We start from the raw sequence: 72,089 nt of genomic DNA, 5'->3' as shown, positions 1-72,089 counted from the left end.
GTAAGAAGTATATAGGAACACTGAACTGAACAAACGTTATCGTTTCATCAGACCGGGTATTCTTTTTATTTTCTTTATGTGTGTGGTAGATCTTAGCCGGAATACGATGCGTAGCCTGCCGGTTGCCCTGGAAGTATGTACCTATCTGAAGTACGTGGCAACCTCTAGCTCACCGAAGGCGACTGTACTGGCCTGTCACAGGCAACTAGTTATGCGTTTCTGTGCGCAGGTCTGTGACAATTTGGCAGCAAAAGTTCGGGAATTCGTGAAATCCCCAACTGGTGTTGACGCCGTTCTGGCAGAACAGGAACTTGGAACGTGATTTTTCATCTCTGGAACGTGATCATATATGCGATGCATGATTTTGAAACTGTTTTAATTTATTGTAGACAACTGTTATATCAATAATTCATCGCGTATGTGTGCTGTCTTCGTGAAAATAATCGTCAAACTTCATGTACGTCAATATGAACTACATGTAGTTTCATAGATACTACATGTTGTTTGAGTGTAATAGTAATAACATATCTTGTTATGTATTATTAATCATACTATTGAATGTATTTCTCAATAGTGAAACCCAGTTTAGATGGTTTACAAGATAATAACTTCACATAAAATTAAATTTCATAACTAAGTAAGTTTGAGTTCAAGTTCAATTTTATTAATGATGAATTCGGCTCCTGGAGGCCGTTTAATCAACAGATCTGCGGGACATCTTAGTAAGATTTGGTCGAACGCTCATCGTAAGTACTGTGAACCGTTTTATAAAATTAATCAGCTAAAATGTCGTACGATATTTGCTTAACGCTTCGATTGGGTAAGACCAGTATTAGCGTTTGTAAGCATGTCGGCCATTGAGCGATCTGCGGGACGTGGAAATTTTGAGTCGGTATCGACTAGAAAGGCACACCATTGAGCGGCTAGTGGAGTTGTTGACAGATTATCTCCACACATCGACGAGGAGATCACATCTAATACCTGTCAAGCCGCAAGTTTGATTGTACATCTAGATAAGTGTTATGTTGTCAATGCATCAACTTTAATTTAAATAACTTAATATGTTTTATAACGTTTAATGAATTTGTTATATAGATATCTTAATTAATGTTCGAGGCGCATTAAAGTTCAAATGTGTGGAATAGAAATGTATGACGCAATGTTTAATGTTGGAATAACTAATTGTTTAGCTGTTAAAAGGATAAGTTTTAAGTTTGCTTTGTTTAAGGTTTTCATCAATACCAATGTTTTATTGTTTCTCTTAAAGTCAAACAATTCATTTGTCCTCTATATATCGAATAATAAAGGTTGAAATAGTAGTCGGACATTGCATATTTCGGACATTGCCATGCAAGGTAGTTGGAGACAAAATTTACTGATTTAACTTTTTCACATACAATTTTGAACGTGTTAATGATGTACTTTATAATGTCTGTAGTAACTGCCAAATTGAATATAAAGTGTAAACTTAATAAACCAGAGAATTATCGATGTTCTGTCGGGATAAGTTTTGTAAATTGTATTGAATATGTACAGCTGAGCGACATCACTCTCAGACTGATGTCTGGTTACAACAGTAGTTGGTTCATCTGATTCTCCCATAGATGCTTCAGGTAAACCACACCTTAATGGAATATATTTCAGTAAAAATAGCCAGAATTTGCAGCCATACTGTAAAAACGTGTATCCAACTTGTGTGTCTAGTAATTTTATTAGTTAGGTGTGCAGTAAAACACTGTGTCTTCTTATAATGTGCCGCCTCAGACACTTAAATAATCTCTAAATTTCAAAACGTTCACCTGACTCTGATCTTCATTATATTATCATATGTGTTCCCTGAATAACATCAGATTCATTTTTCATACGGTTGACACTAAAATACCCCACTAAAATCAAATGTTGTGTCATTTTGTTCCTTTTAATCATTCAAGAACAAGCCCCGGAAGACTTTTGGAAAGAAGTCATGCGTTTAACTTATTGTAAATGAAACAACATAATAAAGTTTACAAAGTCTAGATTTTCTAATTGCTAGTGATGCGTCATTGTAATGATCAAATTTGAAACAAACAAATGCATTGTTTGAATTCGTACGACTTTTACATTAATCATACATTAAATAATCTACAAACATATTTCAAGTATGATGTTATAATATGGCATCATAAATCAACATTTAGAAATGTTTAACTACTAAGTATTGTGTGCATTTAGTTATTATAAGTTATAATTTATGTGGATATATTTTGCAAGGTGCTGGCGAGCCTTCGGTACCTTGCAAATGGTGAATTTTTGTCCGAGGTAGCTGACCTTCATGGAATAAGCAGGTAATTTTTCACATAAGAAAGTAGATAGAGTATTAGTAAGAAAAGTAATCGAGAAATAATAAATATTAATGGTAATTAAAATATAATAGTACATAAATGAATTTGTATCGATATTTTTCCAATGAACACTGATGTTCTAGTTCCAACATTACAAAGTCAAATTAAACCATGTGTTCTATGAAAAGGTCTGTTAGAAAAACTCATCATGCGGATGCGTGAATTTCGCTAGCTGCCCTATGTACATAATTATTGACTTTTTACTGTAATATGTAATGTTTAAATGTTAAAACGAGTATAAGCATATCGCAAATAAAAGCATAAGTCTTGAATTTAGATAAGATCCGCTAAGATATGATATTTTGATGAAACGGCCTTATGGGCTGGTATTCACCAGGTGCCTAAGGGAAACACTAAGTTTTTAACTTTAACATAATTGTTTGCCGTTTTTTTTTCTTACATTTGATTTGCAGATTTTTGCAAATGTATTTCAATATCTTGAAATATTTGCAAAAAATAAAATTCTTAACGGTGTGATTACATTCTGCCCAACCCGCGTGTAAACCCCTGAAAAACCTCGTTGATTCTGCACCTTGAAGTAGTACTAGTAAAATATTTTCAAGTAAGTTAAATTGTATAATATTAAACATAATCCTACAAGCATTAAAACCTACAGATATCATCTTAAATTATCTAAATGCGTCAGTAGGAGTAGAAATGAATCCAGTAATGACGTAATACGTTCCCGCTTTCAGCTTGAAATCTGATGACCGTCATAATTTCTAAACAATTTAAAAAATAAAATCTTATCTATCTTGAATAAATTTAGTATAGCAATTTATTTAAATCTATAAACGTTAATGAACATGTGAAACCACTGTAAATTAACTTTTTGTAATGAAAAATTGTTGTGTTTTTTTTTTTAAATAAATTGCCGTTCTATCATGCAGCAAATTGTATAGAATTAAACTCCGATAAACTTGTGCGATGAATGCCTTCTAGCCTTGGTCCTGCTTCATCATACATGTAAACAGCGGGCTAGTGTTTGGTCTTTTATTTCCGGTTAATGGCCAAATACATTTCAACCTGAATCAGCAGACGATTTATTCCGTAGATAGTCGATGTATCACGATTGAATACATTCAATATTTCAAGACGATTTAACAAGTGCTAATGTAATGTATGAACATCGTCATTCATGTGTTCTTACATTTGAATAGGTTTTAGGTTTTATTTCAGAATACATTAGGCTTGAAGCCCATGAGTACATAAATATATATATAACACACAATGTAGTCAACAGTGGTGGATCATGAACTTGAATTGAATGTTTACATTTCAAATCAATGTTGTAAGAACAATAGTTGAAAGTTATCAACCCAATACAGCGTTTCTATTTACTGAATGCAAAACAAATTGTAAAACTGCACGGACTTTCCGACTGATGTTATCAAATGATTGACTCATTTAATTCAATGACGCGAGTGTCGTGGCATTTTGAAACGTTGCCGCATAAAATTATAACGTATTTGTGTTTTTACGCTGTATTATTTAAAAAATAATAACAGTATTGTTATAAATGGTTCAAATGAAAACGTCGAGACTGCATTTTTGATGTCTTTTAAATATGCAATGTATTAACGGGATGTTTTTAATTAACGGTAGATTGGACATCGAAAGGAGGTGTTTGAAGATCGAAATTAGTGTGGACGGTCGTAGACATGGTAGATCAGCTGTACAAAGGCGTTTAACTTGTTTTGTACTAGTAAGTACAACATTGTCACTACTAATGCCTCACGTCACTACTAATGCCTCACGAAGTACACAACTAAATCGCTGTCGTATATCTGTTTGGGGGTTCCTGTTTTAGGGAAACGTTTTTTAAAGAATGCCCAGAATTTCCACGAGATATATACATCCGTCAGTCTCTTTTTTAAGTGTTCAGAATGGTTCGGAGTTAAATGGGAATCATTCTCTGCTTCACAGCAGTCACTAAGACTTTTTGATCTCGGTCATAATGGTTCAAATGAAAACGTCGAGATTGCATTTGTGATGTCTTTTAAATGTGCAATGTATTAACGGGATGTTTTAGTAAACAGGTTAGATTGGACATCGAAAGGAGGAGTTTTAAGATCGAAACTGGTGTCGACGATCGTAGACATGGTAGATGAGCTGTACAAATGCGTTAACTTGTTTTGTACTAGTAAGTACTTTTGTACTAGTAAGTACTAATGCCTCACGAAGTACACGACTAAATCGCTGTCGTATATAATCTGTTTTGTGGTTCCTCTTTTAGGGAAACTTTTTTTCACAGAATGCCCAGAATTTCCACGAGAAATGTACATTTGCCAGTCTCTTTTTAAGTGTTCAGAATGGTTCGGAGTAAAATGGGAATAATTCTCTGTAAAGAAATGTACGCTTCCCAGCAGTCACCAATACATTTTTTATCTCGGTCATATATATGAGTCGCGTTCTGAGAAAACTAAGCATAATGCATGCGCGTAAAGTGTCGTCCCAGATTAGCCTGCGCAATCCGCACAGGCTAATCAGGGACGACACTTTCCGCCTAAACAAGATTTACGTTAAGAAGGGACTTCCTTTAAACGAAAAATACCATAATTTTAAAGCGTAAAGTGTCGTCCTTGATTAGACTGTGCGGACTACACAGGCTAATCTGGGACGAAACTTTACGCACAAGCATTAAGCCCAATTTTCTCAGAACAAGACACATATATTTCTTTATAATACGAATGAGTGTTTCTGTCGATCTGCCCTCTCCTATCTCAAAAAAAGTATCTCTTAGTGTTTATTTATATCGTTCCAAACCAAAAACTCGCACTACGCTCTTCCCTCTGTGGTATTAACGCTTCTCAGATTTCGACTCGTCTATACCTACAACTTTCTCTGAACCCCCTGTCTGCTCAGTAACGTGTTCAAGAACTGAAAGACATACTTTTCAGGCAAACTTCTTCCAGGTCTACAAAGCTGTTCTCATACATACATGCACTAAGATCACGAGCTGTATAATCACTGGGAAATTTGTAAACTAAATATTATTTCAGCTTAATGGCCTAAGGAAGGGTTAAGAGTGTCATGGTGGAGCATCTCCAAACGCACTGATCTTTTCTTTAACTACTGTCTTTGAACACACTAACTTTCCTTGCGAAACTTATATTATAAATCCCATCGGAATCGCCAAATAAATTATATTTTCTAAACAACAAAACTCGGCGTGTATCTGTGTGACTGGGGATACTGTGGTCAAATAGGTTGCTCATGGGAGTAAGGACAGGCCCATCACTGTTGTCTGAAAACCTTTTGTTGAGACGTTTGGCAAATTGTCGAGGAACTGTGAGCAAACAGACTTAGCTTTACTTCTCTGTTGTTGACAATGTCTCTGATAGTTTGACCCTGATAATCAAAAGTATGCACGCCTTCTTTATCAGTCTCTGGTATTTGGAGAGTGACCTTCAGAAAACATCATCATTAGCCCTGACCTAGTCTCTGACAGTTGCTCATGAGTCTCAATTGTGATTGTCAAACGTGTCACCTCAAAACAGAACAAGTTTGTTTTCTGGTAATTGTTTTGACAAAAAGGCAATGTTTTAGCAGATTACACAGTAGTGAGCAGTTACACAAATTTGAATGTTGATATTGGCTTGTAAAGACTCAGGGCTTAACCAGATTTCTCTTCCGACAAAATATGAAAAAGCATCTACAGTTTATGACCAAAAGCCGTATTCCAGTAGCTACTTAAGTTAAAAAATAAATTAAGTTGGGGTACTTTTCTTATCTTCCACTATTTTTGCCTTTAAAAATAAAATTTAACGTAAGTGATATTGCAGAAGCATCTTTTACTTAAGAAATTTAATAAATCTATTTATTTTTTCTAATCTTTAAGATTTATTTTATATCCCTTAACTTTAAGAAATGTTTTTAAGTTTTTTTTAGCAGCCATCTTGAAATGCTTAAGCATAAACGAAAAGCAATAATTCCGCTGTGAAAATCATCGAATTTTTCGTGAATTTAAAGAAGAAACAATTTTCCAACTAGCTGTTAGGTGAGTTTATTTTTATTGTATCAAAACGATCTTTTTACTACATAACTCTATCCGCATAATGAACTTCATGAATGAAAGATTAGACAACTCTGTAATTAGCGTCATCGAACGCTGTGGACTTTAATTTCTTTTTTTGGTGTCTTAAAAATGCGTGCAAGTCTATTTGGTATATGCTGATTATGCATAACAAAAATATAATATCTGTATGAAGATACCATTTATGCGTTGTGGACTTAAATTAGAGAAATCTATTTCGCTTATTAGAATTATTACGGTATTAAATGAGATGTGTGCGCATGCGCGAACAGTGTGCTCAGCGCTTCCGGTCGATGGCAGACATATGTATTTTTGTATTGATATTTTTCGAGTTTATGGTGGCAAAAACGAACGTAGTTCGTACGCATTGTGTATTTTCTGATTAATTCAAGGTATTGCCCACACGGTTGTACGTAGTACGAACACTGACATAAATTAAACAGAGTTTCATTTGCAAAAACATTTGCCACACGTGGTGGGGCAGTGAAGTAAAATGGCGGAATCGGTTGTTCCAGTTGATACATGTGAACAAAAAGAGAAAAGTCAGACTGTTAAGCAGTCGTCACGAGGAAAACAGCCTTCTCAATCTCGTACCCCAGACGAGTCTAAAAAAACTTGCTTATGTTTCTGATGATGTGAATCCATCATTGGCGAAAGGTTCGTCTCCAAAATTAACCGACAAAAACGAGGAAATTTTGTCAATTTTGAAGTCATTTCGTACGGAACAGCTTAATACAAATAAAAAATTAGAGGCATACGGACAAAGGTTAGATCAAATTGAGAATTATGAGTATTGTGAAGATGATGGTCAATATGATTAAATGTATCAAGAACAGGGGCCTGAGTTTGGTTGTGAAGGTACACGAAGTGTGTCTGACGTCACTGCTGGGGTAAAACGCAAGTAAGATTACAATAATAATGAAGATGTTGCCAGCAGCAGTCGTTTCGACAGTCTGTCAAAGAAATTCCGAACGGTTGAAACTTGTGATCATGATGTAGATCCTGTTTTAGCAAATAATGTAAATGAACTTTTCAGACGGGGTATGGAGGAAGAACAGTATAACCAACTGACAAAAGATGAGATTAATGTCCGCCCGTCAAATTGTGATGGTTTGGTTGTTGTAAAATTAAACCAGTTAGTGTGGGCTATTGTTTCCCCAGTTGCCAGATCCAGGGATAAGAAACTGCAAACTCTGGAGACAAGTATTGTGAAATGAGCAAGTGTACTGGTAAAAACTGTTGATAAAGCAGCTAAGATGGAGTCCCAGGCAAAACAAAGTGGTTCAGATATAGGACCTTTAATTGATGGATGTAATGATGCATTAGCCTTGCTAGGCCATGCCAATAGACAGTTGAATCTTCTAGAAAGGGACCTGTTAAAATCTGAAATGCGTAATGAATATGCACATGTGTGCACACATTCCTTACCTCACACGAGCGAGTTATTTGGGGACGATGTCTCTTAGGTAGCGAAGAAAATTGGTGATTGTTCGAGGATAGGTTACAAGCTCCAAAATGGTACAGCCGTGGTAGTTTCAGAGGTCGATCTGGTTTCTGGCCAAGAATTCGAGCCGGCATGAGTCGTGGTGCTTTTTGAGGACGTGGTGCTTACGTACCTGCTGATGGGTCATGGCCAACAAACCCCCAACGCCGAGGAGGAGTGAGGATGATGTAAACTCACAGGTTAGTGAGTTATTTGTTGCTTGTAGATTGAATTTTTTTGTTCACGTATGGAAAACTATAACAAATGATTCATTCATTTTGGATATGATTGAGCTTTGTCATATAGATTGGAAACGTTCACCAACTTCTAAAAATCAGTTTGCACGGCAAAATTTAAATATGCAAGAATCACTGATAATTGACAGAGATTTTAAGAAACTTTTGACTTGAAAGTTCTTATACAAGTAAATTGGCATGAAAAACAGTTTATTTCCCAAATTTTCTTGAGACAAAAGAAAAATAAGGAGTATCGAATGATTTTAAATTTGAAAAAGTTTAATGAAGATTTATCCTACCATCATTTTAAAATGGATACTTTCGAGACTGCATTTAGTGTGGTCAGAAAAGGCATGTATTTTTGTACTTTGGATATAAAACATGCATATTACTCAGTTCCAGTCGCAAATGGTGATCAAAAGTTTTTTGGCTCCAGTGGCGAGACAAAATATATCAGTATACATGCATTCCAAATGGCTATAGAGATGGCCCTAGGTTGTTTACCAAATTGCTAAAAACAGTGTTTGCAAAGCTTAGAGCAGAAGGCCATATTTGCAAAGGTTTCATAGACGATAGTCTTTTAGGAGGTACTTCCTATCAAGAATGTGTGAATACTGTGTCTGTAACTCGAAATTTGTTGAAAAATTTAGGTTTCATTCTAAATGACCAGAAGTCAGTTTTGATACCCTCTCAGATTGTGATATACTTGGGTTTTATTATTGACACTATGTTGATGGTTGTTAGATTACATTAAGAAAAGCAAGATAAGGTTATTGACATGTGCAACAAACTTTTAAGAACTGATAAAACAACAGTAAGGGAATTAGCCCAAGTAATTGGTGTTTAGGTGTCGACTTTTCCGGCTGATGAGTTTGGAAAATGGTTTTATAGAGAGCTCGAAAAAGAAAAAATAGAAACATTAAAAAGAAATAAGGACATTTTTAGGCATATGTGCATATAACACAGCAAATGAAACATGAATTACAATGGTGGGTTTCTAATATCCATTCTCGGGTATGACAGATACAGAGGGCAAATCCTGTTTTGCAAATTCAAACTGAAAGTAGTCTTCTAGGATGGAGTGTTGTTTTTCAAGGCCAAAAATTTGGTGGAAGATGGAATACTGAAGAAAGAAATGAACATATTAATGTTTTGGAACTGAAAGCTATATACTTTGCTTTGAAAACAATGGTTGAGAATTTGAGAAACAAACATGTAAAAAATATTATCAGATAGCTCTACAGCAGTGTGTTACATGTACATCAATAGTACGGGTGGAATTAGATCAGATAAGTGCAATCAGGTTAGCAAGGACATTTGGCTGTTTGCACAAGAAAATGCCATCTGGATTACATGTGCCCATATATCAGGTGTAATCAATGAGGCAGATACTCCCTCTCGGCAGTTTAATGATCGAATAGAATGGGAATTAAAAGGTCAATATTTTCAAGATATTTGTAAAATTTGACCAGGATGCGATATTGATCTTTTTGCATCAAGGTTGAACAATAAAGTACCAGTTTATTGTTCGTGGAAACCGGATCCTTTTGCTTCGTATATTGATGCGTTACAGTTGACTGTGGGAATTTTCAACTTGGGTATGTTTTTCCTCCTTTCAGTGTCTTTGCTCGTTTCATTCGCATGATTCAAACAGATCAAGCCAGAGCAATTCTTCTTGCACCACTGTGGCCAACACAGGCATGGATCAGTTTATTAATGAAGATACTGGTGGATGTTTCCAATGATACTACCGAGGACAACACAGTTGCTAAAAGAGCCAGAAAAAGATTTAAAGCATCCAATATAAAGAAAAACGGGTAATTATTGCATGCAAAGTGTCCAGAAATCATTCCGAGAACGAGGCTTTTCAGACAAGGCTACCGACATTATCATGTCATCATGGCGCGGTTCCACAAAAAGCGAGTATCAAGTGTATATTTAAAGACGGTTACAGTTCTGTCGTAAACAATATTTCAAGACGGTTACAGTTCTGTCGTACACAACAAATTGATTCGGTTTCAGTTTCTCTCCAAAATGTTATAGAGTTTTTAACATTGGAATTCCATTAAGGATTAAGCTACAGTTCTCTTAACAACGCTCAGACTGCCTTGTCATCGCTTCGTATTGTACATGGATCCCATTAAGCAGGAACACATCCTACAGTTGTACGGTTCATGAAATGTGTTTTTTAATGCACGGCCACCGAAACCAACATATTCAGGCACGTGGGATGTTGATAAAGTACTGATGTTTTTAAGGAAACTCTCACCAATGAAACATTTAACTTTGAAAGATTTGACATTAAAACTGACTTTGTTAATGGTTCTTACGAATGCAGCGAGAGTGCAGACAATACATCTGCTGAGTGTACATAACATTAAAAAGTTAAGTTCTGAGTTTATGTTACGGTTTAGAAGTTTGCTTAAGCAAAGCAGACCTGGTTTTGATTGTTCATTGTTCCATTTGAAGGCTTACCCTCCAGATAGGAGGCTTTGTGTTTACACAGTTTTAAAGGAGTATTGTGTAGGACTAAAATGTTAAGAAGTAAAACTGAAAGTGCATTGCTGATCAGCTATATCAAACCATTTAAGCCTGTATACAGAGACACGATTGCTAGATGGATAAAGACGGTTATGATTCGGGCTGGTGTTAGTGATACGTTTACACCATATAGTTTGCGAAGTGCAGTTATATCAAAGGCGAATCTCAGTGGAGTTTCAATCAAGGACATTTTTAAGTAAAGCTGGTAGGTCAAATCAGAGTACATTTACAAAGTTCTACAATAAAAAAGTAATTACGGAAGACACATTTGACAAAACTGTCTTGAAGTGTTAACGTGTGTTTTTGCCATTATTTGCTTTAAAATCTCATTTAATACCGTAGAAATTCTAATAAACGAAATAGAATTGAACAATTAAACGAGACTTACCTTGGTTAAGTCGATGTTTGATTGTAATACTATGAGGATATAGAATTATGGAGGGATTAAGTGCCAACCTCCCTCCGTACAGAGTTTAAACTATGAATCAGTTTGCAATAAAGAAGAAATACTGGCAAAAAAGAGCTTTAAAGACTGATTGCGCATGCGCACACATATCATTTAATCCCTCCATAATTCTACATCCTCATAGAATTACAATCAAACATCGACTTAACCAAGGTAAGTCTCGTTTAATTTTTAAATTAATTTGGATCTTCAATGCAACAATATCGGACAGGACCTAAGTTCGGACACCACGGATTACACCGACTATTTCCGCATTTGCGCACTTTTAGAGACAGACGTCAAATTTGTTGACAGCAGGGGTTAAATGTATACTTTGCTATTTAAACCTGGTTTCATCGTTTTGATCGTCCTGTCAAAACTGTGAACTTACGATGGCATTGTCTACTTCCCTGTGTGGTTTGACATCAAATGAAGAATTATACGTAAATGTTCTATATGTTAAGGTGTCTCTTATGGTATTTAAACTACGATCATAAAGCAGTTAAAATGTTGTTGTTTTAAAAACAAATTTCGAGCTAAGCCAAAGAATGTAATTATTCAAATCAATTATGTTTAAATTTACCAATATTCAAAGTGAACGGATAATGTTAACTCTTAACAACTCTTACCATTTCCCATTACTAACGCCTCCCTACACCTCTTAAGCAGACGATATTTGAAAACGGTGAGATAAAAGGAGAATTTACTCATTATAAATAAGTTAACTTCTCCTTACATCTCAAGGTTTTCATTAAATTTAACAGCCATTTAGAAATAATATGCTTCGTTTGTTTTGAACAATTAAGATGCATTTAACGCGCATTCTGCTGCAAACTTCTTTACACATTGAAAGGGTTAACTAATTTTGGTATGCATACACCAAATGGTGATAGCTTTTGCCAACATTACCCAGTTTTATTATTTATCTCAAATACAGGAATGCCATTACATCCGCCACGCCTCGACATGTTAACTGGATTAACAGACCATGATATAATAAAAAGATACAGACAGAATACAGAATGAATAAATTATCTAGAGGGGATGATAGGGGCAAGTTTAAGTCCCCGTACCGCGAGACATAAAAGCCTGTCTGCTATTGATTTTTTATAATGTTACGTTTTCTTGACTCTGGATAATTCCAAATTAATGATGGAGACCTTCATCAGGTCAGTCAGCCAACGGTTTCAAACGTAATAACCGAGGTCCTTTAAGAACTTACATCACCAGACATGGTCCAGGAGCATATACGTTTCCCGACATCGGTCCATGACCTGGATTCACAAGTGGCTCAATTTGTTGGTATTGCACATTTTCCGAAAGTTGTGGGTGTAATTGACTGCACTCATGTGAGAATTCTGGCTCCCTCTTTGGAAGAGGAAATTTATGTCAATAGAAAAGGTTTCCACGGTATCAATGCGCAGCTTGTCTTTGATGCTGTTGACAATGTCATAGATGTCTTTGCGAGGTGGCCATGATCCTCACATGATACATGCACTTTCTAAGTTCAATGTCACATGGTCCATTTTTGCACCAAGGGGGCGATTTATTCGGTTGCCGATTGTCCAGGTCGACAAATTTACAAGATGCCGATTGTCTGGGAATGGAAAAAAACGCAGGCAGCCGATTGACCAGGTGCCATTTTTCGTACAATTATATTGTACGTCCCCTCATAATGGTAGATAATCATTGATTATTTCCGGTACACGTGGCATTAAAGCAATTAAAAGGATACTTAATGTGTTTGTTTGTTTCATTTTAATTGTTTCCAACACTGCCAGTGGTGTTTAAAAAATAATCAGTAACTGGTGTTTGTTGCAGTAGTGCGTACTTGAAGTTATGATTACAATCAATTGGAGTCAAACGTAAAGATCGCATCTTCCCGTTGAATGCTACACTGAACAACTGGCAGGTTCGAGGCGGAATATAAAGCACAGAGAAAAAAGGCTGATGAGGCAATGGGGTATGTGAGCATCCATTTACGGAACAACCACAATTATCTCTACAAGTTGGCAGCCGATGACCTGCTCCTCTTTACATCTACAGCTGGTAGGTACTTGACTAGGCCGTCAATTACACAGTTACAAACAAAAGATGCGTAAATATTCATTTCTATTTAGAAACAAGCTATTTAAAACATCTAATTTCAGAAACATTTACAAATGGTGTATCTTTCAAACTGAAAGAGGGGCTTCAGCATAATGAAAATTGTATACATGAAAATCGTGCTCGTATAAAGTCTGCTGTCCTAAATGTTCTGATAATTGTCAGAATTGAAGGACCATGCATGCAGGCATTGGACCTCGGAAGAATGTTGGATGCCTGGCATCACGACAAGCCACGGAGAACAGTTTGTTGAAGTAACCATTGTACATATATACATATCTGTATACGTTTGGTAAACGATGTAACTGTAATGTTTTTGTTGTTTAACTTCAAACATTTTGCGTGCTGATGTCTTCTGTTATTTTGCTTGGCATTTAATATTATAATATATGACTTTAATGAAAATAGAAGGAATTGAGGAGAGAAAAATATAAAAAATTTTATTATTATATTATTGATTGAAAGTACTCATCTGTAGAAACACAAATTATATTTTAGCATTTAAGTGTTTTTATACACGAACATTTACATGTAGATAATTTTCTAAGACATTTCAATTAAAAAAATATTTAGCAAAACAGTGTGCACTAGCTTCAAATTCTATTTGATTTGTTTCAACCGTCCTTACACATGATAGACGACTCAACTTAACTTTGTCCAATTCACTGTATGTAATTGACTTTTGTTCGCCTTATTGTGTTGCATATTCCCCATGACTATAACAAAAATTACCTGTTCATCTCCGATCGAAATAATTGTGTATTTTTCCTGCTTAATATGTATTTGTTTGCATTCTTGAAATAAAATGTGTTGGAAAATTAAATAGTTAACGTTCTATTTGCTTTACCAAGTAACATGTTCGGAAATTATAAAATGTGTTTGCTGCAATGTTGCAAGAACCAAACGAATATAGATTGAACGTCTTTTAGTAATGCGCGATTATAAATTTTGATTGATTTGTGCAGTAAAGGAAGCGGATTATTGTACACTTTCTGAACGTCCACATACAAAACGTTATTTTTCCCAATCGCAAACCGACCGAACGTCAGATAATTGTATTTCTTCACCAACTGTTGCAATATTCATCTAATGATGTTTCCATTAATTTAATACAGTCGTCAAACTTGAGCGGTTTTGGTAGTCGAAATAAAAGCTCTGCGAAGCCAGTTTTTAAGAAAATTAAAATGAAAAAAAATCACATCTTACTATATGACCAACAGTGCTGTACAGACATTTAAACTAAAACGATCTCATGTTGAGGGCGAATCTTGAGATATTTTGCCATCTGTCACTATACTATATTTGTACATATGAGAGATGTTTCCGTATTACGAAAATAAGGATTTCAGAACATTTGCACAAATGGTATCTCGGCCAAGTTTCATCGAGAAATAACCATAAATGTGGCCTCTAGAGTTATTTCAAGGTTTGACCATGCGACCTAGTTTTTGGACACAAGTGACCCAGATTTCAACTCGGCATAGATATTTTCAAGATAAACATTCTTGGCAAGGTTCATCAAGATTAAATGGCAAAGGCGGCCTCTAATGCGATAACGAGCCTAAGTGTGACGACGACGCAACAAGTCGCTGGACACAACGTGATCACAATAGCTCCCAAATGAGCGTCTTTGCTCAGGTGAGCTAAACACTTTGGGTGTGTACGAGTACCTTGAAAAATAAATAATGGTAAAAATGGCGTCTGACATTTTTAAATTATGGTATAGAATGAAAATTGAAATGGAGGACCCGCCCTGACATTCGCTTCAACTAAATCTCCTAATATCAGAATTATAAATTGTTTTATTTCATAAATAAAATAAACAAAAAATAACAAGTAAATTAAACAAAAAAAAATATGTTTATTTTGTATCAAACAAAAACAGACAGACAGGACTATAAACTTGCTTACAGAATATGTCAGTTGGTCTGCCAATGTTTGAGAAAACTGACGTTGACACAATGGAAGAAGGCCAGGCAGAAAAGTAGAACTAAATCAAGATACGTGTTCTTTGGCATATATGCTGAAAGCTAACGTCATATTAGAATGCAATTCAGAAAATGACAAAAAGAGCCCACAAGTATCCATGATTTGCGACACCTACACGCTTGTGTGGCCTCTAGTACCCTTCATATTGGCTCTGATACCACTCTAGAAAACCAGCACTGACTATGTCTACTTGATCGCTTTTATTATCTCTTTCATCAATTTTGCAATTGCATGGTCAGAAGGGCTTTGTTAGTGATATTGCTGTAAACAGTTGCGCTCTGAGAGACAGTCGTCTTGTTTATTACTAGCAGTAGTTTTTAATCTGACATCCGCTGCAGTACAGTCACGTGTTTGCATATTCGGCAGTGACGTGAATTACAGTCGTCAGGCATAGTAGTTCAGCAGTATACACCGCATAGTCATTAGATCGCTGTAAACTGGTCTTTCAGCAATTGCAGCAATTAACCTCACACAAGAGAGATATAATTTTGCGACAGGAACTTTGTTTTACATATTATAGATGGATTGTAATTGACAAAGAATTAAATATCGATAAGTTAAAAGCTGTATAAGTTGCTGTGCGTTTTAAATTGTTATAGAAAAAATACGCTTGACCTCCAATTAACTGACATGAATTCTTATAACAAATGTGCAATCACTGAAGTCTCAATAAGTTACAAGAATGGTAATTCATATTCGTTTAATGAACATTTTAATATAAAACAATGTATAAAGTCTTAACAAAGATTCTATGATGTCGCTAGGCAATTATATTCATCAACACGACATTTCGAGAATCATTGTTTATATTCATATCAAACCGCATCCTGCAATTCTGTCCGTCTTCCCACATTGTTTAATGAACATTTGATGACTGAAAGACCATGGGTAATGTTTGTACAAATGCAATTTATCTGCCTTTCTCTGTCACTTTATCAAACATGGACTTCACTTGTTGACAAATCAGCACGGCGTGTTCCTGTAAAATAAAATTGGACTGCTTCTGTATCAACTGCATATGAAGGTCTAGGTTCCGAGCATACAGATCAAAACATGTACAATTTACTGGTAGATCATTTCAACGTTCATGTTTTTTTTTACTTTACGAAACATATATGTATTGTTGCTGCAACACAGTCTTCCGGAAAACCGTCTGTCCAACGGACAAGACCGACGCATCTTGAGTTGGTTCGATATTTATCAACAAAGAAATTGTCCGGTCGTATGATGGATGGCTATCAAATTTAAAAGATGTAACCGTTTGATGTCAACTGCGCCTGTGATTAAAGACGACAACCCCACCGAATATGCATTATTTACACATTGAATTTATTATAGAAAATTGTAAGCCACGTGATTAGTGCTAAAATATAAACCTTAACCCTGTTAACGTGAGCCAAAGCATCGTAACACAAACGACTACGATAACTGTTATACTGCATAAGTGCGTAAGTTGTCATTAAACAAATCGGATTTAGTTTTTACAACTCGTATAACCAGAAAGTTGTTTGGTGGTAATTGAAAGAAACAATTTAATTAAAAAAAAATCAAATGTATTATTGAATTATGAATCGTTTATGTTAACCAAGTTTAGCTACAACGAAAATAGCATTGAAAGATCTTGAACATGCGCTAGGTTTTACACTTTACAAGTTTTGGCAGGTTGTGGGACCTAATGTCTGACACTTTTTTGGAGCTTTCGGGAAGTCTGATTTTGTACATCAATATTGTAGTAATAATATAAAGAATGTTTAGCAACTGTATAGTAAGTATTATCACATCTATATATCATTTGTATTCATTGCATGTATATATATTATCAAATATATAATACATACAGATAAACATACACATAGTATTCTCCGGTCCATATTTTTCTCTTAAACTATCACATAAATAAAACATTACTAAGAGGATGATAAAACACAATATATATATTATTTTCAAGTCCATAAACATCTTGAGTATGTATACTTTTTAGTAATAATTTCATAGAAAACTTGAATTAAACAACGCTATGAATGATAAGTCGTTTTATTTTTATATTAAAGTTTTTTAAGAAATTATAAATATTCTCTTAAAATGAAATTAATTAAATAACATGAATAGTGCAAATTGTGACAAGACTCAATTATGAATTCCTATTCATTATTCAGCATATGGTCAAGATACTAACAGCACCAGACAAGTAAAATAACCACTGATATTATAATTGTATACCTCCTCTTACATATTATTTTCTGGTTCTGTAATCATTTTCATTTGACTAATTGCACATTAACTTTTTGATCAATGAGAAAGATTATATCAAAAGCTACCAGCCATATTAAGAAACAGTAAACTGCAAAATGGGACGATGAATAGAGAACCACATTTTGTTGGTTGGGCTCATTATGAAAATAGTTGTTAAATAGTCATAAAATATGTATTAGTTTAAAGGATACAACACAAATTATGTGTACATTGAACATTACAATGATATCATTCAATATTTAATAGAATTAAAGACAAGCTTCATTAAGCTTATCAAAGATCTGTTCAATGCTTGTGATAACTTATTTTCTTAATCTGTATAACATGGCACCTCCTATTCTAAAGGTTGTATGAACGCAACTGTCACTACAAAGTATAACAATAGCTGAATATTAAGTACAAGGCTAGGATATAACTAAAACTATCAATTAAAAAATAGAGTTAACATGAAAATAATATCTTGGAAGAGGCATAAGGTTATTTTCCAGATAATGAAAGGGAACCAAATGTGACCTACTGACCTCACTAACGCACTGGAAGACGTAGGCACTGTACGTGTGTTTGTCCACAAGGCCAATCTTGAAGGCAATGTTATTGATGCTGCCTCCGTCACTGTAGTGTACAACCTGGGCAATGGTGTGCAGGGGATGTCTCTGGAGCACTTCCTGATGAAAGTGATGGATGTAGGGAAAAATCCATGATCATGAAAGGTACTGAGTGCTCCATCAAATGGGCACAGCAGAACTAACCTAGCCTGGTGACATTTCCGAATAATTTCCTTAATCTAAGAAATGTCTAAGTATTTTAATTTACCATTGAATATTTTCACAAATATATCAAATGTCATTCTTTTCACACTTTGTATTTTGACCAGTTTTCAAGGGCAGATTCAGGGTAGCAAAATAAACAAGAGATCCGCGTTTGGAGACATATGCCCCCTAAACAGGCTTTCAACTAGTGACTCCAATTTCAATAGGGGTCATCTACTGTCCAAGGCCAGTGCACATGTAAAGTATCAAGCCAATCAGTCAATTTGTTGACATTTTCTTGATCAGAAACAATTCTAATACTTATTGTGACAGTGAATTTGACCTTTGACCTAGTGATAGTGACCCCAATTTAAAAAGGGGGCATCTACTGTCCAAAGCCAATGCACATGGAAAGTATCAAGCCAATCGGTAAATTGGTTGATCGCAAATGTTTATCACACTTATTGTGACAGTGACCTTGACCTTTTACTAAGTGACCTCAATTTCAATAGGGATTATCTACTGCCCAACACCAATGCATATGTGAAGTATCAAGCCAATCAGTCAATTCATTGACAAAGTTATTGATCTGTAATGATTTTCACACTAATTGTGACAGTGACCTTGACCGTTGACCTAATGACCTCAATTTCAACAGGGGTAATCTACTGTCTAAGGAACTTGCACATGTGAAGTATCAAGCTAATCGGTCAATTCATTGACTAGATATTGATCAGAAACAATTTTCATACTCATTATGACAGTGACCATTGACCTTTGATCTAGTGACCCTTACTTCAAAAGGAGTCATCTAATCTTCATGGCCAATGCACATGTGAAGTATCAAGCCAATAAGTCAATTTCTTGACAAGTTATTGATTGGAAACAAACTGGTCTACCGACAGACAGTCAGACAGACTGACCAACTGACATCCAGCAAAATGTTATAGAAGGTTCCCTGTGTGTTATATACTATCTATCAAGACTTGCATTCACCAACGCCACATTGAGACTTTACAGTTGCTGTTCTTATGTTTCTTAAATTAAAAGGGCCAATATAACTCAAAGGTTATACCTGTATACATTTTATAAACCATATGGTGCACTTAAATCTAAGCCTATTAAACCAACCCAATAAAACTTACCATGGTTTTAATTGTAGAGGAAGAGTCATAAAAAACAATAACAAAACAATCACCTGCAAAATATGAAGCTTACCTGTCCTTTCAAGTCTAGAACTTGAATTCCGTGTAAGGAAACGTTTAACTTCACCCTGCTTTCTTCCTGTGCACTCATTGGTAACCTGCCTTCTATCTGTAATCATATGGAATGAATTGTGGATGAAGAAAAACTGATGAACAATTTATATGTAATATACTTAGATAAATAGAACACACAATATTTGAAAAATTAATCTAATTTTCATAATTATTTTTATTATCTAGGGTGTTAACACAATATAAATATCAATTCAAGCAGCTTCATGATACTGTTATTAATAAGATATATCTTCTTTTGTTGGCTTTGAACTGTGAATCATGAAATAAAGACAAGAGGTCCAACATTCATAAGGCGCTATAAGAAGTAACCTTTTGTGAGCAAGAACCTCTTCCCCTGGCTGCAATGATTTCAATGGACTAACACTGTTTTCAACCAAGAGATTTTTATAAGAACACATGTTCTGAGCAAATTTTGTGATGATGATTGAGCAAAAGTGACTTTTAAAGTGTAAGAGTTGACCAAGTGACATATATTTTACCCTATGTGACCCAGCTACAAACTCAACCAATATATCATTTTTTTCAATTTTCATGGCGATTGGGATATAAATATCACCTCTTAAGTGTTCACAAGGTATCTGTTGATGAGAGACGATGCATGACAGACAACCATCCTTACCAAAACATCCTTACAGTTCCTAGAACTAAATTTTCACACAACACTAAACTCTGGATATGTTGTAGATTATCAAATTATCACTAACAACCCTCAGTCAAGACCTGCTGCATGGATAATAGGAACACAAACCAAACGGACATATGCTCACCCATCAAACTTGATGCGTTTATTCAAAGCTCACTTGCTATTTTGACCACCGTGAACAAAAGCTCATTATTTTTTTTATAAGCCTAAACAAAGACTAGCCCATCGAATTTGAGCCCGGGGTGTTAGAGATGACCAAATGACATATTTTTTTACCCTAAATGACCCAGTTTTGAACTCCGCAGAGATTTCTTTTTTAAGTTTCATAAAGATTGGCTTATAAACATCATCTCTCAAGAGTTCTAAAGGTAACTGCCGACGATTCACGACAGACAACCATCCTTAAGTTTTAAGTTTGTGGTAAATGATGAAAGCATTACAATCAGATAACAATACATATCATTTCATTTTCACCCAACACTATACTATGCATTATCAAATTATCCATAACCTACAACACCCAGTCAAGACCTGTTGCATGGAAGATAGGAGTGTAGAACAAGACTACATCCTGACATCAGCTCACTCGTCAAACTGACATAAGCTCACCCATCAAACTTTAAGGTGGGAGACAAAAGCTCACTCGCAATTTTACCTACTAGGACAAAAGCTCATTGCTATGTCATTTAGTTTGAGCCCCGGTCAAAGACTTGCCCATCTTATTTCGGGGCTCCGATGAACCTTTCTTTGGATATCCGAAGAGATTCATTTGTCTTACCTGAGCCTCCTCAATTCTGTCCACCAGCTGAGCCCAGACGAGATCCCTAAGTCTACCTGAGCCTCCTCAATTCTGTCCACCAGCTGAGCCCATATGAGATCCCTTAGTCTTACCTGAGCCTCCTCAATTCTGTCCACCAGCTGAGCCCAGAAGAGATCCCTTAGTCTTACCTGAGCCTCCTCAATTCTGTTTACCAGCTGAGCCCAGAAGAGATCCCTTAGTCTTACCTGAGCCTCCTCAATTCTGTCCACCATCTGAGCCCAGAAGTGATCCCTAAGCCTTACCTGAGCCTCCTCAGCCTTTAAGAGATCCCTAAGTTTTACCTGAGCCTCCTCAATTCTGTCCACCAGCTGGGCCTCACGATCACGGGTGGCTGACCCTGTCAACTTGATATCAGGCAAAATGCCCATAAAATGAACCTCAGTTACATTCTTCAATTTCTCATCTTTTGATGACAACGATTCGCTATGTGACAACTGAAACAGATATGTATCATGGAAAGATTTTATTTGCAAATGGATGGAAAGTGTAATTGCCTCACACAGTAAGGAACTTGTCTTGTAAATCAGAAGTCTTGCATTTCAGTAATACACTGGCCGCAAATCCTTAACCAACTATTAGTTAAATAAACAAAAAAAACAAATAATAGCGCTGCAACAATTTTGCATAAATATTCAATGGATAATAATCACATTTTCAAACAGCAAACTTGAGAAAAAATATTAAATTGAAAAATAATTGATAATTACTTGTATTAGATGCACTTATGATTTCTTGGTTTTATTCATTGCAGCGATATGCTGAACCAATAAAAAGCCCACATATGTTAAATGTCTATGCATAAGCCCTGGTAAATGAAGATCCCCAGCCATGAATGACATAACATGTGTAAACAAGAATGATATAACACTGTTTTTTGGTAAATAATAAATATTAAAAAACAGTTAAACATTTACAGAACTAAACAAGGTGTGTTTTTTTGTCATGAATTGTGTTCTCATTCCGTAAGATTCAAAAGTTTTTACTTAAGTATACTTTGTCTTTGTTATTGTTATTGGGTCATTATTTCAGAATTTTTTTTTACTCGTTTCTTTATACACCAGTATTTGGTTATGGGAGGATACCACAAATAGATTGTGATAATGGAAGTGATTGCTGACATCTAGATTGTTTTCTTGCTAATTTAAGATTTATTTAATTCCTTTTATATCCATGTCAAATGTGTATTTAACAAGTTTCTGTTCTTTGGTCATTCTTCTTTTGAGCAACATGGGAACATAAAAGTGTTCAAGAATTTTATAAACGCACACGTTTGCCATTTGTTCACACCAATTTTGGCATATCTGTTACTATTTAAAGATTTGATGTAATAAACGTCCAATCCGGAGGAGTATTCCTGCTGAACATGAGTATATCACCTGACTCAATGTATGCGTACAGTACTTATCTACAATGATTTCATGCAACTTTTTTTTTATCTGGAAAGAGTAAAATAAACAATTGAAAACAAATCAAATAAATAATAGTATTCATGTGGAATTTTAATGAAGAGGACCAATAAAATGTATAATATAATGGATAAATTAGGAATATTTTAGTTGAAGTTGAAGTCAGTTTGTGCAACGCAGTAGCCTTCAACACAGTATTGTTGCTGAAGCATTAATTTTTTACAAAGAAAATTTTAGCTTTAGTCGCAAAAAACAACACCACTGTGTGTCATTAATACCTATAATCACAATGGTATTTCCGCGCTTAAAAGGATAGATACTTGTATTAAAATTAAATAAAGAATGAAAAAACAAACATCTGACATAAAATGATATCAATTACATTTAATATGATATGATACATTCAAAAGCTGCAATCAATTTAATTGATATCATTTCAAATAATTTCAAATTTAAAAACAAAAGTAAATTAATATCTTGGCTAATTTTAAACACTACCCAATTTTTTTCACAACAAAAATTAATTTGATTTCAACAAAGTCAAATATTGTTAGAGTCTCAATAATTAATAAAATAAGTGGCGTGCAACCCTAAGAAGTTTATAAATAATAATAATGCCTGCAAGACCACATATGCCAAATATTTATTTTTTTTAATTCACATCAAAATGGATTTTAAGTAGATTTATTTCCTAAAAATTATGTTCCCCCATTATTTTTTACCCCTCTTATAGAGATTTTCCCCAAAACAATGATATCAAAACAAGAGGGCCAAGATGGCCCTAGTTCGCTCACCTGAGAGGAGTCGGTTCATTCAATCTTTACCTAATGTCAAACTTGACCTAGATACTGACCAGACAAACATCCTGGTCAAGTTTCATCATTATTGGACCAAAACTCTGGCGTAGGGAGTGTTTTTGTTTTTGTAAGATTTGAAATGGTGACCTATATTTTGAGTTGACCCTCCTTACCAAACATGAAACTTTGCTTACAAGGATTTTGTATAATATAATTAAAATTTGGACAATCTAATAATTATGGCATTAATTATGTGATTTTGCTCATCATCAAACTTGACTGAGATCTTTCAGCAACTTTGATAAAGAATGCTTAAGAAATGTGAATGCTAGAGTGTTTACAAACCAAATGTGCACGGACGGACAGCGGACAAAGACCAATCCTAAAACCTCACCTGAGCAATCAGGTGAGCTAAAAAGTGTGTTTCACCGATCTGAGCCATTTTCCAACTTGTCCAAGAAATCAATAAAACCAATTTATTGACTAAGTTTCACGATGATTAGGCAAAATATGTGCACTTCTATAGTGTTCGATCACAAGGTTTCTTTATATAGTCACATAAGGAAAACTGCCCCACCCAACTGGCAGCCATGTTTATTGACCCATCGGGACCATTTGCCACCTCATCTGAGATATATATAAACCCAATTTTTTCACCAAGTTTCATGATGATTGGACAAAAAATGTGACTTCTAGAGTGTTCACAAGCTTTTTTTAAATATATAAATATAAGAAAACTGCCCCCCCCCAGCAGCAATGTTATTCAACTGACGGGAACCATTTTCAAACTCAACTCTCGTATCAAGCAAACAAATGTTCTGACCAAATTTCATGAACATTGGGCAAAAAATGTGACTTCTAGAGTGTTCACATGTTTTCATATATAGAGAAAAATGCCCCGCCCTCTGGCGGCCATGTTTTTCACTGATCTGGACCATTTTCGAACTCGTCCGACATATCAATAAAACCAATGTTTTGATTAACTTTCATGATGATTGGGCCAAAATTGTGACTTCTAGAGTGTTTACAAGGTTTCTCTAACCAACATATCATTAAGACAGACATTTAGACAAAGTAACATGAAGATTGGGCATTAAATGTGACTTCTACAGTGTTTACAAGCTTTTTCTTTTTTTTTTACCTAGTGACCTAGTTTTTGACCCAGCATGACCCAGTTTCGAACTCGATCGAGATATCATTGGGACAAATCTTCTGACCAAGTTTCATGAAGATCAGACAATAAATGTGGCCTCTAGAGTGTTTACGAACAAATGTGGACGGACAGACGGACGATGGACAAAAACCGGTCACAAAGGCTCACCTGATTGCTCAGGTGAGCTAAAAAAAAACATCCAACCTCGAATAACAATTAACACATAAATGATACACACAACTATTATTATTATGAAAACCTTAATAATCAAAGATGTAAACTTAAATGCAATATTTAGAAGAGTTGTCTCGCATGTTACATGACCTTAATTCATGATTGTTTAAAAGCCTTTTTACTATATAAATATAAGGAAAACTGCCCCGTCCCCCTGGCAACCATGTTTTTCAACGGACCGGAACTATTTTCAAACTTAACTCACGTATCTAGGAAACAAAAGTTCTGACAAAATTTCATGAAAATTGGGCCAAAAATGTGACTTCTAGAGTGTTCCCATGTTTTCACTATATACATATAGAGAAAAATGCCCCACCCACTGGCGGCCATGTTTGTTCACCGATCTGGACCATTTTCAAACTCGTCCGAGAAATCAATAAAACCAATGTTTTGACCAACTTTCATGATGATAGGGCAAAAATTGTGACTTCCAGAGTGTTTACAAGGTTTCTCTATAGCCAAATAAGGAAAACTGCCCCGCCCACTGGCGGCCATGTTTTTCAATGGACCGGAACCACTTTTGAACTCAACCAACATACCATTAAGACAAACATTTTGACAAAGTTACATGAAGATTGGGCATGAAATGTGACTTCTACCATGTTTACAAGTTTTTTCTTTTTTTGACATAGTGACCTAGTTTTTGACCCGGCACGACCCAGTTTCGAACTCAACTGAGATTTCATTGGGACGAAGCTTCTGACCAAGTTTCATGAAGATCAGACAATAAATGTGGCCTCTAGAGTGTTTACGAACAAATGTTAACCGACGGACGGACAATGGACAAAGACCGGTCACAAAAGCTCACCTGAGCAATCAGGTGAGCTAACAACATAATTTTTTTATTTTTTTTTTAAACCTTTAATTATATAAGTTATTATGATCCTATGTAGAAAATAAAAAAATATTGCATAATTAAATTATCTGTTGCCTTGAATTTGTTTTAAAAACAGTAAAATATGTTAAACAGCTTCTTGTGCCTTTTTTTTTCCCCTCAAAAAAGACCAGGCCCTTTAAGCAAAATCAGATAAAAACCCCTGGTTATACATGGACTATTTGGGGAACCTCTGTAATACAGTTTGCGCATTAGCGAGATATTTATACTCTGTTTGTTTTTATTTATGCCAGAATATGCGTAGTTTATTAGTCCCCTACCGGTTTCACCGGAGGAGACTTATGGTTTTGTCTCCGTCCGTCACACTTTTCTGGATCCTGCGATAACTTTAAAAGTTCTTAATATTTTTTCATGAAACTTGGAATATGGATAGATGGCAATGTGGACATTATGCACGTCATTTCATTTTGTTCCTACTTCAAAAATTGTGGTTGCTATGGCATCAAATAGACTAGAAAAAGTGCTGGAAATGGTGTTTTTGTCTGGATCCTGCGATAACTTTAAAATTTCTTAATATTTTTTCATGAAACTTGGAACATGGATTGATGGCAATATGGACATTATGCACGTCATTTCATTTTGTTCCTACGTCAAAAATTGTGGTTGCTATGGAAACAAATAAAAAAAATATTCTGACAATGGTGAAATTTCTGACAATGATGGAGCCGGTAGGGGACTTTTATCTATCTATCTATCTTTCAATACTGCCGGAACCCCCTTGCGGGTACTATTGGCAGGTGCGCGTGTCAGTGCAAGAATAAAAGGTTTAAAAGCATTGAAAGGGAGACTTCAAAGCATGAAAGTGAGGTGAAGATATAAGTGTGATAGTGTTAAACAAGAAGAAACATATTTATAGGTTAAAAGTTGTTTAAAAACACTGTTTTGTGCATTCAGGGACGACTGGGGAGTAGAGTGGGGCTAAGGCAACGCTTGAACCCCCCCCCCCCCTCTAGGTCTGCCTGCTGTACAACTGAGGCTGGTAGGCCGTTCCAAAGAACTATGGTGTAAGGAAAGAAGGAATATTTAAAGTAGGTGGCTGATGTATGGACTTGTCTGAATGAGAGTGGGTGCATATGAAGGGTCATCCTCATAGGCCTCTCAAGATATGATGGCGGCGAAATGGCTACCAAGCCATACACAATTTTGTAAAAAAGGGTCAGTCGGGAGAGGTCACGTCGGTCCTTCAAAGTCTGCCAGCCAAGTTCAGTCTGCATACTGGTAACACTGCTGTAGAATGAGAAGTCATTTTTCACCCAGCGGACTGCTCTACGTTGTACTTTTTCTATTTTGTTACTATTTTGTTTGGTATGTGGACTCCAGACAGAGGACGCATATTCTAACTGGGGTCTAACTAAGGTCTTAAAGGCTGCTTCTCTGATGTTTTCATTTTTAGTCTGTATATTCCTGCGGATGAAACCAAGAGATTTATTAGCATTCGTTGTAATGTTGGTAATATGTTTGTTCCAAGAAAGATCATCTGAAATGGAAACACCTAAATATTTAGCACTGTCTACGACTTCAAGGATTTGTCCATGTAGCCTGTAATTGAAGATTAATTTATGTTTTTTCTTAGAAATAACAAGGACTACACATTTACTAGGGTTAAACTCCATGTCCCACAGGTTTTCCCAATGTACTAATTTTTCTAAATCATTTTGAAGAGAGGCACAGTCTTGCAAGTTGTTAATAGCCAAGTATACAGCAGTGTCATCTGCAAACAAACGAACTTGAGAAGAGATAGAGTTAGGAAGGTCATTTATGTATAAAAGAAAGAGTAAGGGACCAAGTACTGCGCTTGTGGCACGCCCGATGTTACAGGGACTTCTGATGAGCATTTATTGCTTGGCAATAGTCTTGTGTTTCTAATATTATCGATTAAAGTGCCGCCTTGATTCCAGGCGGTAACTTTCCATGAAAGTGTTACAGGTTGCAACTCCCAGCAACACGGAGGGTCAAAAGCTGGGAGTTGGATAAGCTGAAATAAATTCAACTCTAAGCTTTATAACCCAAAGGTTTGCTGTGAGTTGCAATGCTGTCTATTGTCCTAAGGTGCAAAATTTGATCATAATATTGATACTGCATAAACTTATCAACATTTACCTGTCTAAAGCACAAACACATGCAAATGGTACCATCAAAGCAATACATAATTGCTTTTTATTTACTTTGTTATTCTTTCATACACTCTATCCACCATATTGGAAAACTTTTGTAAGATGCTAACTAAAAGTGTCGCTATTGGTTAGGTCGCAGTACACCAATCTTTTGCACATCGTGATTTTTTATGTAACCTATGTCGATAACGATGTCAAATATTTACACTGTTCCAAGAAAGGTGTGTTGAAACATCATCGTGTTTTTTAGTTTGCATGCAAAGTATAAACTTCGTAGGATGACATTCAGGTAAATTTAATGTGTTTTTGAAGTTTATTCATCACTTTCCTTAATTGGTAACGAACGTTTGTTTAGTGATGCACACGGAATCTGTGTGCAGAACTGCCATTGTGTTTATGAAGGGGTGCATATAGACTCCCAGAGCCGCCATAGCAAAAATTATAAAAGGCTCTGGGAGTCCGTTTATATGGACTAGGAGTTGAATTATTGCAACAACAAAAATCGGAAAACCAATTAATTTGTCGAATCGTTTTCGATTTCCGACGTTCGATTGTAAGCTTGAAGACTGTTATTGTTATCATTTAGACCATGAAGCAGCTATTAAACCATCTAAATAACCTACTTTTGATGACTTTTTTCGTGGGAACATCGCCATACATTAGCGTTAGATCAAATGCAAAACTGTCAGTTTCTTGTTGTTATTGTTATTGATAACTGTATCAACTAAACACAACGATCACAGACCAAATGCTTAAAATATATTTATTGTCTGGTTCCCGGTCTAATGACGCTCGAATCACCATTTATGTAAGTCTGAAGTCAGCCATTCAATTGTGTAAAGTCTATCGGCAGTTTTCAATATGATTTATTACGTATTAAATAAATTAAGTATTTATTACATATTCAAATTTGTTATAAATATATTTCAAATTAAGCTTATAATATCTACATCGACATCGATCGTTAATCGCTGAAATCAAACTTGACTATCACGCGACAGGTGGTGAGAGGATAAAGTAAAGAGTGAAAAATAGTAAAGTGAGAAGACTTGTATAATTAAAAGACAGAAGGACAGTAAAGAAGTGTCGCCAGCTATGTTTCGTCCATCTCACTCATGTCTTTCCTGCTACAGTGGCCGCCAAACGGTATGAACTTCAACCGGCACAACCATGAGGGGTCTTCAGGAGTTACCTGTAGCTTGCGCTGACGACTTGATAATAAACTTAATGGTAATTGTCACTGATTGAATGATACCAAGTCAGGGGATTCAGCGACCGATGCTTGAAGGATGTTCGCAGTAAGAATTATACCTGGAAAGACAGGCCCGTACCCAGGCCCTGGACCCTGGGGCCCTCCCCCCTCCCAGCTGGCTGTTGAGCTAGGATGTTTTTAGATAATGGGCTTTCTGCAAATTGTTCTCCCATGAAACGGCCCACAGTACACATTTCTCTCAATGCATAATAGCAAATGAGTTGAATTGTCCATGATAAACAAGGGGGATTAGCGCTCACCAGTGGAGATAAGCGCCTAAGCAATATTTTCTTATCGCCTTGTACACACATCTCCCATCAGTCAATTACCCATTGTGATCCTGAATGCTTCATCTATCGATTTTTGATGTAACACGTCCTTTGATTGGCATAGGAAATAGAAGCAGCGAATGGAAGCAACTGATACAGGAGGTTGAAAACAAATAATATTTTGAGCAATTAAAGAGGTGATATTGATAATCGTCATGTTTTTGAACAGGTAAGTTTCTTGGCCTTAGTCCAAGACCAATAACTTCGCAAAAAATAAATGGACCGGAACGAAGCTGTAAGTAATGTAGTTATACTCACACACCAAATATCAGGTTCATATCTTAAAGCGTTTTGAAAATAAGTCCGGAAAATAAAATGTCGGACGGACAGACAGACAGACGGAGAGTCTTTAAGAAGCTGTGACCGTAGTACGATGTCGATGTTGAAATCGGAAGAAATTTGTCTGGCTGGTTTGTCCGGGACCTGCTTTAGTCAGGGAGAAGGTGTTTTGTTGCTAGGGTGACTATGAGGTCATTTTTTATCTTATAGATCATTGTCAGCTGGGCATTTGTCCTTCTTGACTCCAGGGTTCCCTTCTAAAGTTGGAAAAGCATGAATAAATCACTATCCTCACACTATGTACTAATTTATGAACCTTGACAAAAATAAACATCGTGCGCAATACCTTAAGTACACGTTTTTTTTTTGTTTTTTTTTTTTAATGTTTTTTTTTGTAACGTTATTTATTATACCTTAAGAGTCCTTTTAACTTATACGTGCATCGAGTCTTTCGATGTATCTCACATATTCAAATTTTATCTCAAGTTTTTATTAACAATGAAAAATAAAATAAGTTTTTATATGTTATAACTCAGTAAGTTTAAAGAAAACCCCAAATCTTTGTGTCCGTTTTGGGTACGTTCAGTCAAATGTTTCGTTTAGAAAATATACATCAATAAAACGCTATTGGTGTACGAGTCAGCTAGCTCCTTTGGAAGATCTCTGGATTATGGACGACGGCCATTGATCCCATACCTTTTATTCAGTTAGGACAGTTTTCAGATGACAGCGCAATCATAAACACTTAAATACTGGTAAACCTACTAAAATATGAAAAAGTGAGTAGGTCAACAAAAACAGCCGTTATATGAGTGAAAAACTGTTAAAAGCTTAAAACCGCTGAACGCCCCCCCCCCCCCTTCCCGTAAATAAATTATTGTAAGACTTCAATAGTTCTGATTTATTTGTTAGATTTAAAGGGAAATGTCTGAATCATTACATGTACGTGTCAAAAGTGATGTGTATTTAGATAATGACGCTACGCCACGCCTACGCCACGCCACACACTATGTTATATGGTCGAAAATTCCGACTAAAAAGGGGAGAATGGTTGTGAATTTAGATAATGCCTCTACGCCACTACTCTCCATTTATCGACCGTGGGACTTTACGAACTCTTTTCACCGTTTCATTGGTCTACTGAAAGGTTACAGTTAAGGTCAAAACGGCGTGTATTGCTTATATTGTCCCACGGCTAATGCTGGAGAGTACGGAATGAATTAGTCGTGGGTATCCGACGATGAGCGCAGCAACGCCCCGCCCCAAGTTCTATATAACTGATTGTTGACCTCTGATCTTGGTTATTTAGTTGTAAGTCATTGATTGCTTCTATCGTTCTTTTATAATAAAAGTAGCCAATGAAATTATATGCGTTACACTTCGTTTGTTTACAAAAACACAACAAAAAGGAGTACATCCGCAGACAGCAGTTTAGTGTGAATCATAAACAAAGAGCAATTTCATTGCATATATGGCGTAAATAGTTATTGCTCTTGTTCACTGCAACTCCTTTCAATGAAATTTTACTATGCATGATTTTAAATTATATGGTACTTGAAACTCCATTTCTTTAATAAAGGTTTTTTAAATTATCAAAGTAATGCGTTACAAACTTTATATAGTTTTTTTTGCCGATTTCGATTGATGATAATTAATAAACGGACACATTTAAAAAAAATCTAAGCCATGCGTTTTATTTAATTGATTTGAATATAATCCATACGTATTTTGGATTCTATGAGAATTTTGTTTGAAAATTATCCAATTATCAAACTGCGAACATTCTCTATGCTGCCATACAAATCTATGTTTGGGCGATTTGGAAAAAAACTACGAAATAGTTAATCTGGTGTTACAGTAGATTATTTGGTTGATGGCAAATTCGCATTCGCATTTCTAGTGTAATGCCCCTTCCCTTTAAAAATGTGTCTCCTCTTTATCGTCCTTTTTCATTTTACTTTGTTATGGTTTACACCAACAATACAAGTTTTGATTTATTTGCTCTTTACGACGTTATTTAGTATTATGCAGTGCGAAGCGTAACAATATAAAGAAGTGAAACTCCAGCTGCTGGAGCAGTATTGAATTTTCATTAAAAACAATTTGTTGGTCCTTTATTTAAGGCAAGTGACCGATTGCCCAAACAGTACAAAACAGCACAATACAGCACAATACAGACCAACATAAACACAAAATATGAATAAAGCTGGGGTCACCGCCTTGGAACGGTCAATGCAAAGCATTGGGGGTTTAAACCTGGTTATAGAGCGCTCAACCTCACACTTGGCCCAGCAATATTCATACTACATTTAAGTGTAAATAAAATTTAACGTCATAGCATTGTAACTCAAATTAAACAATAATAAAAGGGAATTAAAACGCATTAAATTTAATTACTATTTAATTACTCAATTGCATTGAAGATACAAGAGTAACAGAGTTACAACTTTTTGACGAACGATCAAATAAAACTATTAACAATTGTCAACTACATTCCTTCTTTATAGAAAAAGATTTGAGAATATAGTGTCATGGAGTTAATATCTCAGATAATCATCGCGCAAATACAGGAAGAAGCAGCAATAATGGGTGTACAAATTCCATATTACATAGCTTGGTTGTTTATGTGACTGCTAAAAAATTATATTTAAATCAAACAACAAACGCCTATCAGAGAGAAAATATAAATAAAATGGAACGTTATAAACCCAATGACCTATGCATGTAGATTACAACTGGGAAAGTCGGTCGTATGATTTCACAAAAATCCATAATGACGTGAACGAATTCAAGGGGCAGTACTAAATAAAAATATTAATGGGGCTGTGCTACTAATGAAACAAGTTTAGGTGATTTAATATTAAGAAGCAAATGAATAAAAATGGTAATTCCATTAAAGCGACATTATTGGAATCAAACAGTATATAGGTGTTTTGACAACTGAAGACAGAAATGATTTGATGTACGATTTGAGTCCAAATGTAGTTTTCATGCAGATTTGTTCATACGACACAATGGCACAATTTTATTAAACAGTGAACAATGCCTATAATGTAGTTTTCATGCAGATTTGTTCATACGACACAATGGCACAATTTTATTCAACAGTGAAAAATGCCTATAATATCACTAATGATTCCAAATTTTAAGGGAAGAAAGATATAGTGAATCAAAAACCATCAAACACGTGTTTTTAAGTACATAAGCATCGTATCCTTTTGATAAAAACAAGTTAATTAAATTGAAAAGTTTAATATGAACATTTGGTTTCACATATTTTAATTTGCTGACACGCTTCAAGACATCTCCGTAAAATGATGGATGGGAGATTCCATTATTTAAATGCCATTTTAAAGAAACATTATATTTTGAAATTAAATCACCATACTTAGAGTAAAATCTAGCAAATTTATTTCTTAGGTTATGATATAAAAAGCTTTGTTTTAGCAATTTTTTAGTTAATATTAGATTACGATCATTAAAATCTTTAATACACGAACATGCTCTGGCATAACGTACCAACTGCGAAATGTAAATACCATAGGAAGGTCCTTTAGGGATGTTGCCATCTAGAAACGGAAAATTCACAATTTCAAAGTTAAAATCGTCCCGTTTGTCGTATAAACTAGTTTTGATCAAATTATTATTAATAGTTAAATGTAAGTCTAAATACGCAGCGTCTGTATTGGATATACACGATCTATTTAAGACTAGTTCTTTTGGGTAGATTTTGTGAATATATTGTTCAAATAATGGATTATCTAAATTAAGTATGTCATCAATGTACCTACTAGTAAGGTTAAAACAATTAATCAAATCTACTTGCTTAGTTTTAGATAATTCTAACATAAATTCGCTTTCATAACAATATAAAAAAAGGTCAGCTTTAAGTGGCGCACAATTAGTACCCATAGGAACGCCAATAATTTGTTTAAATATTTTACCATTAAATTCAACAAACAAGTTATCCAAAAGAAAAGTAAGTGCTGCACAAAAGTCAAGACAAGTCCAAATGATGTAATTATCTAATATCTGATTAGTAAAAAAAGCTGTTTTAGTGTTTAAAGCTAGATACAAACACTTCTCTCTAGCAAAAGTTTTTTCAATCAAAGAAACAAGTTTGGATTTTATTAAAGCGTGAGGAGGCGTTGTATATAGTGTAGAAAAATCATAAGTACTTACCCGTGACACCTTATATTTTTTATTTTCAATTTTATCAATAACTTCTAAGGTGTTTTTTATTGACCAAAATAGGTTAATATTACTATTTTCATAAACTTTATTACAAAATTTAGCTATATGATATCTAATAGCACTCAATGCAGATGTAAGATACACTGATAATTGTTTGGTGGTACAAGACACTGAATTAGCGATAAAACGACTTTTATATGGCGTCTTATGTAATTTAGGTATCCAGTAAAGTGATGGCAATTTCTTGTCAGTAATATTGACTATTACATTTAACTTTATGCATTGGGCAATATGGTCGGTAATAATTTCATTAGGTTGCTTATTGTACTCACAATATGATGTAGTTTGTGAAAGTTCTTGTGAAATAGTTTGAACATAAAACACTCGTCATATTATTATAACATTATTAGCAGCCTTATCAGCAGGAACTAAGACGAATTTAGATTTTAAGTCTTCAAGCAATTTACAGAGATTTTGTTTATTAAATTTAGGTGAATGTGGTAGGGCCAAAGGATGTGTATCATAAAAACATATTTTATTCATGGCCATACTTAATATTTTTGTACGAAAATTACTAAGAGAGCAAAGTGCACTTAGTAATTTATGTTTACCCCCATTTTGTAATAATGTGTAGCAATCATTTAAAGAGAGCAGACGTTTAAATTTACGCCTTAAGTTACCATTTTTCCTAATGCCATGTGAACGTTTATTTCTTAGACGTTTACTAAACAGAGAAAATGAATTAATCGATTTATGTTTAGAAATTGTTCCAACATTTAGAATATTATCATTTAATCCAAGTGGGAAAGCTGATTGCAAACGTTTAATCCATTCAAATTCTGATATGCACCTTGCTTTGATTTGAAGTACTATTATTGAAAATAAGTTGCTCCACTGGTTGAATTGAAATATTTGTTACGCTATGACCCGTTTTATTAAAGTGCTGGTAAATGAAGTTATAAAATTTATTGTTATTTTTAATTTTTAAAAAATGTTCCCTAAAACGTGTTTAAAGTGATCTACCCGTCTGCCCAACGTATTGCGCACCACAACAGGGTACATTTCAAGTAATAACATAAACCACATGCATAGAATTTCATGAGACATCGAATTTAATAATAACTGAAAATTTGCGGTTATTAACCGATGAAAGAATAAAAGAGGACATATTAAAAAAACTTGCAACATAAACACTTCCTGGAGTTGCACTTATTTATTGTAGGATACCGATTACACGGAGCTAAATTACGCTGCGAACTAGAACCCATCCGCATTGTACCTCCAATGAAAGATGTTCGAAGTAAACTTAATTTGACTGTAGGTTTAGAAAAAAGTAATTGTCTATAATTTAACGGCAAATGAATACTACGTGTAATCGGAATTCTCAATGGTTCTTATATATAAAAGATCACATGCATTATGTGTGTTATTCCGGAGAGAAAGTTGTTGTTTTCGGATGCAAATAAATGCATCCGTTATCAATACCAAGGAGGCGTTTAAACTGTTTGTAGCAGAACCCAGAATCGTCTTGAACGTTCGCAGTATTTACCTCCCCTATCGGGTAAAGTATACATGGTGCAGGATCAACGGGGTTAACAGAGGTTTACACCTGGGCTGGACAGAATGTAAACATACCGTAAAGAACTTTCTTTTTGAAAATATCTCGAGTTATTGAAATAAATTTGCAAAAAATCTTTAGCGCATAAAATACAGTTTGTCTTGTAGTTTGTGCTCATATCTTAAGATTTAATTATAACTCAACGAATAAGTCGAAAATCGATGCCACAATTTCACGTTGCGTGCAGCATAACCATGCACATGATTGCGTGACAAATCGACTTTTTGGCCAAGAACATATGCTTATTAAATAAAGAAATTCTGATGTAATTCTCATTGCCAACATTGTCATGAGCAGCATAAAAAACTGTATTTTATTCACTAGTTGAAATTCTAAAGAAAAATTGTTTTACAAAGTGGAACAAAAGCACCACATACCGTTGTGTTTACATCAATAAACGTTCAATTGTGAACCCCACAAAGTCACTCGATCCTGCAACCTGGTATACAATGCTTTACCATAATAAAGTCGTGTGTAATGGCGGCATGGATTTGATTAGAGCCAGCCTGGAACCATTCAAAGCTCTGTATTGGTTTTGGGGAAACATCTTTCTTTTAGAGATTTATTGCAGTCTGTTTGTTAACTGCTGAACACTGTATTGTAACAAAATACAAAAAGTGTAACTATGTATTGCTTTCTTACGTTAAATAAATGTTATGATGCTAACTGAAAATCCTGCATTTATAATACATGTATATTTAAGCGCTCATAAGTACCGCTTATGCATTTTTTAACAGTTGAACAACATACCGATTGTCCATGCCGGATGCACAATTGCACATGCACTTAATACGTCCTTTAATGTCAGACGGTTTTATCAGCTTGTATCTCATATACTCTTTAGCACATTTTGGTGTACACACTGAAAGGGAAAATACATGCACAGCGAGTATTTAATATACATGTCGTTTTTGTTCTGAAACGGTCTTGAACGGAGCAAGACGTGTTTCAAGAAGACATAGAAATACGTTGTCCGTGCTGAGTTTTAACAGAGTTACTCGGGTGTGTCTGTCATCTGGACAAAAGTGACATTTACCAACATAAGCTAGGAGTATATACTTCCGATCACCGGTAGGTAATCACAAAGTTACTCAGGGAAATGATAACCTCTCATAATTGTTTATTAATATTAAATATTAGTGAATTTCTTTGCTTTTGGTTTTATGGTGTAGAGCACAGGCGCTCGATGGCAATGTTTTATTTATTTATTTATTTATTTATTTTTATTTATTTTTTTAGTTACCCGTTGTTTATTATAATGCATACACATACTAAATCAATAAAAATCTTCCGACAAAACGTCTTCTTGTCGCGTTTTCAAAAAAATCAGGGGAGACAAAAAGGGGATATTTTTACGTCATCAAGCATGTGCATTATGTCGTATATATATCTTTTGATATAATATTTTTTTATAATAAAGTTTATGTCTGATCAGCAATTGAAATGTATATGATTGATATAGCAAGCTATTCGCTTCTTATACTTCAATCTGGCAATAAATAAATATTTAATATTACATAAATATTTTATATAAACGTATATTTAATGATAGGAAAATCGCTTGGAATAACGATTTTGAAAATAACACTGAGTTCCTAAGGTTGAGATATTAGTTGTTCGATTCTGCGGTTCAACGTGCTTTTTGTTTAAATCATATTAGACATGCACAAAAGTAACAGTGTGAACTTTATCTGAATATAATTATATAATAGTCATTTATATTATATCTGGAACCCTGTTAAGCAATATGAAACAAAATGTTTGCGCCCTTCAAACGCGTTTTTGTTAGCCAATATAAATATTATACAATTGTTGTTTGCACTATATGCACTTTTATTTATACCGATAATTTATTTGATAAAGCATTATAAAAGGTATTTAAAATGTAAAACAATACCAGCAACAAAAATACCGTCTAATTAATGTATCAATAGACTTGACATTAATGTTGCACGTCAATAATCTGGATAACCTATAAATGATGATTAAACATGTACTGAAAATAAATCTTTTGGTTTCATATTGATGTCTTACTTGAAGTTAAACGTTATCTACAAATCTGAAATCCTATTGGAAGTGATACAGATTATAATGATATATTATCTTAAAATTGATAGAAATTTTACTCCATTGTTCAAATTCCTGAAATGTTTTAAACATATATCATTGTCAATGTATATCAAATTATTATGAAAATTAAATAATTTGTACTCGGTTTACTTATGCTAGAATAATCTTTTATAAGTGTGTCGAAGGCAGCAATATTGATAATAAATGGTTAAAAAATACTGTAACACTGTTTAAAAAACGCGACAGTCGACAGGCGATATTATTACAGCGATATTTGCACAGAACAAATATCGTGCGTCGCCGCGACTGTCGCGCAAAATATCGAGGTTCGCTTCGTGTGTTTAGTGTCGCGGTCTGAAATTAGACCGCGATGCACGAAATTCGGATAATATGGGCAATATTTGAATAATAAAATATCGTGCGTCGCCGCGACTGACGCGAAAATATCGTGTATCGCTTCGTGTACACGATATTTTGCGCGATATTCGCGGCGACGCACGATATTTTTCGCGACAGTCACTGCGACGCACGATATTTTTCGCGACAGTCACGGCGACGCACGATATTTTACGCGACAGTCGCGGCGACGCACGATATATTTAAAAAGATATATCGCCCTTTGGGCTACCTACACAAGGGCGATATATCGTGTTTAATATATCGTGAGTCGCCGCGACTGTCGCGTAATATATCGTGTGTCTAGTGTCGCTCTTGATGAAAGAAGGGCGAGATTATAGATGGCACTATCCGGATTCCGTTTTGATTTCACGAGTGGTCATATACAATATATTTTTTCACGCGAAGCGGAGCCACGACCGGGAAAATAATTTGTTTAAGTCTAAGACCCCAAACGAAATCATTATGCTATCTTACATTGAAAGCAAAAGATTTCCTATTTATTTCTAGCTTACGGTATTGAATAAACAAATCGCGAAATTACAAAATTGTATTTTAAAAATAGTTGTGTAGAACAATTGGTTGTATTATGCGTTTGTTATTTTAAATTGAAGATTTTCGTGCGGCTAGTTTTATTTATATTAATATTAAATATTAAAAAACTAGTTCAATATAACCAAGAGTGAATAATTAAGCCTTTATCATTTTACTGGATCTCATTCGCGTATAGCATGAAAATGGAAATTCTAAATATATAAGCACTATTTACACGTTTGTTGAAACGTTTTCATGTAAATATACGTCATAGTGATCTGATTAATTGAGCATACACAAATCTATTTTTCGGAAGGAGGGCGTGGCTTACTTTAAATTTATTGATTGTCATGTGTGCTTGAAAATTTCTTAAAGCCCCATTACTACTCAAAATCAACGAAAATTTCGTACAATAGTTCGTAAAATAAAGTTAAACAATTAAAAATCAGAGTTCTTTGTGGCAATTGTCGAAATTTCAACGCAAGATCTGGTCTGGTAAAATAGATGTTCATAATGGACTTGTTATGAAATAAAATGCTCGTTTTTATTATTGTTTTGCATATTTAATTCCATTTTAATTTCCCGCAACGATATCTATTCATACGACACATGAACACTAACAAGGTACCATTTTAGTGTTCGTGTGTCGTATGAATAGATATATTTGCAGAAATAAAAATGGAATTACTTGTGTCACAAATAAATAAAAACGAGCATTTTTTATTCAATACAAAACATATAATGTAAACATGTATATGATCATAAAACAAAGTGATACTATGTAACAGCAATAATGTTCAAACATGTTACACAAGAAATGCTAATATATACTTTTTTGACTATGTGGTTTCCTTTTGATAAAAAAAAGTTAATATGTACTTTTGTTCTTTAGTTGTTTGTGTTAGGTGTTTAAAAAAAAGAAAACAACAGAATAGTTATGATTTATGATGAGATGCATAACGTGTGTAGAAAGCATACTGGACTTGTTATGAAAGTTTAATGTTTTTCCATTTTTGTTCAAATATATGAAGTGCATCATTGTTTAGGGCAATTTCTTTTTCGATTTGAATCTTCAGTTTTAAATAATTGATAAAACAGTTCATTGTAGGTACTTGTTTTCTGTATTTCATGCTGAATATAAAATATTTCATTAATATAATTACGTAATTCACAGCGTTATTAACCTCTTGTATTTTGAAAGTATTTACCCCCAAACTGATGCCTAAGAGAGATAGTTTAACATTTAATTGTTGTTTCTCTAGAAAGGTTTTCAATTGATTCCATAGAGGTTGAATATGTTTACACTCCCAGAAAAGGTGTTCTATTGTTTCAATATGTTAACTACACATATCACATAGATTTATGTTGGATAGGTTGCATTTAAAAAGATATTTATTTGTAGCTATAATTCTTTGGATTAATTTATACTGAAAATTTCTCAGTATGCTATCAGTAGTTGATTTATATGGCATGACACATATTTGTTTCCAATTAAATTATTTTTCCCCAAGAAGATTTTGCCATTTAGTTTGAGCTGTAGATATTTCGGCAGGGGTTTTAATTTGAAGTGTATAAAATATTTTGTTTGTTTTGTTTTGTTTTTCAATTATGTTTTCTACGAATGTTTTTTGAGTACATGGTGTGTTATTTGTATTGATAACAGTTTTAATATGTAAGGGTATACTTTTGATCAATGTGTAGTACATTAGGAAGTTACTTGTAGGTATTCCGAGTATGTAGCATAAGTTATCAAAAGAATAGAAGTCGTTTATTCTGTAGTCGTATAATTCATCTACATATTTTATGTTTCGTTCGAACCAATTTTTATAGAAAAACGTTTTATAATGTGTAGTTATGTCTTTATTGTTCCATATAATTATTTTACTGTTTATTTTGGTTTCTAAATTATGAGTGACTTTACACCATGCCGATAGAACATTCGCTAGAAATATGTTTTTGGTTGAAATTTCGTCTAAGATATTGTTGTCGATATTACATTCAAAAAGTAAGGCGTCACCATATGTTTTAAGGATTTTCTGGTAGAATAATTTCCATTTACTCTTATTGGTGTTATCTAACGAGCATTTTTTATCTACAAAAATCAATTTAATCATACCACATCTAGCGGTGAAATTGTGGCTATTACTATAAGGAACACTGATTGTTTAGGTGTTAACTTTATTTTACGAATTATTTTACGAAATGTTCGTTGATTTTGAGCGTTATAGAGGCTTTAATCATTTCAATGACAGCCGGTTGTAATCAATTATATAAGAGGAAGTCAATGAGAGGTCATAATTGTCATTAATTTATGCATTTTTAGAAGTCTATTTCTTTTAATCAAATATGGCACATACATTCAGTGAGCCTGTCTTATACTAGGAATTGAAATATACTTGTTTCACATTGAAAGGTTGGTATTGCAAAATAGTGACTGATGCAGAATATCTATTTAAGACGTTTATGAAAGAATGTGATGGATTAAGCAGTAGTATAACAAATGATTAAACAAGAACTCAAAAAAGTTTTTATAACAGTGATTTTGGCTATATGAGTCCGTTGTCTTTTTCCAACTTGTTAGTATATACTACATTTTGGTTAGCCTATCACTACAGTTCCTGTGTGGGTTCTTTTGTAAACGAAAATGTATACATAGCATTTGAAAACTTTCATGGTTCAACTTAAGTTTCCAAAAAGTTTTCAAAAAGTCTTGATTTTGTTTGACAGGTTAGCCAAGTTTTAAAGGCACCTTTTCACAGATTTTGGCGTGTATAGAAGTTTGTCATTAAATGCTTTAAATTTGATAAATGTAAACATTGGAGCTAAATAGCTCCGGTAAAAACAATTATTAATTTAATTAAAAAAACGTGCTAATACGATAACTGGTGTATTTGATACATTATCTGAGCGATTCTCGTAATGTCACAACATATAACTAAAATAACAGAACTCTCCAAATCGTTTAGCGGTTGAAAAGCTTTATAATTTTCAGGTTTTAAAATCGTCAAAAGCTGAATTAAATGAATATTTTAGAGCATGGTAAATGTTCAGTATTTCTGTTTCCTCGCGAACATCATTATTACAACGAACATTTGCAAATCTAAAACATTTTTTCCCATTTTTATCAATTAACAAAAACCTGAATATGTCCCTTGCATAAGAGGGATGCTTGAGACATTGTTAATTTACCTGCGATATATTGAGCTTCAGTGTCACTTTGTTATGGACAAATTATGCATTTATGTTTATTTAAATTTTTGTATAAATGCGTTTTAGATTGTGACGTGTTTTCGTGTCAAACGGGCCTATACTACATATAAATCAAAGTGTATACATTATTACTTATATTTGTTTGTTCACAGGACATATAATCCGTCGTAATGGGGTGCGCTTCACCCTGCGCAGCAGGTGCACGGGAGCAGACTGCTGGCGTAATCACAGAGAAACATGACATAGAAACCGTCGTAACAGATGGTAGTGACACTATTGCTTCATCCAACATGGCAGGTGCGCGGGAACTGACTGCGCATGCACTAAGATACAAACAGGACCTAGAAACGGTCGTCATGGAAGCTAGTGCCACTTTCGCTTCAGCCACCGAGGCAGGTGCGCGGGAACTGACTGCGCATACACTGAGAGGCAAACATGACATAGAAACGGTCGTCATGGACGCTAGTGACACTATCGCTTCAGCCACAGAAGCAGGTGCGCGCGAACTGACTGCGCATACAATGAGAGGAAAGCAGGACTTAGAAACGGTCGTCATGGACGCCAGTGACACTATCGCTTCAGCCACAGAAGCAGGTGCACGGGAACAGCATGGCAAAGCAAACGCATTCGCACTTCGATTTTTATGCCCCTCCATTTAAAAATGTGTCTCATCATTATCGTCCTTTTTCATTTCACTTTGATATGTTTTACACCAACAATACAAGTTTTGATTTATTTGCTCTTTACGACGTTATTGAGTATTATGCAGTATATAGAGTAACAACTCTTATATATAACAGATCAAATGCATTATGTGTGTTATTCCGGAGAGAAACGTGTTGTTTTCATGCAAATCAATTAATCCGTTATCAATACCAACGAGGCGTTTAAACTGTTTATAGCAGAACCCAGAATCGTCTTGAACTTTCGTAGTTTTTACCTACCCTATCGGGTAGTGCTGCAACAATATACCGGTATATCGGTATATATTGCAATACGCAATCCGCATATTGTATTGCGATATGATTTTCTTCATACCGGTACGAAAATTCTACAAAAATTCATCCATATTTCGTCCAAAAAATACTATAATGAAAAGAAATAATGATATCAAGGTAAACAAAACAAATCGGTGTTTAGTAAAAATATTATTTTACGTAAAAAAAGCATACTAAAAAGTCTATTATACGGAGTAGCGTTGTTACATGGGAGTCCCCAAGATCTGCTCTTGCATGTCATACTGTTAAATTTAAGATGAAGCTTATGGAAATACGATAAAATAACAACAATTAATTATATAATAAAAATCTAAATTGATGTTTCTATAAACAGAAGTAATAATGATTAAAAAATTACTAAACAGCATTCTGATAAGTTACACGACCGGCTTTTACACATCCACAATTCTCTTTCGGGTTATTATTCTTCTTGTCGGCTTTTATAATAGTTCACAAAATGGCAGACGAAACGAACGCCAAGTTTGACTTTATAGACAATTCTAAGGGAAAAAGTGTTGTTTGGGCATATTTTAGTCTTAAAAGGAAGAGAGAAACGAATGAGATCGAGGAAGGGGTAGGATATTGTAAGCGGTGTAAGGATGTTGTCAAATGTAGTGGCGGAACATCCAATTTGTTCTCGCACTTAGAGCAGCACCACAAAATTTTCCTGATTTATTGTATACACTGTACAGTATACAGTACACAATTGCACAACATATTTAATGTTTAACGGGAATATCCAATGAACAAAATGAAAATACTAATCTTTCATAACAAATGCTATGTAAAGCCAAAAAAAAGAGTAAATTGTGTTTATAAAGCATTTTGTAAAAAAGGCTCGATTTGCCAATAGGATATAACTTGAACTTAAACATACAATACAAAGGTTATGTTCATGTTATTAAGTTGGTTTGGGTGATTAGCTGGCGAGTTATAATTCTGGATCAAGTTAGCAATATATTGCAATATATTGCAATACGGGTTTTTGCACTGACAATATATTACAATACTGTTTTTGGCGTATTGTTGCAGCACTACTATCGTGTAAGGTATACATGATGCAGGATCAACGGGGTTAACACCTGGGCTGGACAGAATGTAAACACACCGTTAAGAACTTTATTTTTAAAAAATATTTAGAGTTATTGAAATACAGTTGCAAAAGTCTTCAGCGCATAAAGGACAGTTTTCCTTGCAGTTTGTGCTGATATCGTAACATGTAATTATAAATCATTGAATCAGTCGGAAATCGATTCCGCAATTTCACGTTGCGTTCAGCAAAACCATGCACATGATTGCGTGACACATCGACTTTTTGGCCAACAACACATGCTTATAAATAAAGTAATTCATATGTAATTCGTATTGCCATTAGGAGCATAAAAACTGTATTTTATGCACTAGTTGAACTTTTTAAGAAAAATAGTTTCAAAAAGGTATTTGAAGAAAAGCACCACATACTGGTGTGTTTGCATTTATTACGTTCAATTGTGAACCCCACATAGTCACTTGATCCTTCAGCCTGGTATACAATGCTTTACCATAATAAAGTCGTGTGTAATGGTGGCATGGATTTGATAATAGCCAGCTTGGAATCATTCAAAGCTCTGTATTGATTTTGGGGAAACATCTTTTTTTTAGAGATTTATTGTAGTCTGGTTGTTAACTGCTGAACAATGTATTGTAACAAAATACCAAAAGTGTAACTTTTTATTGCTTGCTAAAGTGAAATAAATGTAATGGTGCTAACTGAAAATCCTACATTAATAAAACATGTATATTTAAGCACCCATAAGTACCGCTTATGAATTGTTTTACAGTTGAACCTTAATTGTTAATGCCGGATGTACACGCACTTTATTCGTCATTTAATGTCAGTCGGTTTTATCAGCCTGCATATCATATACTCTTTAGCGCATTTTGGTGTACACACTGACAGGGAAAATACAGTTGCAGTGGGAATTTAATAAACATATCGTTTTTGTTCTGAAACGGTCTTGAACGGAGCAAGACGTATTTCAAGAAGACCTAGAAAAACATTGTCCATGCTGAATTTGAACAGCGTTACTTGGGCGTGTCTTTCATCCGGACAGAAGTGATATTTACCAACATAAGCTAGGAGTATATACTTCCGATCAACTGTTGGTGATCGCAAAGTTACTCAGGGAAATTTTAGTGAATTTCTTTGCTTTTGGTCTGATGGTGTAAAGGATACTTGTTGCATTCACGGTAAGGTCGAATCCTGTTTTCACGAGTGGTCATATACAATATATATTTTTTCACGAGAAGCGGAGTCACGACAGGGAAAATAATTTGTTTAAGTCTAAGACCCCAAACGAAATCATTATGCCATCTTCTACTGAAAGCAAAATATTTCCTATTTATTTCTTGCTTACGGAATCGAATGAACAAATCGAGATATTATAAAATTGTGTTATACAAATAGTTGTGTAGAATAATTGATTGTATTGTGCGTTTGTTATTTTACACTGAAGATTAGCATATTTATGCAGCTAGTTTTGAAATATTTAAAAACTAGTTCAATATAGCCAAGAGTGAAATATTAAGCCGTTATAATTTTACTGGAGCTCGTTCACGTATAACATGAAAATGGACATTCTAAATACTAGTATCTAAGCACAATTTATACGTTTATTGAAACGTTTTCATGTAAATAGACTTTAGCGTGATCGGATTAATTGAGCATACAGAAATCTACTTTTAGGAAGGAGGGTGTGGCTTACTTTAAATGTCTTGATTGTCATATGTGCTTGAAAATTGCTTAATCATTTCAATGACAGTCGGTTGTAATCCATTATATAAGAGGAAGTCAATGTCAGATTATAGTTTTCATTAATTTAAGCATTTTTTAGAAGTCTGAATTTTCATCAAATATGGCACATACATCTAGTGAGCATGTCTTGTACCATGAATTGAAACATACTTGTGTTTCACATCGAAAGGTTGCCAATGCCAAACAGTGACTGATGCAGGATATCTTTTTCATTAAAAGGCTATTTCTCTTGGAATCGCACATAGTAAAACATCTTTTCAATAAGGATTTTTTTATCAAAGTAGATATAATTTTCCAAAATAACACAGACAGACAGACCGACAGACAGACAAACAAACAGACAGACAGAAGGACAGACATATAGACAGACGGACGGACGGACAGGCGGGCGGGCGGGCGGGCATCCAGGCAGACAGGGAAGATTGTATTTTTAACATTTAACCCCACCAGCACAGTACGCGTTTTTTAATTAAAATGATATTTAATAGATTAATGAAAGAATGTGATGGATTAAGAAGTAATATAGGAAATGATTAAACAAGAACTCAAAATAGTGTTTATAGCAGTTATTATGGCTATATGAGTCCATTGTCTTTTTCCAACTTGTCAGTACATACTAGTACTACATTTTGGTTAGCCTATCACTTAAGCTCATGTGTGGTATCGTTTGTAAACGAAAAATTGAAATGTATACATAGCATTTGAAAACGTTCATAGTTCCACTTAAGTTTTAAAAGTCTTGATTTTGTGTGACAGGTTGGCCAAGTTTTAACAAACCTTTTCACAGATTTTGGCATGTATTGAAGTTTGTCATTAAATGCTTTAAATTTGATAAATGTAAACATTTGGACTAAATAGCTCCGGTGAAAACAATACTTATTTTTTGTTAAACGTGCTCATACAATGACTGGTGTATTTTATAAATTATTTAAGCAATTCTCGTTATGTCACAAAATTTAATTATAATAACAGAACTCTCAAAATCGTTTCGCGTTTGAAAAGCTTGATAATTTTCAGGTTTTAAAATCGCCAAAAGACGAATTTAATGGATATTTTCGAGCATGGTAAATGTTTAATATTTCTGTTTCCTCGCAAACATCAAAACTTCAACGAAAATTTTCAAAAAAAACACACCTTTTTTATAAATTAACAAAAACGTGGAAAGGTCCCTTTTATACGCGGGATCCTTGAAAAAATGTTATTTTACCTTCGAGACATTGAGCTTCAGTGACACTTAGTAATGGACAAGTTATGCATTTATGTACAGACCTATTATACATATAAATAAAAGTGTATACATTATTACTTATATTTGTTTGTTCACAGGACATATAATCCGTCGTAATGGGGTGCGCTTCACCCTGCGCAGCAGGTGCACGGGAGCAGACTGCTGGCGTAATCACAGAGAAACATGACATAGAAACCGTCGTAACAGATGGTAGTGACACTATTGCTACAGCCAACATGGCAGGTGCGCGGGAACTGACTGCGCATGCACTAAGATACAAACAGGACCTAGAAACGGTCGTCATGGAAGCTAGTGCCACTTTCGCTTCAGCCACCGAGGCAGGTGCGCGGGAACTGACTGCGCATACACTGAGAGGCAAAAAGGTCATAGAAACGGTCGTCATGGACGCTAGTGACACTATCGCTTCAGCCACAGAAGCAGGTGCACGGGAACTGACTTCATTTACAATGAGAGGAAAGCAAGACTTAGAAACGGTCGTCATGAACGCTTTTGACACTATCGCTTCAGCCACAGAAGCAGGTGCGCGGGAACTGACTGAACATACAATGAGAGGAAAGCAAGACTTAGAAACGGTCGTCATGGACGCTGGTGACACTATCGCTTCAGCCACAGAAGCAGGTGCACGGGAACTGACTACACACACGACCAGAGGGAAACAGGATATAGAAGCCACTATTGATAAGGGCAAGGAGGATATACGAAAAGAAGTGATAAGACACATCACAGGCATTCAGCCACAGAGACATGACGAGGAATATTTGTTGCATTGTTACGGTAAACAACTGATTATATAGATAGTGTAAGGCCTATGTATAAGTATTACATAGAAACAGGTTTATGCTTTCCTATGTATTAACTTAAACTACTGTATGCGTTACGTAAAACAAACATAGAACAACAACAAATAATGCGGCATTGTATGGTAGTTGTATTTATATAAAACCACAAAGTCATGGCGCAATGCGTAAAACATGACTTCAAAGGGCACTTTTTATAATTTTATAAGAACTTAGAACATAACATAACATACAAAAGCCGTGCGTCTATCTTGCATTTGAACGTTTATACAGACACATTTATTTTTTTAGTTTTCAAAATAATGTCAACAACGTTTAGGTATTCTCAAAGTGGGTTTGTGAAAGACTGTCTTTCTAGCGGAGTGCTAGTGGTTTATGCGGTAAAATTTGGTCGATGTGCAAAATTGTCAGTACGCCTTGGTATTTGTTGTTTGAAAATGATAAACTTACGTTATTTTATTATTGCGCCTAATTTAAAAATTAAGTGATGTTAGGTATTCACATAACGTATATAATTTAATGTAATATTTACGTGTAACATTTGTAAGAAATCTTATGCATAATTTATTACATTTTATCAACAAAAAGGTAGTATTTGTCTGAATAGTTCAATTAAAGTTTTCAAGTTCTTAGATACATGGTCTGTTGAAACATGAATATGAAATGTTAATTACATTAAGGGGAAATCAACTTAAAATATTAAACGGTGAATGAAAATGCCTAAACAAAACTTACTTTAAATCTTTGATTCAGCTTTAGATCAAAACTGAAATTTGCATTTGTGAATATATTACTAAAGTTGCAAGTTCATATATTTCAACATTTTCAGACGACTTAAAGAGGAGATTAATAGAGCACGTCTTGCAGAACAACCACAGCATGCCACCTCTGATGCCCAACAGGGACGCTCGTTTTGGTTAAGTTCTACGTGCCATCGAAAATTGTTCGTGTAAGCTATGATCTTGATAAAGCAAAAGACATTGGAGAACAAATTACTACGTACCAGGAATTGTTCAATGATTTAACAAATCAATCCGCAAGTCTCTATCTGCAAGGTGAACCTGGTTCAGGGAAAAGTACGTTTGTACTGAAACTTATTATTGACTGGTGTGTGGCACAGGGTGGTGAAATGAAAAATGTATCGGGTAGATACCGATAATTCAGATGCTATTAACAGATTTCTGGTGGCTTCCCATAACATCCCCCTGTATAAATCACTACCAATCGTTCAGATTGCCCTGATTTGTATTTGGTACGAGAGAAAAGAATTACAAGGTTCATTATGTAACATTTACGCACAAATGCTAAAAATGATTTGCAAAAACCTGTCTAATCCAAAAGAATATATGCAAGATCGTTCAAAATCAGTGGTTGACTTTCCATGTTTTCTTAAATGTCGGAACATTAAAACATTTGAAGAAACTATTTATTCTCTCTCCAAGTTAGCATTTATGCAATCGTTTGCCTATTCAAGAGAAAATTCAGTAGTTTTTGACATCGACGCTGTTGAAAAGTGCTTATCTGATTCACAAGAAAAGCTTGCACTAGAGTGGGGAATTCTTACTGAGGAGAAAATCGAATCCCTTACACAACTGCTGTGTAATTTTTCATTTTGGCACAAAACCATACAAGAATTCCTTGCATGTCTGTATGCAGCGAAACACGACGATTGTTTGCATGTGATTCTTGGGTTTATCAGTGATCAAACACAAGACGCGTTCGAGATTCATCAGATATTTTTATTCTTGTGTGGTCTCAAACCAGCCATTGCAGAATCAATATCAGAAACGGTTGCAGCCAGGATACCAACACACTCAACGCTAAATTCGCCATTCACTTCATACGAATATACGGTTTCTAAGCCAAACGACCACTTTATTCAAACAGTTCAAAACATGATAATCAAGGGGTGTAAGGAAGCGCGTGCAAACAAGTTAAAGAACGGGAAGTTCGTGTTAGAGCACTACACTTTTTATGACTGGTCACTTAAGGACTCAAGCGATGCTGCAATTTTACGGGAGATCTTTTTACTGAACAGGAACAGCATAAGAACACTTGTCATTCAAAACAATCCCGAGATTCCAAGCTCAGAAGAAATACAAAAGGCGTTGACTAAATCGGGTGAAACAATGCGTTCATTAGACTTGTGTCACATCGATGGTCACTTTGATCTGTCTTCATGTCGCAATCTTGAGTATTTGGGAATTAGAGGACCGTGTACATTAGCTTTACCTGATGCCTTCAAAAGGATAAAGACCCTGAGTCTTGGTACGCCGTTCGATATAGAATTGTTACGGAGAGTGACGAATGATTCCTTGCCAAATATAGAAATTTTTGAGATTTCAAATATTGCAGCCTTTTCAGATAGCATTCTTAACCTGAAGAATTTATCCTATATTGCTGTCAGAAAATCTAATTTTGAAAACGTGTGTCTCCTTCTGCCGCTGTCAATCCGCAGTATTGACTTGTTCACTGTAGAATTGAAAGCGGCGACGGCGTCTTCAATGGTAAATCACATGACAAAAGTCCAACATAAAGTTACATTATCCTTACAAAATTGTGTTATATCAGATCCAGATATACTGGAAGCTTGCAAACGGGCCGTTAGAAGCTCACCGCGTTACAATGTACTTAAAGATGATGCAGCAACGTTTTTATTAGAAACAACCGTTGCTTTAAAATCCGATAGTCTTTTATGATATTGTTAAATGTAATAGTTATACGTGTTTTGATTACATGTCTCTTGGTTAATGGATTCATTGTGATTATTCCATACATAGATCTTTAAAACAACAAATGGAATATGAATAGTGCGATTATTAGATATAAAATATCAGATTTAAGAATACCATTTACTGTTGCCTTAAACTGTTTTAGATGTTAAAGGAACCTGTTCACGTTTTGGTAAATTGACAAAATAAAACAAAATGTTTCACATTCGCAAATCTTTGTTGTAGTTATGCTATTTTAGAGGAAATAGTAATAATGAACATTTACCATGCTCTAAAATATCCATAATATGCATCTTTTGACGATTTAAAAACCTGAAAATTATAAAGCGTTGCAACGCGAAACGATTGAATAAGTTGGAGAGTTCTGTTGTTGTCGTTATTTTTTGTGACACTACGAGGATTGCTTTTATAAATTTTAAAATACATCACTCATTGTATGAGCACGGATTGTCGAGTGGTTTCAGCGTTAGACTTTTACTACAGGGTTCAGTGGTTCTAGGTCAGATAGAAACTAGTATGGCATGAAGTAAAACAACCAACACAGTATTGAGATTGAAAAAGGGCATTTATTACAAATGCCATAGAAGTGAGGGCATTTAAAACTGGATGCCCTAGAACAATGAATGTAATACAAATACAATAGTGTATAAAATATGTACATTCATATAAAAACAAAACATATTTGTAAATCTAAACATACAAGTAATGTACAGAATGCCATAATGGTCGATAGAGAACCGCCTGAACATTCATATCAAACAAAATATAGTAAATGTAAACATACAAGTTATGTACAGAATGCCATAATGGGCGAGAGAACCGCCTGTACACATACATAATAAAATGATAAGTGGCGGAGGTTAGGGAGGTGGTGGTTTTGAAGCGTTAGCTTGGCGGTGTAACTGCGCACGCCGAAATATTACTGGAAAGAATTTGGGAGCATTCTGATTGGATAAACATATCACATGACTTTGAAATATACAATGATTGGCTGATACCTAAGCGTGCAAGGTAACACTGCACTAGTTTAGCATGTTAACAAAGGTATTGAAGAGAACTTCTACTAAACAAGAAAAATTATCACAATGACATAAAAAACTTTATGTGTGCATAAACTTGGTTTTATGTATTGTTCCTAAAATGCGAGTCATATAGGTCCGATTGAAACTAGTATGGCCTGAATTAAACAATCAACACAGTATTGTGATTGAAAAAGGGCATTTAGTACAAATGCCATAAAAGTGAGGGCATTTAAAACTGGATGCCCTAGAACAATGAATGTAATACAAACACAATAGTGTATAAAATATGTACATTCATATAAAAACAAAACATTTTGGTAAATGTAAACATACAAGTAATGTACAGAATGCCATAATGGGCGACAGAGAACCGCCATAAGGGTAAACAATGATTACCCACCGAAGGGTAACAATGGTTTCCCACTGCCCATTGAAATTGGACAATGACAAGCATATAAACTATGAGTAAAATAACATTAACTGGCAAAACAAATGTAAAAATAAACATTGCATACTAATGTAACATGAACACAAACTGCTATTTTTACATATATACACAGAAGAGAACTGCTGGCTGCAGCATAAAATGTCAAATCTGCAAAAGTACAGTAAAGTATCTGCATTACACCGTCAGCTTATATGGTTGTACATTAAAGGGAAGAAATATGGTGAAATATATCGCCAAAAGCTGCTGCTTTAAACCGTCAGCTTTGAGCGTGTACTGTAATAAGTAAAATAAATACTAGGAGTTGCTGCCTTACACCGTCAAATCGCATATGAGCTTGTAAAATGAGGAAAAGAAAAACGAGAGCTGCTGCCTTAAACCGTCAGCTCCCAGTTTATGGTATGGTTGCCTAACGTCCAGAGAGTTGCTGTATAAGCTCAATATAGGACCTATATGGGGAGAGACTGGGGTCGTATATATTTAAGGTATGCTTGTGATTTCCATCGACCCAGTTGCTGAATTTGTGATAGAGACATGTGTTTGCTATATGCGTGAGGTGCGCCCCCAATACGAAAAAAGTGAGCTGTAAAAAGTTTGGGATCCAGGTTTGATGCAACTACACATCTGTAAAACAGTGCTCGGAAGAATGTAGTTGAAATGGCCTCGCCGTTTGCGAAACGGAAAAGTGGACCAGGGTATTGTGGGGCTATACGTAGATAACGTAATACCGCCCGGATAGGGCACAACTGTTTGCATGCCTGACGGGATAATGGGATTGTGGCACTGCGGTCTTGTGAATGCTTGTAGGTATTGACCGAGACTGATATTCCAGATACTATTGAACCGTTGTATGTAAAGGATAAGTTCTGTCTTTGAATAACATTCATGAAACCCATAGAGGAAGTTGCTAATTCGCCTAATCTAAACAACCCATAGAAGGCAAACAAAAACATAATTTGTATGAGGACTTGTGTGTATTTGTCTGCAACCAAGACACGAAGATTGGACAATAGCAACTGATGATGGTCTGGTGTGAAAGGACGACGCCTATCAAAGCGTTTGTGGCGACGGATGCTGTGCAGAAATTTCTTGATGACAAATGAATCTGAGGGGTTTGGAAAGCCATTTAGTTTGTGAACATAGGCAATGGCTGAGGTTAACCAACGGCGCTTATGAAGAAGGTTTTTTCCATTAAAAATTGGCGAGTCAGCGGGACCTAAGAACAGAAAATCATCAAGAATATTTATCATATGTCTAATATGCAGAAAATTGTCTGATGCATAGTGGAGAGCAGTGCTAAACCGTTCAAAAATAGCACAAGATGATGATGCTCCCATAGGGAGACATTTATCAAAATAAAATTTTCCTTGAAATTTGAAACCTAACAGGTGATAATCTGATGGGTGAATAGGGATTAGACGAAACGCTAAATCAATGTCAGTTTTGCTAAATAGTGTACCGGGGCCCAGGTTTAAAAGAAGCTCTACTGCATCATCAAATGATAAATACACTATGGTGGAAAGGATGGGGTCAATGAAGTCATTGATAGAATCACCTTTAGGGTAACATAGGTGATGAATTAAGCGGTATTGCCCCGGAGATTTTTTGGCGACTAAACCTATTGGGCTTACGTGGAGGTTATTGAATGGTGGAAAATCAAAAGGGCCCTCTATACGTCTAGCTGAAAGCTCGTTTTGTATTTTTTGAGATACCAGTTGAGGAAAATCAGCACACGATTTTAAATTTGTTGAGGTGCAAGCTTTTCGGGGTCCTAAAAATCCTAATTTGAAACCCGTTGTGAAACATTCCATAATGTAACTTGACCATATATATCCTGAAAGAAATGGGATTAACTGGTTGACTTTTACAGGTGTGACAAAATTATGATTGCTTGGGTGGCTTTGGACCGGAACTGGAAGGGTTTTTCTTGCCAGAGAGGGACTGGGAGGCTTGCTCCTTGCTGGAGAATGAGCAGCTGAAGGCAGTGTGTGGTCCCCGACAGAAACCACAGACATGGGGGTGGGGGCAGCTGATGCGTAGACAGTGGGTTGGTTTGTTAAAATTCCAACAGGTATTATCCAGGAAACGTTTTTGACGGTTTGAGGGGAACGATCTGCTTTGAGTGGCGGGTCTTGATGGACGAAAGGACTGAGTATTTGTGCTTTGTGTGCTGGCCATCAGCTAGAATTCAGTGTGTATTCTGTCCCAAGGCAAAGGAACAGAAGCTCGTAACAAACGAAATTGACTGTCATAATATTGAAAAGCCGGTCCTGGACGGCAAGTAGCCAGATCGCGGACTATCTCCATATATTTAAGGAGTTGTTGTGTTTCCCCAGAATACTTGTATGACCTAACGGATAAGTAGCGAATGAACGCAGACGTTCAACCCTCAATGGAAGTGATTTTTGCAGAGCGTGTTGAAGGCTGAATTGAAATATTGGCATGTTTATCGAATTGTAGAGTGCAGTTAGAAGGTTGAGATGCAGAATTGACTGGAAGGTGAGATGAGAGATCTATGTATTTGCCTTTCCAAATGTCCTTGCACAATGACTGTTTAATTTGCGAAATTATTGGAGTGCTGACTGGTTCTGCATATTGCATACCAGTATCCGGAATAAAGCCAATCATCTGTGTGTTGAGAATGTCTTGCAGACCTGCTGGTGGGTCAACATCATCGTCTGAAGAGGAGTCGTCTGCGAAGTTTAATGGTATCTGTTGCTGGGGTTGTTGGATAGGCAAAACAACTTCATTGGGAGGCACTGGAACAGGATTAACCTCACCACCCTGGACTGTGTTATTGTTGTGGGCATTTGATGGACCAGATGTCCCCTTTTCTTGTGATGGAACAGCCAGGGGTATTGGTGTAGGAGGGCCGACGGGTGTGGGGCGTGATTTCTTGGTCTGTTGTTCACAGCAACTGCATGATGTTGTTGTTGCTGATCTTTTATTTTTCTTAGCAGACCTCATCTCATGATCTAAAAATCAATTGACATGTTATTATAAAACTAGACATTCAAATACATTCTTTAAACTATGCTTGTCCAAGTGTTGATTGCTGGATTTGTTGTGTATAATGCCATACAACCATGGTTATGATGAAACTTTCTTAAAGAGGATTAAAAAATGTTTTGTGTCTAAACTAGACAACTTAATATCCCCATAAAAGGACAATTGAATATTCCCATTTAGTTAAAATAATAAAATCGACAAAAGAAGCGCTGGACTGATAGTCCCATAATTAAAATGGCTAATGACAAATAATTCATGAGCAAATATAATATTGGTAAGCGTGAGGCTAGTAACTAAATCACGCATAAAGATATGGCATAAGGCTGGCAAGTATATCGTGCCTATGTAAAATAAACAATAATAAGCCTTTTTGTTGAAACACTAAATTATAGAGTAAGTTGCTGACAATTGAATCCTGTATGAATACAATAAAACAATGTACAAAGCATGAGGCTGGTAACTAAATCACGCTAAAATAGAAAGCACGACTATGAGGCTGGTAAATAGACAAAAATACTGGTAGTTTATAAATAATAATAAGCGTGAGGCTGGTAACTAAATCACGCATACATACAAGGCATGAGGCTGGTAACTAAATCATGCCTTTAGTTAATAAATAAGCGTGAGGCTGGTAACTAAATCAAGCATAAATATATGGCATGAGTCTGGTTACTAAACCATGCCTTTATTATATAAATAATAATAAGCGTGAGGCTGGTAACAAAATCACGCAAAAATATAAGGCATGAGGCTGTTAACTAAATCATGCCTTTAGGAATATAAAATAATAAGCGTGAGGCTGGTAACTAAATCACGCATAAATAAAATCTAGTGCATGAGGCTGGTAAATAAATCCTGCCTAGATTACTAGTAAATAATAAAAAGCGTGAGGCTGGTAACTAAATCACGCATAAATATAATACAAAGCATGAGGCTGATAACTAAATCATGCCTTGATAAAATAATAATGAGCATGAGGCCAGTGAAATAAACAAGCAAAAGTAAACAAATAGTTTGTCAATCTTAATCAGGCCTCTATAAAATAGTAATGGCGGGCTAGTAAATAACTAGCGTGTATGTGGCATGATGCTGCCAACGAAGTCATTTATTAAAATATAATAAATCTGAGCTTGATAACTCAAAATCATTAAGAGCTAGCTTTAGCTCGACAAACATTGAATAGAAATACATATCTGTAAGCTATGAGCTCAGCTGCGGAGGATGCGTTTCGTGGCGGCGACCACTGCTGCTCTAATTTTTCTATACAGCTGGTGTTGTCCCCGGCTGAATAGGTGGCATCCATCTTTGGCAAAGTTTCTTTCTTTGGAAGAAATTGACCAAAACCCTTTCAAACGCCACAGGCAAGCTCGGCTGTCTGACACCAATTTCAAACGTTCAGAAAGTAGGAAATTTAGAATGTCCACCCTGTTATTGAACCACATCGTGTCAACTGAGTATTTTGAAGAGACTTGCGGTGCGCTGCGATGTAAACATTGCAACACAGTTACATAACGTACATTCAATTCAAATAAAAGTGTTCTCACCAGGTCTTCATTTTTTTTGCCACAGATTATTGAACACGACGAGTCATAAATGTCGTTAGTGCCAATAATCAGCACAACGATTTCCGGTTCGAAGTCAGAAATAACGGTTAAACGATCGTGTAGTGTGTCGACACGAACGCCGGAAAATCCAGAGTATTGAACTAACGGGTGACCTGTAGATTTAAGTCAAAACGTAGAGTGTTGTCATCCCGGATGAAATCCTTAAAGTGGCCTTTTCACATATCTTGGCATATTTTGAAGTTTGCCATTAAATGCTTTATATTTATAAATGTAAATATTGGATCTTAAAAGCTCCAGTAAAAAATCAAGAATAAAATTTTAAAAAAGGGAAAAAAAAGTAGCCGGTACCAGGGCTCGAACCAGTGACCCCCGGAGTCCTGGAGTTAGTCTGAAGTAAAAACGCATTAGCCCTCTCGGCTATTCCGCCGGGTATACACATTGTAAGTATTTTATACCTTATATTAGCAATCTTCTTAGTTTCGTAAATTTATACGACAACAACAGAACTCTCCAAATTATTCAATCGTTTCGCGTTGCAACGCTTTATAATTTTTATAATTTTCAAATCGTCAAAAGATACATATAATGGCTATATTGGACTATGGTAAATGTTCAGTAATACTGTTACCTTCACAAATATCATAACTTAAACGAAAATTTGCGAATCTGAGACAACTTTTTTCAATTTTGTCAATTTACCAAACCGCGAAAAGATCCCTTTAAGGTGCCTCACAAACGAATGACCATACAGCTGTACTTTTTGAGCGCTGGACGCAGCCATGTTTGATCACGCGATGACGTCACTATTTTGCGCGTGGGTTTCCCAGAAAAGAATGTGCATGAATTATGGTCTTAAAATCCACCGTAGAGCAAGGTCGATGCCGATGAAATGAAACGAATTACTTATAACTAAAGAAGGCTTAGCCTGAAAGCATAATGCTTTGAACACATTATTCAAAACGGTACAAGGACAGTAGTTGTTCAGGAAGGAAGAAAGAAAAAACTATGATACCTAGCTGTGTATTTCTATGTAAAACTATGATTTCTAGAGTCGTCTGCACAAAACTCATAAAATCTTGTTATTGATGAGCAATATCTCCTTTTATCACAATGATTTCTACCCAGCCAAACTTATTTCTTTATATTTATTTACAATTTTTATATGTCGTCTGCAATTTCTTTCAATTTGAGATGGTTTAAAATTTTCCATTGGGTTATAGCAAAATTGTTAAGCCCTTGAAATAGAATGGTGACTCTTATCATCCACCATACCTGGATTTTTAAAAAGTAGTTCAGTTTAGTTATTTTTAGAATTTTGTTTAAGAAAATAATCCAAAAATGCAGTTGAATAATAACTCATTTGTTGTTTTCTGACAATAATTTTCTGTGAAATGTTGCTAACTTGACCTTGTATATGTATAAAGCTTTGTATTTATTTAACTTACGGTAGTGCATATACTTCCTAACTTAAGATTGAGATTTTGTAAATTAGTGTACACATGTATTGGTTTTAAACAAAAATATGAATAAAGCAAACAAATATTGAATGTCAAAAATGTGTTTATGTTATTCTATCCGTCTTTACCTTTAAAATGATATTATAGTTTGACCATATTGTACCACATTAAATGAAGAAAACACAAATCAAAGTTTTAATGAATTTTATCCCTCCCATGAACCTTAAAATTCATCAGGAAGATATCGCGCTTAATAACATAAATGATCACACAGAGATATAATCACTAACCCCATTTCAAATATTTTCCAGCTGAAATTTTTTCCCCACATGTCTTTTTTAGTGTATTTGCATTGTTTTTCTGGAGCCGAAGTGCATCTCACATAATATCCATCCGACTTCCGTTGTTTTCACTTTCGTTATTAAAAACTCCGTTTAAAAGAATTATTTTTACATTTAGGTTGTTGAAGCGAATTATTATTATATATTATCAATAAAATAGTATACCGTGATGAATTGAACGGAGTTTCGTATCGATCTTTCTGTCAGTCTGTAAGCGTACTATTTTGTGCGCAATAATAGAAGTACATGTGATTTGACAACAATTGTAAACATTGGTAAAATGCTTCTAACAAAGTTATTTTTTGAAGTGTTATGAGGTCTGATCATGCAGTTTGCAAACATCAACGGAAAGATAACAATCCAATGCATTTGTCATCGTCAACCGTTTGGAATGTCAATTAGGCGATGAGTGAGTTTTTAGCATGTTTCTTTAAATTTTATTAATTTAAAAAATGGCTGCCCCCATCGTCATGAAATGACATATGTTCGAGTTTTGATATTTCTAGATATGTAAAAATAAATTACTATGTAAGCGTAACTTGCCCTCATCAATGTCGATATTATTAATAGTTATATAATTTTCCGCCGAAATACGTTGAATAAACATCATTCAGATTTTTGAAAATAATGTCTATTTTTGTGTTAAAATCGCTTTGTATTTGGATTGATTTTGTCGATGGTATGAGACTTTGCTGCACAAAAATTGGTAGCAGTTTGAAGGAAAACCATCCTTTCAAGCAAATATGTAAACATTTTCAATGTGGCACTCTTCGTTTAGTCAAATTTGAGTTCAATGCTAGGGGTCCCACATTTTTTAAACTGAAGCCTCTACATGAACCTTTATGTAAACACTTCAAAAACAAAAATAATGTTGTTTCGCAAGAGGGCTAAATTAAACGAGAACGAAAACGGGATCAATCGTAAAAAAATTGAAGTTGTTGATAACTTTAATTACATGTATTTAGGAACAAAGTTGAATTATACTGGAAGTTTAAAATGAAACCAGGAATATTTGGTTGGTAAAGCCTTTATGGGCATCACATTCAGATGGTTATGAACGCGTACATTACAAATGTTGCAAACACTTGCTACAATTTCAAATAATACATGTGATGTTCCTGTTTAAGAAGTTAAAAGTAGATATCTATTGTATGTCTTAAACAGATTTTTTTAATGTGTAAATATTGGTCTATAAATCTAATCAATAAAACTGTACAAATGAAAACTGTTTCGTTGCTATCTTTGCATGTTGCTTCTTTCACATAAACATGCAGTGATATTGTTTAATCCTTTAAATGCTCACACAGTTGACTTTAACAGTAAGGAATGAAGCATAGGCCACTTGCTATAATTCAACCTGTGGAACCCTTCATTGACTGTGGATTTCTTTATACTACAGTGTGAACGTGTATGTGTACTCACGAGTAGTAAGATCATCCTCTTCAGTCACCTTGCAAACGCATAAAGGTTTGAGCTAACCGTTATATCCCAAAGAAACACGTCAAAGAAAATACGTGTCAGTTAACTTTTTCTGAAGGGTTTGAAATAATATCTCATAAGTTGTTAAACAGTACATTCCTTTTTACAATCTCATATGTGTCGTTTGTTTCTGGCATAACACATCTCTGTAATTAACTAGATGTCACCACAAATCAATATACTAGTAGACAAAATATATATCGCTCCGTCTTTCTGTAGTTTTTTTATGTGGTTTGATTATGCAACCACCTGCTTTTCTAAACCATTTGAAGTGGTTTAGAAAAGCACTTTGGCTCTCATGCAATACCATGAAATATTTATCTCACTTAAGTGAAGAAAAACAATCACGAGCTCTGTATTTCAAACATGTATGTATATATATAATTCCCTCACTTTCCGTTTCATTCATACCTACTCTCCAAAACCCATGCATCGATTTTACTCTTTCGATTCAAAGAGACGTGGTCGTGTTAACAGAATGGGATGGTACTCGCTGTGGAAGTTTGATCCTTTTATTTTGAAGAGTTATGTCCCTTGTGAGTTCACATTCGTGCGGTACATGCCATCAGTAGTCAAACGATTTATGCCAATGTTCGCACATTTTTAAACCATGTGTACATTTCGTTACGCCCGTCTGAAGCGTTCTAAGACTTAGCGGCTAAGAATTACTAGCAATAGCCCGAACTGGGTATTTTGGCAATGTTTAAATACGTGTATTTAGTCAGCAGAAATAATGGCGTTCGCCTAATTACACCGTTCCATCTCTAATTGAGAATGGAACTTTTTAATTCAAAATAATGCCTTAAAACGGACATTCTAAACCGGAACGAATTTATTGGGTCCATACACATGCATGGAAAGGTATAGATATGGGCTATATATTAGCAGCTAACATCGGACAGAATAGGATTGTGCTATGTCCCTTTACTGTAGTAACAGATGTATTGGTTCGGGTAAACCGAAATTTATTCTACGCGTATACTGAAATACTCATATATATGCACTTAGGAACGCGAAAACTATGTTGTATAGCTCTACATTGGGTTGCAATAAGCCACGTGATCCATGAGGATCTTCTGTTGGTCTGCACACATTGGTCCAATATTGGTTACAATATGGTTCATGTACAAGCAAAACATGTGGGACCAATAGGACTTTACAATATGTTACTATATCTGGGTTATATAAGTTGCGATATTGGACCTAATTGGGGCATATGTAGATCTTAAATCAGTCCCATATATGTTACCAATTCAAAACTGGCATGCACAGAACGGACTCGATTTGGACCCTGAATGGGCATCTTATATGGGACCCAGTTTAGTATAAACATTTTTGCATAGGGTTACATGTGCGTTTCGTTTTTATAATATCAAAGACATCGCATACCTTCGGCGCACTTCTGATAACTGATAAGCAAGCATATTATACATGTGAACAAAAACAAAAAGGTGGCGTATTCCTTTTACGTTGTGTATATCAATTAACATTTACCTGCATAGAAAGTAATCTTACATAAGACTGTCCTTGGGTTATATAAGTTGCGATATGGGACCTATTTTGGGCATATGTAGATCTGAAATCAGTCCCGAAATCGGCAACATGTATGTTACCAATTCACAACTGGCATACACAGAACGGACTCATTGTGGTCTCGATTTTTGCCCTGAATGGGAATCCTATATGGGACCCATTTTGGTTTTGGCAAACATTTTTGCATAGGGTTACATGTGCGTTTCGTTTTTCTAATATCAAAGACACCGCATACCTTCGGCGCACTGCTGATAACTGATCAGCAAGCATATTAAATTATAAAAACAAACAAAACGAAGGTGTATCTCTTTCACGTTGTATACCGGTTTATCAATTAACAATAAACTGCATAGAAAGTAATCTAACATTTGACTGTCCTTGACGAATTACATTTATTAGTAGAACGTACATTATTCATAAAGCTTTTTTTTCTCTAAGAAAAAGATATGTATAAACACCGTTTATACTTTGTTCTTTTTCTTTTTCTCTTCTTACGTGATAATGACGTAGGTGTTTTTCGCCGCTTTTATATAACGTTTGAGTCATTTCAGAGTGGGTTTTGTGTTGCATGTTTAGACACTTTTAGCATTGAATTCTAAACAATAAGCTTACTTATTTAATAATTATGAAAATGTGTAGTGTTAATATGTAACAGGCTATCTTGGAACTGTCATTTTATTCTTAGTGTTATTCCTCAGTCCAGTCTGTCAGGAACTCGGCTAAAATAACAAATGAACACATCTTGTTTGCAAAGTACTATTATGTTGGATATAATTACTCTATTTTTACAATATAGACATGATACATATATAATACTTTTATGTAAAATATGTCGCTTAATTGTCACATTTAAAATGTCATGTTCCGTATCTTTTTAGTAAATATATGTGATTAGTGATGGGTGTTACATCTTTAAAGATACTGATAAAAACAATTTATACATTACATTATTTATAATAAAAACATGTTATTTACAACTTAAAATGTATACTATTGTGTTAAAGCATACAATTACAAATGAAACGTTTACACGATCTGCAAACACCACAATTACGAAGACAAAACCCTAAACCTTTCGCATACAAGGAATCAAAATAGGCGCAGTATATATTCATCTGGCTAAATTACCGACTTAGATAACTCAGAAAAATAGTAATAGCATTCCCTTTATTTCTACAAGTGTTGCATCTTTGAAAAAAACATAGATAGTTTTAATCAGATCAAAATGCAAATACTGTGTTGAGTTATAAAAACAAATAAAGTGTAAATGACAGCTGATCAATAAACAATTACTCTGTTGAGAAATTAAAAATATAGTGTCAAATTAAAACAACCAAATCTAAAGCAGATGGAGCTATGTACTATATCTACTTGTAGTTAGCAAGAAACTACTATACTGTGCAATTATTCTATATGCTTTGGGGGGTTTTATATTATAGTGTGAAACACTATAACGATAAATTATTTGACATTAAAACAGCTATGACTTGTGAATACGTGTAACTTTTGTTTTAGTTTGTAGTGTTTGCAATGACATAAATAGTACAAAGGCATGTGATAAACACAATCGCCGAACTCTTCTTTGACAACAAATACGGAATACATCAACAAGACAAATGCCAAATCATCGTCATTAATGTTGTAAATAAGAGCTACCATTTAAAATGATATTGATTTATGTGAGCCCTCTTTCAGTGAACAATTATAATGGTGACATCTTAAATTAATGTTTCGATGTATATCACTTACCCAAAATCTAAACGTTTTGGCATTCCGATCCGCATTTCGAACATTTTGGTCCAGCTCTAGCATTGTAGAACCGACAGGCACTGTTTGTGAATTCCACTGATTCGCATTTATTACATTTGTAGCAGCACCCTCCACGACCACAACCGGGACAGACTATCTGTAAATGCATAAATAGTATACATTCTAGTTAATCATAAAATTATTTTTTTATGGAAACTCAAGGTCGTATAAACGTAATATTGAGATTACCCACAATCCTGACCCGCCATGTACATCATTTTTCCAGGAATGTTCTTTCATTACGATTAAGAACTGGGACGTTCTTTTTAGTACATCGTTGAAGAAAATAAACACTAAATATTTAATTATTACCTTTCATTCTGCAGCAAAAAAAGAGAAAAAAACGTAGACAATATATAGCCTACTCAGTATTCTTAGCATTATTTACACCTTACTTCAAAACAAATATCCAAATTTCACGTGGGCGCGGAATCGTTATGTCGAAGTTATTTGATTAAGTGATGAAGGTGTATGTTTGCATTTTAAAACGGCATAAATATATAGTATGTGTGTGTCTTAGAAGGATTATCACACTAAATTAAATAAAAAAGTTAAGAATATATGGCTGGAATAAAACATGTGCAGACCTACATACAAGCTGCAAATGTAATTCAATGTTGAGAATGCCTAGACCGTTACCCAAAGAAGCTCTGTGAATAGTCAGAGTGGAAACAAACATGAGAAACCGATTTGTAAACAGCTCTTCTGAAAGTACAGCCGTTCATGGAACTAGTCAGATGTTTGTAAATGTTGCACTTATGCAGTTTGTTCAAAATATTGAGAAGATATAAACTTGAACTATTATTCTACGGGGATCACAGTGTGACTGACTCAGCTTTTACTTTTATATGGTAAATCCCCAGTGTTTCCTCGTTAAGCAGGCAAGATGTGTATTAATTAAAACTTGACTATGCGGCTTAAGTATTTTAGTGTTTTCGTGCTTGTGCATTTGTATTCATGATGTAATTTGCATAATTTATCATACTTATTGAGTAAAAATAAGACAATGAAGGAGGAAAATTATTTCAAACTGATTAATCTTGAACGAGCCTCACCCATTGGCAAGGTACGACAAGGTTCTTAAAATAAACACAGTGTCAGTTGAGCATGATATTTCGAGCAAATAACCACCAATTGAAAGACATGTGTTGAACCGCCCATCTTTCGGTAGTCTGATCGTCCAAGATTAGTGGCATATACGGCTAATGCTCATCAATCTACGGTCACAAATCGGGAGAAAGCTAACACTATGACACGGTTTTACGGACCATGACACGACGACCAAAGACCACCTGTCCACAGTGTCAACTAGGGGCTTGGTTAACAATTTAATAATGATAATAACGATGTCATGTGCGGAAAATGCCCTCGAATCCATTTTTAAAATGTCGAGACCAGATTCCACGTAACAAAGACAAGATTTCCTGTCTGACAATGATGAGGCATATAACTAGTTATAATCAGGACTAAATCGCGGTGCGCAAAATCTTCTTCAGTCTGCAGTGTAATTGAAAAGGGCATATATAATGATCGCCGTCATGAAAACGATGTAAACAATTCATTTACTGCATTTTTCATTATACTCGCTTTAAAGACATACCAAGTAACACATGAACCAATTGTGTTCAAGTTGGCCTGTTACATTGTGTACCAAATACGAAATTCTTACACTATTCGAAAAGAAGAATATGTATTTCTGATTATGTTGTTCCAACATCGGCTCTCTTCATATAAGAGGCCAACTGATAATTGTATTGCCCTTACAATTGTTTACCTAACTACGGAGCGGAAGGTCGAACATTAGACTCGATCAAGGGCCAATGACTTGGTCGTTTGCTCTTCAGCTAGTATTATCAAGGGGAACCGATTGCCTTTCTACAAAGTCCCCGGCATAAACGAAACAATTTGAGAGAGTGATGTAAATAGAAAAAATGTATCATAAGTCAAACGGGCTTGCCTTAAATAGCGAGGGGTGACACTATAAATTACAAATTACATTACATTTAACAGGAATTGCAAACCATTATTTAAGTCAACGCAGTCTTTCATCAAGTCAACACTCAAGAAATGCAAGTGGTATATTTTCGAAAAGCAAATACCTACATCGAACCAAATACATGGTGTCGCAACCCTACTAATTGCCATGGCGTGTTTCCTTACAAAATTAGAACTTTTTGTATTTTCATATAAACGCTTAATAACGAAACAGTATCCTTGAAATGTACAACATTAAGCTCCTCGTGTGAATTTGATTATAAGAATTATGTTCTTGACTTAAAGGTGATACAGAGGACGAAACAGTACCCTTGAAAGTTACAACATTTAGAGTAATGTCAATGTAAGACAAGTATAAATGAAATGAAACATATTTAGCATTTCTAAAAAAAGGTTTTTTGTCGGGATAAAATCACTATGAAATGAGCATATGATCACTTTCGTCATCATCATCATCATCAGCAGCAGCAGTAGAAGTATCATCATCGTCGTCGTCATAATAACTATCATGTCTTTAGACATCTTTATACGAATTATCAAGACTACAAGATGGGAAATAAAATTAAATGCTTGCCAAAAACATCTTCTCTTCGAGCGCTTAAAAGACATGATGAACATACGGACCTATCAACAGGCAAACAGTAAAAACGTCAGACAGTAAGATGACTCAAACGATTTTATATTTATTTTATTGCCGATTTATCCTCTATCGCATAAGATGTAGACACAAACTATTTAAATCTATGGGTTTTTCGAAATTGCTTACTCAGTTGTGTCTATCTGTAGTATTATTTGTTTAAATATAAAAAATACAAAATTCATACAACAAACAAAGTAGATGAGGTTTATTGAAAATTTTGCTTAGCTGTTGATGAAAAGAATGTGTTTCAATGCGCTTTGGCACACGACAGAAAATGTACGAAGAACAAATGCGATCACAATATCAGCTGTAAGAAGGTCTAACACAGAATATATATATATATATATATATATATATATATATATATATATATATATATATATATATATATATATATATATATATATATATATATATATATATATATATACATATGGTTTGTTGAGTTTATGTAAGAGATTAAGTGAGCGACGCATTACACAATCGTTGAGATTTTACGTCGATGGAACGTCCAGATATACCGTTGTTCTTAATGCTTTAACATATAATTGCCGCATTATCTTCAATGTTCATGTTCAGTGCAACAGAGCAAAGAGAAAACCACTGTGTTGTATGCCTTTACAAAAATTAAAATTACTGTTTTTGCTTTATGGGTAAGGCATATTAATTTCGTCAATCCGTCTGTCTATAAAACAAACAAAAAAAGCAGAAAAACCTTGAGCTTATTTATCATTCATAATCATTCAATTAATGTTATTTAAATATTTAAGTATAAATTCAAATTTTTTTGCGTTTTATAGACCGCTTGCAAATCGTCAACAGTGACGTCAGTGGTTGTAATAGAGCTTATGTACATACATAATAAACAAACACTCTTTGATATAGTTAATAATCAAGCATATTGGACCAAGGGTACTTGAGTAAGATCCTATATTTTTATACAAAAAAATGCTGTTTTGACTTTTAGCCAAAGGTGTTTGCTCCCAGCTTTTGGTGAATTCAAGTAACATGTTTGTTCTTTTTTATCCACGTCACATATTTAATATTTTTCCGGTTGGCTACATAGCAGTTGTTGGAAAGTTTGCAAGTTACGTAAGTTTTAATAAGGGTACCCTTTATATGTATGAGTTTTCTTTAAAAGTTGCCCAAACCCCTGGACTGTACTGAGATAGAAATCTAACTTTTCATAGAATCTTCACTAAATTTGCACATTAGAACCAGAATCCAGCAATTATCGGGTTAATTATCGGGTCATTTTAGCAAACCCCACTTATTTGCAACGACCACATTTCATTTTCAGTTTCATTTTATTGGCAATATCAGAAAATACTTGCCTTCTGCCACACACTAAACAAATATACAAAAAAGACGATCACACAAATAAAATACTAAACAAAACCCATATCACATACATAGATAACTAAATTAGTACATTATTAACTAATTAGTTTATATTTAAAGTGTTATCAAGAAGCAACAAGAACAGTAACACTTATCAAGGAAAGTATGGGCTTTATGTAGCTTGTTTGTAGGACTGATTGAGATTCAACACATGTCGTTCAAGTGTTATACCTAGTTCATGTATGCAACCTTCGGTTGTTTGTACTTAAAAAACCATTCTGAAAATGAAATAGTTTTAACAACACAAACCACTTTGTAAACGTTCATATTGGATTCATAAAAGCATTACGTACATGATACGTATCTTTTAGAACTGTAAAAACAATGCTTAATACGCATTAACCTAACACTATATATCATTCCTTGTAATTTAAAAACATTTAATGATGTTTCCGCAACACGAAATAGTCTATAAGTCCAAGACAAATATCGCTGTATGCCTCTATTCAAATCTAATAAGCGCACACAATTAAAATACGTCATTAGCAAAAAATAAAGTGTTATTCAAATATAAATTATAGTTGCACTTAAAGAAATGTCAACGCCAAAAAAGAACACAAAACAAACATGGATGTCTATTTTAACTTTCTAAAAAAGGAGTGATCGATCTTCAATGGTATTGTCTATAAATCATATTATCTAGATTATTAAAAAGACGTGTGAAAATCTGTTTAGTATTAATAAAATAAATACTCAACAGGCTCAAGATCTTCTCACCTAAAATTAGATGGAATGAAAATGTATTTCTCAATTGTTGTAACATATTCTAGCCGCCATGTTGATGTTTTTATATGCACTCTGCACAATCAATACATTAGTTATCAAAATCATCATTCTTTTCAATTGTTAACAGTTGGCGTAAGCTGGTTTCATTCAATGGATATTCCAATAAGACACGGCATATTCATCAGAAAAATTACCCGTTTATGAGTAACGTCTTACCTGGCATATCAAGTATGTATCAAAGGTTAATTATATATTAGTGTATGGTATTGCATTATACAAATTAAATTGCAGTGTATTGCAGACAATTATGCACAAGCAACAATGTTGTTTCTGAACATACCTTGTCGGCGATATCAAATATTGCACGATCCAGATAAAATGAGGTAGTATCGCCCTGGCATGTGTTTCGTTGACAGCATATTGTGCCGCGTGCAAAAGCGATAAGAAGGTTTAACAACTAAATCCTTTTTGGATTTGAACTATCAATTAGGTTTGTTTAAGTTTGCTCATAGATCAGATCAAATCTAGAACAGTGGCTTGCAAAATTGCGCGTGAGAAAATGACCAATTTAGTATGTTTAATCAACAAAGGAAAATATTTCATTGATCAATACCCACATTTAAACCCGAATTTAATCTTTATCCAGAGATAAATTTATGGAGGTATATCGTCAGTACCGATTTCAAACACACATGACTTAATAAGTTTATAATATAATATCAAGCGCTGTATATATTTATGCGTTGGAAGTCGATTCATATATAAGCTAGACCCTTGTAAAAATAGACAATTAAATGTTTAAATTATCTAAGACTGTATTTGACCTGACAAAAATGGATGTATACATTCATTTCAACTCAACATTAAAGGGATCTTTTCACGCTTTGGTAAATTGACAAAATTGAAAAAAGTTGTTTCAGATTCGTAAGTTTTCGTTTTAGTTATGATATTTGTGAGGAAACAGTAATACTGAACATTAACCATGCTCTAATATAGCCATTATATGCATCTTTTGACGATTTTAAAACCTAAAAATTATAAAGCGTTGCAACGCGAAACGATTGAATAATTTGGAGAGCTCTGTTTTTGTCGTTAAATTTTGTGAAACTACGAAGATTGCTTATATAAGGTATAAAATACGTCACGAATGTATACTCGGCGGAATAGCTCAGTAGGCTAAAGCGTTTTTACTTCAGGACTCTGGCAGGACTCCAGGGGTCACTGGTTCGAAACCAGCTCCGGGCAATGTTCTTTTCCTTTTTATATTTTTTTCTTGATGTTTTACTGGAGCTTTTATGATCCAATGTTTACATTTATCAATATAAAGCATTTAATGAATAAGTTTAAAAAAATGCCAAAATCTGTGAAAAGGCCCCTTTAAATCAAAAATAATATATTTTCAATAATATAGTGTACATGATATGTTCTTTTTGTGTTCTGTAAAGATTTTTGTTACTATATTAGCTCTCAATCAGATCGAAAACTATATTAAATTTTGGTCCAACATGAATCCCGATCCCAAAATATATTTGCATATGTTATAAAGGGTAAAGACATTGTTCAAAAGTACCTGTATCGATGGAAATGATTAAAGAACTAACATGCATCAAATCTATTTAATTTATTATTTGAATGCAGTTATGATGAACCGAAAACGTTGATATACTTACTTACTGCAGAATAATAATAATGCTGTATGAAAAAACTTGTCGACCAACTGAATTAATTCACCTATCTTCAATAGAATGGTTGTGGGGTGGCTGATATACGATACAATATCATGTTTATCAGTCCTTTTAAGTAATATTTTATGAATTTAAGGTATTTTATAACGTGTCGACCTTATAATAATATGAACATTTGTTTAACCGTTCATTTTACAGTCTTTTCATATGATTCAGATTACAGAGGGCGAAAATACGTGCATCTTTCGTTGCAGTTCATGAAATTGGGAATTTAAAAATAGAGGAGGACTGAGATGCCGTTCCCCATTCATGGACCACATTTGTTTAAATGTAGAATATGACAGAAAGAATACTTCTTAAATATTAAGACACATGCACCATGCAAATACATGTGCGACTGATGTTTGTAGTGTGTTTAATAAAGTCTTCATAAACAAGTCTGACATATAATTGCTTTCAGTTCTATTTAATTACACTTTCCGTTCCGTATATGCCATAATGCTTGACGGGGGGGGGGGGTTAATATTAAAAAAAACATTATCTGTGTTATTTAATATCTTCATACAATGTCTCTGCATACACTTTCAAGTTTATTCAGCACTTACATACATGATAAAAAAGACATTTGAGTGGGAATGAATTCGGTATGCATTTGACATAAAACATTACTTAACATTAGCAGGTTATGATAGGAACAAACTAAACCTATCTAGGTGAACCAGTACTTTATTTCCTCAATAAAATAGTCTTAAATAAATACACATGTAATATGTAGTCACATAAATATAAAAGAGTAATAAGATACATCTATATATTGATCACCTGTAATGAAATAATCATATCGTGTATTGATATGCACAAATCTTTCTATCCACTACACTTTCACTTTTTGCAATTATGATATATTCACCAACTACAGAACTTGTTTAAAAGTACGGCGTCTAAAATGTTTCCAATCAAAGTGAAATACATGTATCAGACTATCAGTTTTGTTGCAAAACGCGTTAAATGTCGTCGTTTTCAATAAAAAGAGTATATTTAAGTTTGCAAAAAAATAACTATCCACTGATATGCATCTTGTAAGCTCGCGTCAGGTATTCCCAATCGCTTCAGGTATTCCGATTCGCAATAATGGCAGAATTTTTGTATCATCAACCTTGTGATGGCATCGAACCGGCTTGACCCTTTTATGTTTTCCATTACACTTATATTGCACATATATGGCATCGTTTTGTGTGTTAAACTGGCGTGGTACTTAGACGTAATCTTCTTTGTTCAGCGGGTGGGTTTTCATGTACCTTTCGCGGAATACACTTAGTAACGCTTTCTTTTGTAATCTTGGCATCATCAATGTCTTTTTACATGGAAACAGTAAGAATAGTATTCCGTTTGGTAAGCATTATATTCCATTTTTTGGCATATTAAAACATAAGTTTGTTCATATGTGTTAAAATAAACATGTAAAAATCACACTGTAAATAAATGCCATATACTAAGCACATCAGATGTTAGCGTTAAGTATGTGAAAACAAATGTTAATTCATCTTTAAGATAATAACTTAAAACAAAGCAATTCCTTATATATTATATACTGAGTCAACTGCAAAAGGATCAAAAAAGTAAACTATTGACCTCTTAAGATAAAAAGTGCTTCAAAACATTAGCATAAATGCGGAATTCATTTACGACGGTTATTTCGTGTAAAACATTCTAAAATAGGTATGAGCTGTATTTGTCGTTTGAAAGTCAGGCCCCAAAATAAGCTTAAAAGCAAGTCAAATCCGAAAAGAGGGGGGAATAAACCAGTGAATAGGCATTAATTAAATGAATAATTAATAAATAAAACGCGTCGAAAAAATAAAATATTCGTGATTTATGTTATATTTTACTGTAATCATGCGTAATTACTGTTTATTATAAAGAAAATGATAGTTGTGCATCCATATTATCGAAGGTCAAGTAATAAAACAACAAATTTGTGGACGGTTTTCCTTCAAAAACATTATTCCGACGTCTCGTTCTTGAAACATCAAAAAAAGGGAAGCACAAATAACAGAGAGCCGGCCGAAAGGGCGTATTTATTAAAAAGAAATATAAATATAAAGTGTCTTGCCGGGTGAAAATACGCGCTACCTCTTGGCGAAAATCACTAAACCGACATTTGGAAGTCAGTTCCAACTAACCTTACTTAAAAGCAGTCAGCTTCCGAAAATGCGTTTCCCCGCCCCCTTAATACGTCTATACTAGTTAAATTTTGTACAGAAGCAATAAAGTGAAATTATTTGTAACTGTCTGACAAAATTGTGCTGTTGTGTTTCCAAGTAGAGGACATATAGTTACACTCGATAAACCACTTTACATGTATATATGTATGTCCTTTTACTTAATATGCATATTCGACTATATGGTGTTTCTGCTTCTCTCTATTGTTTGTTTCATGATCGAAGAGTTAAGAAAAAAAATATTAAAGAAAAACCTACGACAATTTTTTTCAACTCCGTTAACATAGATTTTCAAATAGCATTTTCTCTCGTAATACACAGCATATATATATATATATATATATATATATATATATATATATATATATATATATATATATATATATATATATATATATATATATATATATATATATATATATATATATATATGTGTGTGTGTGTGTGTGTGTGCGTGCGAGTGCCCGGACGTCCGTCCAGAAATGTCCGTGTTAGCGGAAACTTTCACACATATTAATGAATTTTAAAGCAACTTTGAGGCAATGTTAACAGTCATAAGGTCATAAGTCAACGTGTTGAGTATAACACCCTTCTCCATAATCCAAAGGTTAAGGTCTAAACTTAGAGATCAGAATACAACTTTGGCAATTAAAAAGATTGAACATACCTGTCTCAACCATAACGTTGCCATATATGGATAAAATATAACATGGTTTGGCACAAATGAAACCCGTCAAAAGACGATAA

At 34.6% G+C, this 72,089-nt stretch overlaps 2 protein-coding genes and 1 long non-coding RNA gene across 12 annotated transcripts; 1 reads left to right on the top strand and 2 right to left on the bottom strand.

The window, feature by feature from the left end:
• Positions 1 to 15,902: 15,902 nt before the first annotated feature.
• LOC127860835 (uncharacterized) lies at positions 15,903 to 59,419 on the bottom strand. Of its 2 annotated transcripts, none has more exons than XM_052399142.1 (5): positions 59,275 to 59,419; positions 21,244 to 21,396; positions 19,438 to 19,533; positions 17,992 to 18,135; positions 15,903 to 16,196 (listed from the first exon to the last, which is right to left on the bottom strand). In XM_052399142.1, the coding sequence occupies exons 1-5, from the start codon at positions 59,287 to 59,289 to the stop codon at positions 16,128 to 16,130; spliced, it is 477 nt and encodes a 158-aa protein (XP_052255102.1). In that variant the 5' UTR covers positions 59,290 to 59,419; the 3' UTR covers positions 15,903 to 16,127. The 2 variants fall into 2 exon arrangements, with proteins under 2 accessions (XP_052255102.1, XP_052255101.1); XM_052399141.1 differs by lacking the exon at positions 59,275 to 59,419 and adding an exon at positions 28,185 to 28,300.
• On the top strand, positions 36,051 to 50,190 carry LOC127860829 (uncharacterized). 9 transcript variants are annotated; one of them, XM_052399129.1, is made up of 5 exons: positions 36,053 to 36,304; positions 41,596 to 41,938; positions 42,038 to 44,670; positions 46,562 to 47,258; positions 48,111 to 50,190. In XM_052399129.1, exon 5 carries the CDS (start codon positions 48,418 to 48,420, stop codon positions 49,978 to 49,980), a length of 1,563 nt encoding a protein of 520 aa, XP_052255089.1. In that variant the 5' UTR covers positions 36,053 to 36,304; positions 41,596 to 41,938; positions 42,038 to 44,670; positions 46,562 to 47,258; positions 48,111 to 48,417; the 3' UTR covers positions 49,981 to 50,190. The 9 variants fall into 9 exon arrangements, with proteins under 9 accessions (XP_052255088.1, XP_052255089.1, XP_052255091.1 ...); XM_052399131.1 differs by lacking the exon at positions 42,038 to 44,670 and having other exon boundaries at positions 36,055 to 36,304; positions 41,596 to 42,037; positions 47,103 to 47,258; XM_052399127.1 differs by lacking the exon at positions 42,038 to 44,670 and having other exon boundaries at positions 36,055 to 36,304; positions 41,596 to 42,037.
• A 1,747-nt stretch (positions 59,420 to 61,166) lies between the features above and the next one.
• On the bottom strand, positions 61,167 to 67,881 carry LOC127860840 (uncharacterized). The gene is made up of 3 exons (XR_008039937.1): positions 67,776 to 67,881; positions 62,614 to 62,770; positions 61,167 to 61,583 (listed from the first exon to the last, which is right to left on the bottom strand). It is a non-coding gene; the product is annotated as an uncharacterized LOC127860840 (long non-coding RNA).
• Between the last annotated feature and the right edge of the window lie 4,208 nt (positions 67,882 to 72,089).

The sequence above is a fragment of the Dreissena polymorpha genome, chromosome 15 (genome assembly GCF_020536995.1).
Source record: "Dreissena polymorpha isolate Duluth1 chromosome 15, UMN_Dpol_1.0, whole genome shotgun sequence".
Classification (NCBI taxonomy): Eukaryota; Metazoa; Mollusca; class Bivalvia; order Myida; family Dreissenidae; genus Dreissena; species Dreissena polymorpha.
Note: the sequence above shows the minus strand (reverse complement) of the source record. Positions and strands in the feature narration are given on the sequence as shown.

Bases quoted from the DNA above. Each gene is read 5' to 3' on its own strand.
- LOC127860829 (XM_052399128.1), top strand. From the start codon at position 48,418: ATGTATCGGGTAGATACCGATAATTCAGATGCTATTAACAGATTTCTG.
- LOC127860835 (XM_052399141.1), bottom strand. From the start codon at position 28,217: ATGGCGATGTTCCCACGAAAAAAGTCATCAAAA. The intron at 21,397-28,184 runs GTAGGTTATTTA...TATCTGTTTCAG, and splicing joins CACGAAAAAAGTCATCAAAA to TTGTCACATAGCGAATCGTT. The intron at 18,136-19,437 runs GTAAGCTTCATA...CACTTTCATCAG, and splicing joins TTCTAGACTTGAAAGGACAG to GAAGTGCTCCAGAGACATCC.